The 68,242-nt window shown below is 35.9% G+C and overlaps 2 protein-coding genes and 1 long non-coding RNA gene across 4 annotated transcripts; all 3 read left to right on the top strand.

Moving 5' to 3' along the window:
* On the top strand, nt 1-4,665 carry LOC107867600. Its single transcript, XR_001673249.2, has 2 exons — nt 1-976; nt 4,255-4,665. It is a non-coding gene; the product is annotated as an uncharacterized LOC107867600 (long non-coding RNA).
* A 3,014-nt stretch (nt 4,666-7,679) lies between these two features.
* On the top strand, nt 7,680-26,271 carry LOC124897695. Its single transcript, XM_047410915.1, has 2 exons — nt 7,680-8,808; nt 25,619-26,271. Exons 1-2 carry the CDS (start codon nt 8,360-8,362, stop codon nt 25,641-25,643), a joined length of 474 nt encoding a protein of 157 aa, XP_047266871.1. The 5' UTR covers nt 7,680-8,359; the 3' UTR covers nt 25,644-26,271.
* On the top strand, nt 22,265-24,076 carry LOC107867599. Of its 2 annotated transcripts, none has more exons than XM_047410913.1 (2): nt 22,265-22,592; nt 23,037-24,076. In XM_047410913.1, exons 1-2 carry the CDS (start codon nt 22,413-22,415, stop codon nt 23,535-23,537), a joined length of 681 nt encoding a protein of 226 aa, XP_047266869.1. In that variant the 5' UTR covers nt 22,265-22,412; the 3' UTR covers nt 23,538-24,076. The 2 variants fall into 2 exon arrangements, with proteins under 2 accessions (XP_047266869.1, XP_047266870.1); XM_047410914.1 differs by having other exon boundaries at nt 22,267-22,592; nt 23,127-24,076.
* Nucleotides 26,272-68,242: the final 41,971 nt, after the last annotated feature.

The following is a 68,242-nucleotide window of genomic DNA, read 5'->3' as shown; positions in this document are numbered from 1 at the left end:
AAATAACATTGAAAATCTAGAATTAGATATACATTACAGTACAATTAGGATAAATTATTATACAGAAATCTATAACCCTGCAATTAATATAGGATAAAATAATAAACCACACAAATTAATAAATACATCTTTCGAAAAAAATAAATCATTAAAAGATATTGAAACAAAATTTAAGAAATATCCACGCACAAAGAAAAATTAAAAGATATTGAAACAAAATTTAAGAAATATCCACGCACAAAGAAAAATAGACTCATTATACATATAATAGATCTATTTCATAAGTTAGTTATCCGCATATCTATTTTACAAGTTAGTTATCCGTACCCCTTACAAATCAACCCAAATTACACTATATTTCCCAACTTGGGTTATCTGGTTCCGATTTAGTCAAAGTCATTTTAAGAGATTGCAAATTTCTTGATAATGTATTAGATACCAGTATAAAACCTCATATAAATCGTCTTAAAAATATATTGGGTAGTGATGAAAATGTGGTTAAGGTTATAAAGAAACGTGCTTGGTTGATGACTTTCAATAATCACGCAACTATGGAAACCAATCTAAATTTATTGAGATCATTTGGATGTTCAAATGATAAGATCAAGAATGTTGTGCTTAGAAATCCCAACATTCTTAACACTAGTACCAAGAAGCTTGATGAAATGCTACATAGGGTGGAAAATGAAGTTGGCGTTTCTCCTGATTCGTCACAGTTTCTCCACATCATTAATGTGCTTTCTGGCTTGCGTCAAGAGACTGTAGACAAGAAATTTGAAATCTTCAAGAGTTTTTGGGTGGTCTGACACCGATATTCTCAACATCTTGCAAAAACTACCTTACTGTCTCGGACTATTGGAGGCACGGATTCAAATTCATTGACATTTTTGATGAAAGAAGTCAGATACAAGTCCACTTACATCGCTTCTCAACCTTCACTTTTATCATACAATTTGGAGAAGAGGCTAATACCCAGGTATGAAATATGGAAACTCGTCATTGAAAAAAATCTGAAAAAGAGTAGGCATGGGTTTTACACTGTTACGAAATGGCCTGAATCAAAGTTTTTGGATAAATATGTGTTGCCTGTCAAAGCTGAACTGCCTGACTTGTATGATTTGTACATCAAGAGAATAGCAAAATAGAAGTTTTTCAATTTGTTTGTTCTGTTGGTAGATGTGCATGGGCAGAGCTTAGTTTTCAGCTACAGAAAGTTGATTTTGTTTAATCAGATTGCCTTTTCTCTTTGAGCTATCATATCAACAATACTGTTAGCTCACTTGTTGCTAATTATCTACTTTAGAAATGCTGTGATTAAAATATTTACTTTTGCAGACCAAATGTAAATCGTCGATGTCCATTTACCAGTTGAGATGCATGCTGTTAAGACAACTGTTAAATAGCTTGCAGTGCATGCCTGAATTTACCGGGGTTCAGTCATATTGCTACTGTATCTAAAACTTCACTAATTCTTATTCCAACATATTTTTGAAGTGAATTCTTTTTTCAACTGTAAATTATTTTTGTTTACAGTTGAACAGCAATTTTAATTATTTTTAATAGCTACATTAGGCAATTGAATAATATTATTAGTTTTAGATGCTTTAGTCTTTTTTCCATTAGGATTGTACTTTGATATGTCTCCCACAGGAACTAAAGTTAACACTTAATTATGTGAAGCTTCTACAATAACACTGTGTTTGACTCTAAAATTCGAATTTAAATCGTTTTTTATTGGCGTCTCAATAAAATTAATGACCTAAAGCCAAAAGTCAAACTTCAATAAGAGGTCTCAAAGGTATAGACATACATTTAATAGACATACAAAAATAAATGGTGATAATTTAGAATTACGTTTTTAGTTCTTGTATCTAGTTATTTTTGGCGTACTTTAGAAAGACACATAACCTTTTAATTCACGTATTAATATGATTATTAATAAAAGTAAAAATTAATTGTAGTTAATAAAATGTTGGTCATTTGTTTGGAATACATTAACTTGGATGTTAATGTAGCCGAGCCGGGAGTATAGGGGTAGGTCCATAGGTTGGAGCTGCTAGTAGGAGGGGATGGGGTGGAGGTGCCTTTGGTTAGTTAGTGTAGGGGTATTACTTTGCGGGAGTCTTATTTTGTTATTCCATTTTGTTTCATGTTTTATTACGAATTTGTTTACTATTCTTTGTCTTGAGCCAGGGGTCTATCGAAAACAACCTTTCTACTTTTCCGGAGGTAGTGGTATAGACTGCGTACATTTTACCTCTCCAGACTCCACTATGAGGGAATACACTGAGTTTGTTGTTGTTGACATTAACTTGGATGTTGTTGTTAAAACTTTATTTATTAATATTAAGTTTTAGTTGTTTAATTTAAAGCTCTAAAATATTTCTGATAAAAATTAGATAAGTTTTTCTTTCTTTATTTCTTTTTTAGATAATTTTTTAAATACGCATTTTACAATCTTCATTATTATTTCAAGTGAAGTTGAAATCACAAGATTTTGTATTAAAATTTGTGAGGACTCAAAACTTTTTGGGGACCTAAAGCAAACGTTTTACTAGCCTTACCCTGGAGCCACCCTTGCCATTTTTTAAATCGACAGTGAAGGTAACACCTTTATTTTCTTTGTCAATGCTCTGTTTAACAATTTTATCACTTGAAATTGTCATTGCTTCAAAAAAACAGAACCAGAAAACTGATAGGAAAAATGAAAATCTAAAGCCCACAAAAAAATGTGTTTTGTTGAAGAATTTAATCCACTTATAATTGCCCAAGGTTTGGATTAATTCCTCCAAGGATAAAATAGAATGCTATTATGCAATTCTAGCAATAGAAATTGCAGAACCTTAGCAAACTCAACAAACGGAGTAAATCACACTTTCTATTATTTCTTTGAATTAAAATTGTCTAAAAGATGAAAGAAAAAAGCAGTTTGCTTTTATTTTGTAAAGTGTTTTCATTTTTTTCAGTAGTTGAAATGAGGTGAAACCTCTAAATACTTATAGCCACTAACATGTGCAAACATATCTATTCGGAAAAAACACACCTATTCAATGTTGATCTTTAATGTGGAAAAAAGGGTGGTACCTCGGATGCAAGTCCTGAAAATTTTGGACGAAAAGAAGCTTGAGAGGAGAATGTTGGCACTTTATACTGTTTTCAGCTTATCAGAGACGAAGTTCACACATTATTTGTGCTTCCCTACAAGGATCAAATACCTGATCTCTATGAACCACTCGAGAAAACTGTGGCTCCTTTCTAGTTTTGGTTTACTTTTAGCACTTAGGGGGCTGCTATCTTTCGAAAATTACGTCTCATGCCATGCTTCTTCTTTCTCCGAATCGGTTCCTAGTGAAATCGGGAAAGATTATACAAGAAAGAGGGAAACCTTTTTTAGTGCAATATATTCTTGATTTTCTTTTTTTAGTTGGTATTTTGAAAAATAGAGTCAGTGGCTCAGTGCTGCCACAAATCATTTCTGTCCTCAATTTGATTTAGAGTGGCTGAATGTGCTCTTGAAAAAGGCACCAATATTCCACTAAATAACATCGTGGGTTATAGCCTGTACTCGTCAAGTAGTGAGTACCTAAATCACTTCTTATGTGGACAAACATATACTATAAAATACACTGAAACTTGCAAATAAGCTAGTGTTCTAGGGCCATCATTCAGATTGTGTTGGCTGGTTTGGTCCACCACAAAAATGCATTTCTGTTTCTACTAAAGACTTGCTTTGAGATGGTTAGTAGATCAAAGTTTGTATGAGATGAATGAAGGCAGTTTCAATCAACCATCATTCTTTCCCAATACCCAACTGAAGTTTGTAACTTGCTTTGCTTCTCCTTGTTGATCAAAGTGCAAGGCAGATTGTCAATTGCCAGTTTGCCTCATCTATTATATCTGTTAGCTAAATTTTAGATGCCAATTGCCCAATGGTGTTGCCAGTATGGAACATGTGGGGGTAGTATTTTCTCTATGGTGTCTAGAACAGTTTGCTTTCATCACAACTATTCTATCGGGTACCTGCTACCTCCCACCAGCATTGGTACCAGATAAGTTTGTCTAACAAGGTCCAAGTAGAAGCCAACTTGTGTGTATTTTCTTCTAATTGTTACTGTAATTGCAATACTATTTTGGTTACTTCATAGCAAGGATATCTATGCTCTGTCAAACAACCCAGCCCCAAAATCTTCTACCTTTACCTCTCTTCGTTCTGTTTGGATTAACATTTATTTAGTGCTTTCGTTGGATGTACAGATTGATGTAGAAACTCTTTGATACCTTGAAGATGATACGTGTGAGAATATGGGAATGAATTGTTTCCCCTCTGTTGGAATATGTTCAACTTACGATTGGGTAAATTACTTATGCGTTTCAAGTCATACAAGACAGTTTTCTTCATCTATTGTACACAGCCATTTATGCAAGAGGTTGTTTCCACGGTTTGAACTCATGACCTCCCTGATCACGTGACAACAACTTCACCAGTTACTCGAGGCTCCCATTCTATTGAATAATGGTATAATTGGAAAATAATGTGTTCGACTATGTTTAGCAAGTTGGTTTGTGCAAGGGAATGTTTACTAGGTTCCTATAATTTACAATAGAGCTATGTCCCTTTGAAAAAATTGAGTTAGATTACTCACATAAAAGGGAATGTTTCAGAAAGCTCTTTTTTTTTTTTTTTTGGTTGAATAGGAACTCACGAATCAGTTCTAATTTAGATTTTAGACGTATAAAATTAAATCCCTATTTGGCCAGTTTTTCTCATTCTATTCATTTTTCTGAAAATAAAAAAGAAATTTCCATCTAAAAATGGCAGAGTCAAATTATTAATTCATTTTTAATAATTTCTTATCCTAAAATGTTTAAACGTTAAAAAAAATAATTTGTAATATTAGCTTATCCACATATGAATTGTATTTCTAGAGAACTTTTAAATCGGCAGAATGACCTTCTGGACTCCTATACTATATCGGTTTTGTAAGTTGGACACTTCTACTTACATGTTGAACCCTTATACTATGTTGGTTTTATAAGTTGGACACTTCTACTTACATGTTTGTCATTCGGACTCCCTGAACCCACTAAAAAGCAACATTTTAAATCCTTTAACCGTTAACTTTGCCTATGTGGCATTAAAATGCCGACTAGGACAAGGAGAGTGATTACACGATACAAGTGGGAGTCAATTTTATATAAAAATAATTTTAAAAAAAATAAAAATAATATTAAAATTTAAAAAATAAAAAAGATCCTTTTTTTCCTCCATCTTTTTTAATTTAAAATATTTTTAAATTTTAAAAATAAAAAATAAAAAGCCCCTCCCCGTCTAGCCCACCAAAGCCTTCACCCTCATTCAGCTACCTTACCCAGCCTCCTTCCCGCGCCCAGCTACCACCTCACCCACCCTCACCCCCGTCCAGCCCCCTCCTCCTCCCCCATACGAGAGGCGTAAATTGAAGAACAACACAAAATAAGAGCAAAAGTGCAAATGCCCCAGTATATAACTGTACATCATTCTAATTGGAGCAAACTTAAATGTAAGCACAAGAGGTCCACAATTCGATTTTCAGAAATTTGAGGCTCAGAATTTTGCATTTTTGCTCAGACAAAGAGAAAACAACCACGCCATGGCTGCAAAATCACCAGTTACACACAAAAGAGTAAGCCTCGTTAAAATTTCCCAACTTTCTTCTTTTCAGAGGGCTACATTAGAAACCAAACACGGATGACATTCATTGTAAAAGCATTTCCTTTTGTACCAAATACACCCTTGTAGAATAACAATACAACACAATAGGTAACAATCATCCAAACAAGTTACAAGAGTAAAATTGAAGCTCAGATCTGTTGATAAACACAAGAGAATGAAGACATCTCCATGGCTGCAAACCTCGGATTGCGTCTAGGTCGCCCAGCCAAGATACGGGCCTCTTAATATTTATATATTCCTAAAGAGGGTCTGTGGTTGATATTGTTGTTGTTCATTGTTAAAAAAAATAAAATTGTTGTTGTTTTTTTTAATTTTGTTTTATTTATTTTTTTAATTTAAAATTTTTATTTTGTTTGGGATTAATTTTGTAATTTTTATAAATTGTTAAAGATATTTAAATAAAAATTGAAAATTCATTATGTTTGTGTATGTGAATTTATAGTTAAAACTTTAAATTAATTGGAGAGAAATTTCAATTAATTAGAATAAATTTGATGTTTAATTAAATTTATTGTATTTGTGTATTAGAATTTATAATTAAAAATTTAAATTTATTGTTGAAATTAATTTAAATTAAAAATTTATTGTGTTTGTGTATTAGAATTTCTATAATTTATAAAAAAAATTATTTAATTAAATTTATTTTAATATTTAATTTCTTATGTAGCATTTTAAAAATAACATAAAATTAAATGTAATACTTAAAAATGACGTGACAGCTGACATGACAGCTGATGTGGCGAAAGTGTGTTACACTCATAAAAAAAAGTGTTTAAAATATTGCTTTTTAATGGGTTCAAGAGTTTAGATGACAAACATATAAGTAGAAATGTCCAACTTACAAAACCGATATAGTACAGGGATCCAGAAGGTGATTTTGCCTTTTAAATCATTCAATACTTTGGATTACATTAGTAAATAGATGTGTGAACTCTTTTAGTTGTTGTCTTAAAAACAAATGCTCACTCTTTACGTTGCAATCCTCAATCTATTTTTGTTGAAAAGAATTACTACAACTTTTTTGATGATTATGAATCTCGAGTTTGAGCCAAAGCCAGGGAGAATGAGACCTACCGTTGATCTTCTTAGTAGAACATTGGGTACTAAAGAAAATGTAGTTAAGGCTATAAAGAGAGCTTCTTGGTTGCTTACTTTTAGTCATCATCATACTATGGAGACCAACTTACTGTTGTTGAGAAACTTTGGTTTTACTGATGAGAAAATAAGAAAACCTCTGCTTTATTAACCTTCTAAGGTTTCGTCCATTAAAAAAATATCTATAAAAAGTATTTTATTAAGCCTAATTTTAAATTATTTAATCTAAATATTATTTTTATTCATAAATCATACAATAGTTTGTAGCATCAAATACATTTATATTAATTTTCTAAAAAATGAATTAGTCAATATAAAGTTTATTAAAGGAAAAAATAATAAAATTAATTAAACATAAGGCAAAAATCAATTAGATCGCTAAAGACTTTCATTTAAAAACTTTTAGTAAAATATGAGTGCATTTATTTGAAAATTAAAAGAAAGGCTAAAATAAACCATAGGTAAAATGTTACTTTTAACTTATAAAAACTTTTATTTCCTCAGTTTTAATTTATTTATTTGATTTGACTTAGCACAAATTTAAAGAAAAAATAATGAATAATTGAATTTTATGGTCTTAAACTAAAAATATGTAGAAAGGATCAAAATATTTCTTGATATTGTTGTCTTAAATATGTCACGTAAAAAATTGAAACTAACCCAAAAAAGAAAAGAGACATTTTATTTAAAACAAATTTAAAAAAAATAGGATAAAAAGATTAAAATAAATATATAATTTAATATTTTAAAAATATTAAAAAATAATCGAACTATATCGTTAATTAATACAATGATATAAAATAGACAAAAAGTAAAAATAGCAAAAAAATTTACAAATATAAATATTAATCGGACCCAACAACACTAGTTAGTATTGGAGCTACACCTTTGTTCTCCCAACTTCAGATTGGAACTAAGAATTGTACTCACCGAGCAAACTCCCTTGTCACAACTATCATAAGGATACTTACTATTTTGCGCATAAAATTGTTGGGGAGTGAGCGGAGTACTACAGTAGCTATTTGGAGACCCGGAGTCCCTGCCAATTCTGGCTTCCTGCAACAGGAGGCAAGGATGCTTGTCAAAGTTTGAGCTCTATTATTCAAAATTGAGAGTAATGGCTTTCTCTTTCGATACTCAACTGCTGCCCCGACCCCCACCCATTTGTTGTTAATCAATTACCTCATCAACTCTCTTGGATTCTCCAATCAAGAAGTTCTCTCTGCCTCTGCTAAGGTGCGTTACCCTATAAATACCCTAGCCCTCCATTTCTTCAAACAGACTGGTTTTAAAGACACCCACATCAAAATCTTGGTTTCCAAGTACTTTAAAGTCCTATTCTATGATGTTGAAAAGAACCTTAAGCCCAAATTACACTCTCTTTCTCAACTCGGGTTATCCCGTTCCGATTTAGTCAAAGTCATTTTAAGAGATTACAAATTTTTTGAGAATGGATTAGATACCTGTATAAAACCTCATAGAAATCGTCTTAAAAATATATTGGGTAGTGATGAAAATGTGGTTAAGGTTATAAAGAAACGTGCTTGGTTGATGAGTTTCAATAATCATGCAACTCTGGAAGCCAATCTCAATTTATTGCAATCCTCTGGATGTTCAAATGATAAGATCATAAATATTGTGCTTAGAAATCCCAACATTCTTAACACTAGTACCAAGAAGCTTGATGAAATGCTGCATAGGGTGGAAAATGAAGTTGGCGTTTCTCCTAATTCGTCACAGTTTCTCCACATCGTTAATGTGCTTGTTGGCTTGAGTCAAGAGACTGTAGACAAGAAATATGGAATCTTCAAGAGTTTTGGGTGGTCTGACACCGATATTCTCAACATCTTGCAAAAACTACGTTACTATGTAGCCCTATCGGAGGCACGGAGTCAAACTTCATTGACATTTTTGATGAAAGAAGTCAGATACAAGTCTACTTACGTCGCTTCTCACCCTTCACTTTTAACTTACAGCTTGGAGAAGAGGCTAATACCCAGGTATGAAATGTGGAAACTCATCAATGGAAAAATTCTGATAAAGAGTAGGCATGGGTTTTACACTGTTACGACATGGTCCGAATCAAAGTTTTTGGATAAATATGTGTTGCTTGTCAAAGCTGAACTGCCTGACTTGTATGGTTTGTACATCAAGAGAATAGCAAAATAGAAGTTTTTCAATTTGTTCATTCTGTTGGTAGATGTGCATGTGCAGAGCTTAGTTTTTCACCTACAGAAAGGTGATTTTGTTTAATCAGATTGCCTTTTCTCTTTGAGCTATCATATCAACGGTACTGTTAGCTCACTTGTTGCTGGTTATCCACTTTAGAAATGCTATGGTTAAAATATTTACTCTTGCGGACCAAACGTAAATCGTAGATGTCCATTTAATGCCTGAACTTACCGGGGTTCATGAGCAATTAATTTATTTCTACTTCAATCGATCACAATGGCTCTTTTGCAGAATTTTACACCAATACTGTTAGCTACTTGGTGTAGTTACTGTTTACTCACCTCTTGAGTTGGTCTTTTAGTTCAGATTGTGCCAAGGCTGAGCTGCTTGGTCCCTTTATTATCTGTTCTGTGGAAGCTTCATTAGAGCCTAAGTAACTAATGTGTTACACAAGTTGAAGTTTGTGAATGCGTTTTGCTTAATATATCGATTGATCAAGGTGCAGAGAAGTTGTAACATCTCGCACTAAGTAACTTGCCAGGTAACTCCCAGGGCAATTTCGTCCTTTCATTTTTACCTTAACCCCGAGTGACTTGAACCTTTTCTATTCATCAGTATCCAAACATTTGTTTTTTTTCCTCAGCCAGATGTTATTTCAGCAGGTAGAAGTCCCTTAGTTTACATCAGTTTCAAATCTCTCTGTCTTCCTCACTTTCACACATTAAAAGCTCCCCTCCCTCTATCAGTTTCACATAAAAAAGGAAGAAGAAAAAGTCTTCTGTTTCTCAGTTTCACAGGTTAAAAACTCCCTGTTCTCCTTTAGTTTTTACACGACTAAATATCTTCTTCCACTTCTAACGCGCTGCTCTCAACAATCTCGAGAGAATTGTTTCAAGAAAGCAAGTCTAAATCCTTTCTTCCGATATCAAGTTCTTTCAACGTTTAGAGGTATGTAGAACCATTTTTTGCTCATATTTGTGGATGTTTTATTGTTCTCCAATTCAAATTACTTTCAAACTATTTAGGTTTAAAGGAATTTCTACAATCTTATCAATGAAATTAAATGGTTTAGGTGAGCTGTTGGGATATGTACAGATAACTCTCCATTTCATGTTCTTTTCGGAATTTCGTGAATTCTAATGTCTCTTGTGATTGGATTTGAGAATCATAAATCTTTTTGTTAATAACTGTGAAAGATTTCAGTTAATAACTGTGAAAGATTTCAATTGCAACGTAAAGTGATTATACATAGAGAGCACCCCATTCTTTAAAAGAAGTGAGGCCTCAACAAAGAGAACTAATTACATAATCTGTTGATCAAAGACGACATCTCCAAGTCCTTTTCAAACTTCTAAGCGTATCTACTCTTTCTTTGACTTCATTTTGTATTTGTTTTGAGATTGTATCTCCGTCTATAACGTGGTTTTGGTTACACTGTCCAATTTCTAGTAGTCGTATTTGATACACCAGTGCGCCCAGCCTTGTAGTTGAAATATGCTTCCTTACTTTTCCAAGCGCATAATTACAAAACAAGAATGTGCGGAGACTACTTGTTCTGTTGCTGCGACTTCGGTCTACAAAACTTATACTGTTACATCACTAATTCCAATCTATCCTGCTCTATTATTAAATAAAGACATAATACATAAATATGACCCTAAACTTGACACCAAATTATAACATTGACCTTAAACTTTGATAGTGCATAAGTAGACTCTTTAACTATACAAAACCTGAACAAAAAGACACTCCAATTTTGCAACTATACGCGTGTACCACACTTGCTCTGACGTGGATTACTAATCCACTCATGTGGTGCCACCTAATAAAAAAAACACATTATAAGTATGACCTTTAACTTTGTCGATACACAAATAGGCCCTTTAATTATACAAAAGCTGAAAAAAATTCCTTCAATACCAACTCGGACATGCACCGTTTTACGTGTACAATACACGTTTTGCCACATAGGATTGGGGTGTTTATTTTTTCAGGTTTTGAATAGTTAATGGTCCTATTTATATACTGTCAAAGTTTTAGATCAATGTTATAATTAGGTGTCAAGTTTAGAGTCATATTTATGTATTATGTCTTAAATAAATACATTACACAGTAAGTAAGAGCATCATCCTCTTCAAGGTACTCCATCTAAGTTGTGCAAGGCAGCCTACCATTTAGCCCCTTCTCCGTCTCTATAAACATGAACTTCAATTTCTTGGCAGACTTTTGTCACAATGGAAATGAACAACCTGAATATTGATTGCACCTCTGCCGGATTTATTCTTAGCCAAAAGCATGTCCATTAAAGTTTGTCTTGCCAACCTAGTCAATATTCTTCTCCACGTATCCTTTGTAACATAACAGAGCAAAAAGAAAGAAGAAAGAACTAATGATCAAAAGATTCAATTCCGATGCGACAGAATATACAATCAAGTGGTACATTTATTTTGTAATCTTTAACATAAACCTCTTGGAGTTCTTCTTACTCTGGAAGATACAAGAGTTTAATTAATTTTGATAAGACATTGTAAATGGGAACTCTAACTTTTAGATATGAACTCCGAACCTCAACTATAACACTTAAATTTGTTCATTAAGTGCGGTGGAAGCTGTGACATGATATATTGTTATAATGTTACATCACTTTACTATTCATGACACTCCCAAAAAAATGCTTAATAACTACAATCAATCATGAGGTATGATCCCAAAGAGGTTGATTTTCCAAGCATGAGTCCTAAAGGACAAATTCATGACCAGTGATCTAAAATGGCAAATATTTGAACATGAGCCTAAATTGGCTAAACTATGAATATGAGCCTAACAAGGCAAACATTTTGATCAAGAACTAATCAGATAAATAAGATAACGTCATGAGCATAAGGGAGTTAGTTAGCTGACCGTGACGACATAGGTTACAATGACAAATGCCCAAAACTATGTTTGCCGACATAGGATAGAGATTATTCCGCAAGTCGAATGACTTTTTTTAATGTGTACCGAAAAGGGGCTAACCATGGATACTTGCTAGCAAATTATGTCATGTCACGTCCTACGCCGGTAAGGTGTGGGACGGCGTAGCTGATCGGGCCGAGATCAGACTCCATGCGCTCACATGGTGGTTTATGACGGTTCACTACTTTCTCCCACAAATAATCAAAGGAATTAAATCTATCTTACATGGTAAATTATAAATTTAGTTTATACTTCTGTTCCTTTCCAGTTGTCTTCACTTACATTTGAATTTTATTGTCATTTCTAACCTCTTGATGTACTACTGATACCTTACAACCCCAAGAAGACACAAAAACAACCCCCAAAACGTCACAAGACGCCACAAACCGAGAGCCCAAGGAACCAAGTCTCGGCCAAGAATGACAACACAAGAATGAAAAGAAAAAGAATGACAACACAAGAATGAAAAGAAAATCCGAGAATGCTTCAACAATGGTGAGATAATAATGTGTATAACCACACCAAAACAACAACAACACTGCATTTATGTGATGAACAACAAGCTTACAATAACAACAACCAACGATTACAAGAGGACAAGACACAACTACTACAAGATGACAACAAAAGTAAAGGGATAGATAGTTAGACAAAGGTGGTGTAAATCCTAGTAACCAAAGAGTACATTAAACTCTAAGACCTCTAACACCTCCACACATGATCACCTAACTCTTACGATGACAGAAGAGCGGATCCACCACTCAAGCGCCAAGGTTTCTCAAAAACAAGCAATCACAAGAGATTCCACCCTTGGCCATCCTAGTTGCAAGTTTTGGTTTGCCTCAAGTAGAGAGAGGATTTTGGTGTTTCAAATATCAAGACTTACAATAATAATCAACTAAGTAATGAAAATCCCTACTACTAAACTATATATAGTCTCCTTATTACATAAAAGATGAAATGCCCAAAAGACCCTTAATGAAAAGGGGGCGCCCCTCTAGTATAACAAATGAGCAAATAGGGCGGCTTAGGTGTGTCTTTGATCCTTCTCACGTCTCAACATTGCACTTCCTAGGATGATCTTTTGCTGCACTTGTACGCAAGTTGATCTTCATAGTCGCACTTGTATCAACTACCCTCCTAAATTGGTTTTGATCGTCTTTGGCGCTACATCGTTTCATGATGTTCTGTGGTCAGGAACCCATTAAGATCTCTATCTTCTGCCACTGGTGAGCAGCCTCTTTCCTACCAGGAGGCTGGACGAGATATGATGACTTTCTTATATTTTCTTTCCTTTCAGTATTGGTACTTATTAGAGGCTTCACAGACTGGTGTAGTTGTCAAACAACCTTTTTAATTTCTAGTCTTTATCATGACTATTAGTAATGTATGATATTAAGTGGTGTTAATAAACCTTGATGAAAATATTTTTTCTTTAAGAAATATTATTTCAATCTCATGTTGTTTCAGTTATATTCTTTCATGTTGGCTGTATTGTCATGTGTTATGATAGAACGTTCGCTCGTGCTAGAAATAATATCGGGTGCGTGTCATGTCCAGGGCCTCGGCTTGGGCGTGACAGAAGTTGTTTGTGATATGCTAAGCTTCAAGCTGTTACCCTACACCTATTATGTCTCTCTGTTCTCTGTCAATCACATATCCTATCCGTCTGTGCCACTTTCATCTCCCTCTTCTTGTTTAGGTTTTAGTGCTTTGTGAAAGTTGTACCTGTACCTCCCTGCGTGAGTTTGCTCGTATTGTAAGTCCTAGGTCTGGTAAAGGAGGAGAATTGCGGTAAGACTACAATCGACATAAAATTGGTCAACTCTTACAAATCCCTAACTTGTTTTGAAGTGAGATGCCATCGTTATTGATGTTGTTGTGAAAGATAGTTTGAGTGAGGAATATTGAGAATTTGATCAAAATCATCCCTCTTGTTTCACCCCCAACTTCCACTACATCCTTATAATATTTCACTTAACCTCATCCTTTTTAAGTTTCCCAAAGCTGATCAAAAACGTCACTCTGCTAATTGTCTGTCCATATATAACAGATTCTAACATTCCCACAGACTGTTCTTTTTCTCCCTGTTCTCACACAATCTTCGTTCCTTTCTCCTCCTGACAGAACAAAAAGGCACTTTTAGGAAGCTGAAATAGGGTAAGAGGCATATTGATTGGCGAAGGGGCATATTGCTACTGAATTTAAAGCTTCACTAATTCTTATTCCAACATATTTTCGAGCTGAAACTATCAACCATCTCTTTTCCAACTGTAAATTATTTTTGTTTACAGTTGAACAACAATTTTGTATATTTCCAGTAACTACATTACTTGATTGAATAATGTTATCAGTTTCAGATGCTTCAGTCCCTTTCTCACTAGGATTTGTATTGCGATATCTCTCCCGCAGGGACTAAAGTTAACACTTTATTCCATGAATCTTCTACAATAACATTATTTGGCTCTAAAATTCTAATTCCAACCGGTTTCGAAATCGGCAAATGCAATGAAGGCAACAACTTTGTTTTCTTTGTCAATGTTCTGTTTTAACAATTTTATCACTTGAAATTGTTATTTCTGCAAAAAATACATAACAGATAACTGGTAGGAAAAATGAAGTTCTAATCCCACAAAAACTGTTTTCTTAAAGAATTTAATCCCCTCACAATTTCCCAAGGTTTGGATTAATTCCTCCCAGGATAGAATAAAACACTATTTTGCAATACTGGCAATAGAAATTGCAGAATTTCAGCGAACACAACAAACTAAGTAAATCACACTTACTATTATTTCTTTGAAGTAAAACTGCCTAGAAGATGAAAGAAAAATTAGTCTGCTTTTATTTTTTAAGGAATTTTGTTTTTTTTCAGTAGTTGAAATGAGGCGAAGCCTCTGAATACTTATAGCCACTAACAGGTGCAAACATAATTGTTTGGAAAAGATGTGTTATTTGGGAATAAATATCTGTTCAGAACAGACACACCTATTCGAAAAAGGTGTGTTGATTGGGTTAATTACTTATGAATTTCAAGTCATACAAGACACACGGTTTTTCTTCGATCTATTGTATGCAGCCATTTCGGCAAAAGATTGTTTCACGACTTGAACTTGTGACCTTCCTGGTCACATGACAACTTCACCGGTTAACACCAAGGATTGAAGAATGGTATAATTGGAAAGTAATGTGTTTAACTAGGTTTAGCAAGTTAGTTTGTTGTGAGGGAATGTTTACTAGGTCCCAATAATTGGCAATATAGCTATGTCCCTTGAAAAAATTAAGTTAGATTACTCACATCGTCACTCAATTAATAGTGGATTATTTCAGAAAGCTTTTTTTTCGGTTAACTAGGAACTCACGAATCAGCTCTAATTTAGATTTTAGACGTGTGAAATTAAATCCCTATTTGGCTAGTTTTTCTCATTCTATTTATTTTTCCAAAATAAAAAAGAAATTTCCGTCTAAAAAATGGCACAGTCAAATTATTAATTTATTTTTAATAATTTCTTATCCTATAATGTTTAAACGTTGAAAAAAAGTAATCTATAATATTAGCTTATCCACATATGAATGGTATTTCTAGAAAACTTTTAAATGATTCAATACTTGGGATTACATAAGTAAATTGATGTGTGAACTCTTTTAATTGTTACTTGTCTTAAAAAGAACATGCCAACTCTTTAAGTTGCAATCCTCAATCTATTTTAGTTGAAAGGAATTACGATAACTTTTTCAACGATTATGGATCTTGAGTTTGAGCCATGGAGAATGAGAAATTAATAGGGATAACTCTAGATTTAATCATCAAATACAATGATAGTTTGGATAATTGTCAAATGTATCAAATATTATATGAAATTTGCGTTGTATTGGTTATACAAAAATTCCAGTCAAGTTAGTATTTCAGAGGCAACCAGCAAAAATTTTGTAATGTTCGTTCATAGATATGTTCATCAGGTTCAGAGGCAAAGCTGTAGCTTTATGCACCAATGCAATGCCTTTGGTGGCCTCCTCTCTTTCTATAGTTTCAGATCTCAATTGCTCTTCTGTTATCAATCTCTACCCCTGCCCACACCCATTTCATGGTCAAGTACCTGGTTGATTCTTTAGGATTCTCCAATCATGAAGCTGCCTCAGTGTGTTGGTCTCTTAGAAGTTAGAATTCAGGAAAAACTGAATCTTTTTATGAATGAACTTGGTTGTGAACCTGGGGTGCTTACGTGGCTTCTCGGCCTTCAATGTTGATCTTTAGTCTGGAAAAAAGGGTGGTACCTCGGATGCAAGTCTTGAAAATTTTGGATGAAAGGAAGCTTGCGAGGAGAATGTTGGCTCATTATATTTTACTGTTCTCAGATTATCAAAAACAAAGTTCATAGATTATTTTGTGCTGCCCTACAAGGATCAGATATCTGATTTGTATAAAACACTCCAGAAAACTGTGCCGCCTTGGTAGATTTTATTTACTTTTGGCACCAAGAGTGGTGAGATCTTTCTTAAATAATCATTTGTACTTCAATATGTTTGTATACTGAAAAACAAGGTCAATGTTGCCGAAAATCATTTATGGAGTTGGGACATAGTTTATTGAAAGATCATCCACATATTTACAAGTCTGAATTGCTGCGAGCTTTAGGCAAAATCCAGCTTTCCGTTTGGAACTGTTCAGATTTTGCAGTTACCAACAATTTTATCCCAGGAGACAACCAATTTTTTTTTCTGCTACGGCATTGGTAATATGATACAACAACAACATACTCAGTGTATTCCCACCTAGTGGGGTTTGGGGAGGGTAGAGTGTACGCAGTCCATACCACTACCTCTGGTGAAGTAGAAAAGCTGTTTCCAATAGACCCCCGACTTAGAACCAATAATAATATAACAAATACAAAACATAAACATATATAAACTAACAACGATAGCCACAAGATAATACTAGAGCCACAGGATAATACTAAAACTATAAATCCGAAATCATAGACAACACTCAACACCACGAACAAGAAACTACAGACACACATAAAGAATACTCCCCTACTGTTACCGACACACTCCCACCCCTTAACCCTCTACCCTAATCCACATCCTCCACACCTTCCTATCAAGGGTCATGTCCTCCGTAAGCTGTAATTGCTCCATATCATGCATAATCACCTCCCTCTAATATTTCTTCGGTCTACCTCTACCCCACCTAAAATCATCCATAGTCAGTGTCTCACACCTCCGCACTGGAACATCAGAACCCCTCCGCATCACGTGTCCAAACCAACATAACCTCACTTCTCGCATCTTGTCCTCAACCGAAGTCACTCCCACCTTTTCCCGGATAATTTCATTCCCTCACCCTATCTTTCCTGGTATGACCACACATTCATCGCAACATCCTCATCTCCGCCACCTTTAACTTGTGGATGTGGGATTTTTTAACTGGCCAACACTCCGCTCCATACAACATAGCCGGTCGGACTGCCACTCTGTAGAACTTACCTTTAAGCTTCGGAGGAACCTTTTTATCACATAAAACTCCCGAAGAGAGCCTCCATTTCAACCACCATGCCCCAATACGATGCGTGACATCCTCATCAATCTCACCATTGCCTTGAATCATTGACTCCAGATACTTGAAACTCTTCCTTTTTTGAATGTCCTAAGATTCCAGCTTCACAACCACATCATCCTCCTGCGACACATCACTAAACTTACACTCTAGGTACTCCATCTTGGTCCTGCTCAATCAAAATCCTTTAGACTCAAGGGTCTGTCTCCAAACCTCCAACTTATCATTAACTCCTCCACGAGTCTCATCAATCAATACCACATCATCAGCAAATAACATATACCAAGGCACCCCCTTGAATACGTCGCGTCAACATATCCATCACCAAGGCAAATAAAAAAGGGCTAAGAGTCAATCCCTAGTGCAACCCTATCAAAATTGAAAAGTGCTCCGAATATCCACCTACCGTCCTCACACGAGTCTTCGCGCCATCATACATGTCCTGAATCGACCTAACGTACGCCACCGGCACCCTTCTAGTCTCCAAGCACCTCCACAAAATCTCCCTAAGCACTCTGTCATAAGCCTTCTCAAGATCAATAAACACCATATGCGAGTCTTTCTTCCTCTCCCAAAATTGCTCCACTAATTTCCTTACAAGGTGAATGGCCTCAGTAGTCGAGCGACCTGGCATGAAATCGAACTAATTCTCAAAGATAGTGACAATCTTTCTCAATCTCAACTCAACCACCCATTCCCAAACCTTCATAGTATGACTCAACAACTTAATACCTCTATAGCTGTTGCAACTCTGGATATCTCCCTTGTTCTTATACAAAGGAATCATTGTCTTATACAAAGGAATCATCGTACTCCACCTCCAAGCTTTAGGCATCTTCGTCGCCTTAAAAATGATGTTAAACAACCTTGTCAACCACTCCAAACCTGCCCCGCCAGTGCTCTTCCAAAAATCCACTGGAATCTCATTTGGCCCCGTTGTCCTACCCCGACGCATCTTGCGAATAGCCCCCTTAACCTCCTCAACCTCAATACGCATATAATGACCATAATCGCGACACTCCTCAGACTTCTCCAAATCCCCCAACACGAAATCTTTGTTCCCCTCGTTGTTCAAGAGTTTATGAAAATAGGACTACCACCTCTTTTTAATGAGGACATCCTCAACCAACACTGTATCATCCTCTCCCTTGATGCACTTCACTTGGTCAAGATCACGAGCCCTCCGCTCCCTGTCCTTGGCAAGCCTATACAATTTTTTATCCCCGCCTTTCTCCTCTAAAGCCGCATACAAACTCTCAAAAGTTGTAGTCTTAACCATCGTAACCGCTAGCTTAGCCTCTCGTCTAGCTACCTTATACTTCTCCTTATTCGTCTGCCTCTCCTCATCATCCTTGCTCTAAACCAACTTGTCATAGGCCATCTTCTTAGACTCCACCTTCTTCTTAACCTCTTCGTTCCACCACCAATCCCCTCAATGCTTACCTGATCGACCTCTCGAGACACCCAACACCTCTCTAGCGGTCTCCCTAATGCAACTGGCAGTCGACTCCCACATACTATCCACATCCCCTCTACTCTCCCAAGCCCCCCTACTCTTCAACTTCTCCCCCATCTCCAAAGCACTAGCCAACGTCAAGCTACCCCATTTAATCCTGGACCGAGCCTCCACACTCCTCTTCTCTGCCTTATCTTTTCCACACCTTACTTTGGGATCATACTGGGTATGTTGTTGTTGGGTTTGTTTTCTCTCCGATTTAGGAAGATGTGAATTTCTCTGTGGGTAATTCTTCTACCTTGTTAGAATTTGTTCCTACAACATTTTGCATGAGTTGTTTGCTAACTTATCCATTAAAAGGACTTGATGGCAGGTTAGTTCTGTAAGCCCTGCCTTTTACCACTGATTAACATCTAAGAGGTACAATGGTAAAAGTTGTCATTGAGTGACCAGAAACCAGATATGACAGGTCAAGCGTGGAAATAACCTCTTGCAAAAATGCAAGGCAAGGCTGCCTACACAGGACCCAATGTCACGCGGCCCTTCGCTAACCCCAAGCATAGCGATATCTTAGTGCACTAGGATGCCCTTTACCTTAGAGCTTAGTCTTTGTCTTATCTTAAATGTGAAGTTAAAACATTTTTGTTATTGCATACTTTCTAGTCCTTGATATGAGTTAGTCCTACTTATTCTGTAATGTATGCAAGCTCTTATTTGGTCTTGGTAGTTAATGGTTGGACAAGTTTAATTTGAATTTGGAGAGTCACAACCCGATTGCTTTGATGTATGTCTCACTGGTATGGAGATTAGAATCAGTGAAAACATCATATATTTTTTGTTTTTCTTTTGTATTAGTGTAAAAGCATCTTTTTGTGCTATTTCCATTGTCCAAAAAAACAAAAACTTTTTGTGCTATTTGGTGCAGAAAATTTATATCTTACTCTCTCATTCGCTTCGACTGTTTAATAGCTTTGCTGCAATTTATATCCGCAATACTAAAGGATACATATATGGCATCTAGAGATTAATGGAAACACATTTTCACATAAGGTAAAATGTGCACATTTTAATGGATACGTATATGTGCACACACCACCTTTTTCGGACTCCACTTGTGGGATTAGGTGGGATATGTAGTTGTACATTTTCACATGATATTCAACGGTTTTCTTGAGTTTGACTGATTGTTATACATACATATAATCAATGAACAATTTGTGAAATTCAATTATAAGTTTCTTCGCGGTTGTATGAGAAAGTAGTTGTGTATAACATATCACGGTTCAAGCGCTGAAGTAGCCTCTTGCAAAAATGAAAGGCAAGCCTGCCTGCATATGACCCTATGTTGTCCGGCCCTTCTCTAGATCCTGCACATAGCGGTAGCTTAGTGTTGCTTAGTCCACTGGTATGCCCTTTACCTAAGAACTTAGACTTTCTCTTATCTTAAAATGTGCAAGTTAAAACATTTTTTGTTGTTGCGTACTTTCTAGTCCTTGAAATGATATAGTCCTGCTTACTATGTAATGTATGTAGAACTCTTAATTTAGTCTTGGTAGCTAGTGGTTTGACAAGTTTAGTTTGAGTTTGGAGTATCACAACCTGATTGCTTTGATGTATGTCTCTCTGGAATGTAGATTAGAATCAGGGAAAACATCACAAATATTTTTTGTATGCCAGTAATGTAAAGTTACATATTTTAGTCCAATATATTCTTGGTTTTCTTCTTTTTCAATTGGTACTTCGAAAAATAGCCAGGGCTGCCAAAGCCATTTCTGTCCTAAATTCGATTTCCATTGGTTAAATGTTTTCCAGATAAAGGCAACAAGCATTCAACTAAAATAACATTATGGGTTATAGTGTTCTAGGACCATCATTCATTCATATTATGTTGGTTGGTTGGTTCCCTTGTATATTATTTCTACTAAAGACTTAGTTTGAGATGGTTAGTAGATGGAATATGGTATGAGATGAATGAAAGCAATTTCATTCAACCATCTTTTTCCCAATTCCTAATTGACTTGTTATTCAATATTGAAGTTTATGCACTTGTTTTTCTTCTCAGTGTTGCAAAGCAGATATTGAATTGCCACTCCTATTGTGCCGAGTCGTGAGGTAAAATCTAAGGTCGTCTAGTGTCTAACCCATTTGAGTTATGTTTTGCCTTTGACTAGACCTTACGAGTCGTAGGGTTTGGTTACGAGTTGGGTGGTTGAGTCATAAGGTTGAAAGTGTATGGGGTCTTGGTCACTATCTTGGTTACGACGCATGTTAGCTAAATTTAGATGCCAATGACTCAATCGTGTTGCCAGTACGGTGTTACATGGGCAGTATTTCTCTATTGTGTCATTACTAGTTTGCGTTCATCCTAACTATTGCGACCTCCCATTAAACATGTCTGTAGTTTCTTCTAATTGTTACTGTAATTGCAATACTATTTTGGTTACTTCAGTGCAAGGAGGTCCCAAGTATTAGCAATGTGAGGAAGTGAATGGTTTCTCATATGAAGCTTTATAGGAGCTCACTAACCCATTCTTTTTTTTTAAAAAAAATAAAAACTAAAAATAAATATATATATATATATATATATATATATATATATATATATTTTCGTCTAAATGATAAAACAAATTTCTTTTTTGTTTCGATGGAGTAGTCTCATCCGTTGTACTATATCTTTTGATGTTTTCGGTTGGTTTTCTATCCCAAAAGTGGCAATATGTCAGAATAATTTACTAAATTCTTTTAATATCTTAACTAATAAAAAGTGTTTTCTAACATTAGGAGCTGTTTGACCGTGATATTATTCAGTTTTTCTGGAATAAGATTTCTTTTTTTTTTAAATCAATATATTGTTAATAAATTTTCAAATCCAACTCTGAGTTGATTCTAAAATTCCTCAAGAATCGTACGGTAAACTTGTTTTCCAACTTTATCTTTATAATATTCAAATAAAGTGCGATCTATTCTTCTTTACAAACGTTCAACCAAGGGTAACATCATTTTCGATTTAAATTCGAAATTCATAGCCTAACTCCTACTGAGTTATCTATATGTAGACTCTTTCGACTTGCAAACTATCGATCTCATTCTCTTTTTAGTTGAAAGGAGTTAAAACTTCAAAATGGTAAAAGATCTTCAATAGAAAATAATAGCTCTAAAATTTTTCAGTAGATTTTTTTTCTTAATTCATTTCAATTTAGGTGATATTTTTTTTAATTTGTCCTAAATATATATATATATATATACACTTTTATATTTTATAACAAACTAGCTCTAAAACAATCAGTTTATTTGTAATGAAATGATTTAAAATTAGACAAGTAATCACTCATTTTGTGGAATAAGTTTCAATAATCTCAATATTCAGTCAAATATTACCACACAAACAAGACTAGGGAGAAGATTTCCCATTTATATCCGCACTCTTGATTGCAGTTTTGGCTGCTCTTCTTGCAACGCTAAACAATATGTTCATCAAATTCAGAGGCACTCATACTTCCATATTTTACTCCAATGCCTTTCCCTCTTACTGTTTTACATCTCAATGTAGACTCTACTCATCATCAACCTCTTCCCATTCCTTGGTTAACTATCTTGTTGATTCTCTCGGTTTCTCCAAACAAGAAGCAACCACTGCTTCCTCCAAGGTAACTTCATTGAAATCCTTAAACAATCCTAATTTAGTCATCGATTTCTTCAAACAAACTGGTTTCGACAACACCCAGATTAAAACTATTGTATCTAGATCCCCCAAATTGCTTATCCGTAATGTTTCCAAAACCCTAAAACCCAAATTCCAGTGCCTCATGGATCTCGGGTTATCCGGGTCGGACCTTGTCAATGTAATTGCTAGAGATTCAGTAATCGTTGATAGAGGTTTAGATACTCATTTGAGACCTACCATTGATTGCCTTAGGAGAATTTTGGGTAGTGATGATGATGTAATTAAGGCTATAAAGAGAGCTCCTTGGTTGCTTTCGTTTGGTCCTCATCACACCATGGAGACTAATTTACTCTTGTTGAGAAACTTTGGTTTTACTGATGACAAGATACGAAAATTTGTGCTTATACATCGTAATTTTCTTACACAGAAGACTCAGAGGATTAAAGATTTGTTGCATAGAGTGGAGAATGATTTTCGAGTTCCGCGTGACTCCTCTATGTTTCATCATGCATTTCAGGTGTTATCCGCGCAAACGAAGTACAAGTTGGATAGAAAGATTGAAATTTTCAAGAGTTTTGGATGGTCTGATGATGATGTACTCGAGATGTTCCGCAAGTTGCCTCATTGTATTGGTATCTCGGAAGTTAGAATTCAGGAAAAACTGAATCTTTTCATGAAGGAGCTTGGTTTTGTACCTGCTTTCTTGGCTTCTCATCCTGCTATTTTGGCCTACAGTCTGGAAAAACGAGTAATACCTCGAATGCAAGTCTTGAAAAGTTTGGACGAAAGGAAGCTTGAGAGGAGAATGTGGAGTTTTTATACTGTTCTAGTGTTAGCAGAAACAAAGTTCATGGAGTATTTTGTGTTGCCCTACAAGGATCAGATACCTGATTTATATGAACCACTCAAGATAAATGTGGCTCCTTAGTAGATTTTGTTTACTTTTTGATACGGGCACGATCATGAAGATGGACGTTTTTAGTGTGTTGAATGCAAACTACGGAGTGAACGAGTTGAAGTGTGAAAAGGGCTCCAAAGCCGCCCCTATTTTTGCACTCCATGGGCGCCATTTTGTCATTTAACACTAAGGGGTACTTTTGTCATTTATCTATTAATTGTAATAAGTCTATGAATAGAACATGATAGGGTTTTAGTTCATTAGTTATTGAATATTGTTGAAAGAACACATCTCTTGAGAGAGTGGGTCTCTAGGCCAAAACTAGGACATGAACAAGTGTGGATTCACTTCTGATTGTGTATTGCTTGGAAACATTGGTACTTGAGCGGTGGAATCCCTCTTGTGTCTCGTAAGAGTGTGGTGTTGCTATTGTAAGTCTTGGGGGTCCTTAGATTTAATACATCTTTGGGTTCTTAACCTTGTAATAGTGTATGTCTCACTTCCTATCTTTACATATCATGTACTAGTTTGTGTTGTTCTAGTGAAACCGTTGGTTGTTCTTGTTATTGTATCTTGTTCTGTCTTCTTGTTGTTATTCTCTGATTGTGTTGTCATCTTGTTAATCTCATTGTTAGTTTGGTTGTTCGCTGCTAATAAGGTGTTGAACACCTCGTAATCTTGTCATTCTTGTGATCCTTGTTGTTGACCGAAACTTGTCCAAGGGGAGCTCTCGGGTTCTCCATATTGAGTGGACTGTTTTGAGCCTTTTCTTGTGTTCCTTGGTTTTTATCGTATCACTTTTGGTACTAAGAGTGCTGAGATCTTTCTGAAATTATAAGTTGTAGTTCAATAGGTTTTTGCTTCTTTTTTTTTTGTTCAGTTTGTATTCTGAAAAACACGGTTGGTGTTGCCAAAAATCACTTATGGAGTTGGGGCATAGTTTATTGAAAGACCTTCCTCATACTTGCAAGTAAACTGCTGTGAGCTATATGCAAAATCAAGCTTTCCATCAGCTGTTCGGATTCAACTGATCTTGTTGATAAATGATTCCCTTTGGCAGTTACCAGCTATTTGTTCCAGAAGACAACCAAATATTTTCCTGCTGCGGCATTGGTTATATGATTCAGGGGTCTGTTTTCTCTACCGGGGTGAGTTCTGCATGTACCCCACCCTTCCCAGACTCCACGTGTAGGATCGTAAAGGGTGTGCTGTTGTTGTTGGGTCTATTTTATCTCTGATGGATGACAGGAGGATGTCTGATTCCTCTTCGGGAAATTCTTCTTCCTTGTTAGAATTTGTACAAGTTTAATTCCAAGTTAGGATAATCGGCCTGATTGGTTCGAGGTATGTCTCTTTCCAGAATGGAGATAAGAATCAGGAACAACGTCATTATCTTTTTTTTTTTTTTTGTATAACAGTAGTGTCCGGACAGTAGTACCCTAGATAGGAAGGTCTGGAGGACGCGAATTAGGGCAGAGGACTAGGGCCAGTTTGAGTGGCTAGTGTAGGGAATTACTTGGTGGGGGTTTTATGCCCGTTATGATGCCGTGTTCCATGTTTTATTACGAATCTGTGTGTTTTTCTCTGTTTTATATTACTTATGGGTGCCGTATTTATGTTATGTAATATTGTGCTGTGCTTTACTATGTGTTTGTGTGGTATCTCGTGCCTTGAGCCGGGGGTCTATCGGAAACAGCCTTTCTACTTCTTTAGAGGTAGAGGTATGGACTGCGTACATCTTACCCCCCGACCCCACTAGGTGGGAATACACTGGGTTTGTTGTTGTAGTAGTGTCCGGACAAGCTTACATGAACCTAGATTATTTCTTCAGGTGCAAGTTACTTCTCACTAGCACAATTCCCTCTGCACCAAGGCTTAAGCATATGGAAGAAATCACCTAGCATTTTTTTGCTCTGCTCTTTCTCATTTTTGGTGGTTTTACTTGGTGTATCTTTTCTTTTTTGGTAATTGCAAGCAATAATTTCACGTCTTTCCTGAAAACCAATTCTTGGAACAACATAGCATGTACTAACCAAACTCGAAGGTAAGTTGATATCCTATTCTAAATTAAATCACCTAATTATAAGCTAAGTTGTCCATTAACTTGGCAGTGATAACGCGCACTGGCATGGATGAAACCTTGGCAGCCACAATGGGACAAGAGTTCTCAACCTAATGCTACTGCTATGAAGTGAGGAGGAGCAAACATGCGAAGTTTTCCTCTAGAAAGTTGACTTATTTCTTTTTTATAACAAAAGGCAGGATACTGGTACATTGAGTTGATTTTTTCCTCTCATCCCCTTCCTCCTTAGGATGTCTCTGGCTGTTTTCAATCAGTAGTACTGTTTCATTGTAATCCTATTTGAACGTTGTGATATTACCTATTCTCATCGTGTTTGGGAGGAGGGGGAGTTTTGTGAGTCTGAGTTGTTGCAATGGTCATATTGAAATATGTTAGGAACTTGATTTTGTTCTATTTTTTGAAAAAGAAAAGCTTAAGAGGTGAAAGACACCCAAGGGTGTCGCTTAGCGGTCAATGAACTGGGTTGAGAACCTGAGTTACCTGGGTTGAGAACCTGAGTTACCTGATATTTATTGCTGGTGGGACACAAAAATTAACAGAAATCTGCATATAAATGTAGTACAATGTAAATTTTTTTTTTGGTAAGCGGAGATTTTATTTCACCAAAATTGTTCATTACAAACCTAGGTGATTGCTGACCAATCACCTCTCACCTCCTAATTCTACTCACATACATACACTACACTTCTGGCTATCTATGTGTACATCAAGGATAATTATTGAGGTTCTGCAAGTGTTTGTGCCATTTAATTACAAAGTTTCCTTTAGTATGTATATGTAGATCTCTACATGTTTTATCACTAGAATAAGTTCCCTTCTGAAATCTGAATGTGTTCCTGGCTGTCCAGTGGGAGTAGATCATGATGCTGAAAACTGCTACTACTATTTCTTTGAACCCTGCTTCATGCTTCAGTCCTGTCATCAGCCATTGCACCTCTGTATTACAGCTTCCAATTGTTCTAACTTTTCCAAGCCAAGTAAACAGTCTTCTCCAGCTGCCCTCAGTGATGCTACACTCAAAAGAAGAAATGGTCAAATAGTTCATCTGCTGCATCACAGAATACACAGGTCTTAGGGACTTGTATGCCAATCTTCAGTAGTCTCTCCACAGTTGCCAATCTTTGTTGTAGAGCTAACCACTAGTTGAATTTGTGACTAGGCTGCATGCGAGGTTGTAGAATCAACTTCTTCCACATTACTTTAGGGTGCTCAAGTATCTGCAATAAGTACAGCTTCTTGATGCTGAATTTCTCTCCTTTCTGCAGTTGCATCAACCTGTCCAGCATGTGTCCTTGCAGTTTTAGTGTCTCCATAACCAGTTTCCTGGCATTCAATATCTTTGAGACATTCTTGGGTAGACTTACCCAATGTAATTTTTGAGAAAATGTATGTCAATTAACACCCTTTTAAAGAAAGTTGAATTGGTGTTTTAAAAGGTTGAAGCGTAAGGCCGAGCGTTTTACATAAGACGGAGCGAGGCATAAATCTCGAGGCGATGGACCGTAAACCCCTAGATCTTTAAGTTGTAAAATTTTAATATAATAAATTAGTATTATAAAATAAAAATTATAAATAATAAATTAATAGTTTAAAACCATTAAAAAATATATTAAATAAACTCATAGAAAATAAAAAATCTAATATAAATTTGTAAGTATAAATAAAGAAATTATACAAAAGTTACTATGAGATCCAAATCTAATTCTAATATTTGCACTTTCAAATAAGAAAAAATTCATTTTTTTGTAAGATGTATTATTATCATAGTATGAAATTTACCTTCCTATTAAAAAATAATCAATAAATTTTATTAGAACTCTCACAATAATTTTGAGATAATAAGATATGACAATTTACTTTCAAGCAGTGACTATTTTGAGGTATATGACAATAATAAAATATGGTAATTTTGAGACGTATGACAATAATATGAAGATCAATAATTAGTGGAGATGTAAAAAATTAGACTAAATATTTTTAGAAGAAATGTTAAGAATATGCAACACAATTGGATTCTTAAGGTGTAAGCCTCACAAAATTAAGCCCAATAAAGCGAGTTTCAAAACTCTCTTTTAAAACACTGAGGTAGATCTACCCATACTCAAATCACCTGAACGATAACCGATCCATTAAGTAAGGTTAGTAGCCTAAAAAACATGTGATAATTTATGGATAAAGTAAAACTGATAATAGAATTTTTTTCCCTAAAAATATACAATCCAACATAAAATATTATACCATGTAGCTTCAATTACAATATTATACCTCAAACATTATACGCAATGTGTAAACCTCGTGTAAAAAGTAAGTAAAAAGTGTTGAACTGTTGATATACAAAGATGAACTAAATCAAGATATAATATTAATAGGAGTTTGAAGTCCAAAGGTCAAGTTTTTTCAGTCAAAATTTCAGAGGGCACATCAAAATAGAAAAATTAACGGCGTTTACCTTATAAGGTAAAAAATTAATGGCGTTAGTCCACATGATAAAGTGTAAGGTAAGATGATGAGTTTACCTTATAGGGTAGATGGAGTCCGTTACCTTATTATTTGACTGAAAAAGTTGGTGGGAGTTCAAAATTTAATAATATCAATGTACTTTCTCCGTACATCTTTATTTATCCACTTTTCTACTAGGAAATGTTCAATAATACCTGTTCAGTTTACAAAAGCAATAGACAATTTATTCATTTTTACCTATTTACCATTGGTATTAGATACAATACACCGCTCATTGTATTTTTCAAAGTAAAATATTTATTATATCCAAAGGGTGATATAGTAAAATCAACAATTTATTTATAGTTTCTTATGACATATGTTAAATAAAAAATGAACAAGTATTTATGGACGGGGGACTATTTAGTGACGAATTTATTTCAAATGCACTACATTACAAGGTAAAATGTGTCTCTTATCTTACAAGGTAAAATGTGTCTTTTACCTTAACAATTTTCTTTTATATACCACCCATTCATTTCATTCATTTATTCACTTTACCTGTTTCACTCTATTCATCTATATTATTTGGGTGTTTGTTTTTGCTCAAAGTCTATTTCATCAAAAAAATTTCACTTTAAGGTATACTTTAATCATCTTTTTATATAATTTTTTTAATACCTAACAAACAAGTATGTAGTATAATATTATTAATTATTTCTGTTGCTTACTAATTTGTCAAATGTTGTTGTTATCATATCAACTTGTTAAGCCGAAACCTACGTTAAGTTAGTATTGTCATGCATGTGTAAAAAGCTTGCCCTTTAATTGCATACATGTGTAAATTAACACTTTGTATAAAATTCATATCAAAATTAATTTTAATTTTCTTTCTGTATAGATATGAAATATCAACACTTTGTGCATTCAGGACCAGTATGACATATATGCCACGAAAAGTAAGCATCGGTCCGAGGTTATTTGAAAAGACCCATTAAAAGAAGAAAAAGGCATGTTTGATAGTGTGGTGTGATGATAATGATTTTTGGCAACATGTTACAAATCATTCATTCCATCTCCGTCTTCTTAATTATTTTAATATTTGTGATTTTAGGGGCATTATAGATATTGGATTCGTTCCCTGTGATTATTCCCTTATTGTTGCACTTGTTGAAAGGCGACAACCAAAAACACACACCTTTCACCTGAGAACGGGTGAAGCGACTGTAACCTTACAAGACATGAAACTCATGTTTGGAATGGTTGTAGATGGAACTCCTATTCTTCATTCAGGCGTTGCTTAGATGTTACCTATAAACAGGCAACAAATATTTATCGAATTAACAAGATGGATACCTAATCTAAACTTTTTTCAAGGAAACAATTTTTTTTTTAATGAGATTAAAGGAATACATGGAAATCTGAATGAAATAACCGATGAAACTGAGGAAGAAGAGGTGCAACGAAGAGTTAGGCTGTACTTTTTTTTGTTGTGTGCCGGAATAATATTTTTCGACAAATCTGAAAATAAATTTAGTATAGACTTTTTGATTGACATGCGTGACTTACCTGCAATGTCAATACAGGCTTGAGGAGCCACTGCGCTATCGTACCTCTATTTTTATTTGTGTCGTGCATTGATGGAGAAGTCGCACTGTATTAGTGATTTTATTTCGTTATTGCATGTATATGAACTTTATAATATTTTTTCTATTTTGAATTACTTAATTTTATCATGATGATAACTATTGTGGATTATATTTTTTTAGGTATGGGAATGGGAGCATATTGTCCCATTACAATCGCTCTGCTGCCTCCGAGCGAGGAAAATTTGGAGATCCCGACCGCACATGCATGTAAATGATCTCGAGGAAGAATTCATCAAAATGAGAATCGTAGTGTGCTTATCAAAATAAGAGATGTATTAGACAACCTTATCATACAATTTGCAAAGGTGTCCTTGCAAAATTTAACTACAGAGGGAGGGCCCAGTATTTCTGATAAAGGAGAGGATGAATGACATCAGGTCTAGTAGCTTTATCAGGTTTAAAGGAAAAAATAGCTTTTTTAATCTCTTCAAGGTCAGGGATGGCTACAGTAGAGGGTGGTCATCATTACTAATGGATCCCTTGAAGAGGGGTTAGTCTGGAAATCAAGGGGGCAGTATGATACCTAGAGGAATAGAGACTAGAGTAGAACTGGTAAGTAGAGTTTTTGAACTGGTAAGTAGAGTTTCTGATTTCCTCATAGGTATAGATCCAGTTGCCTAGATCACATTTGAGGGAATTGATTTTGTTTCTCCATCTTCTATTTAAGGTAAAAGTATGGAAGAAATGAGTGTTGCTATCTCCTTCAGTGAGCTAGTTAATTCTAGATTTTAATCTCCAAAACTCTTGCTTCTGTACAAGGATGAGACTGTAATCCTTAGTCAAGTCAATCTCCATCTTTTGAAAGAAGGAACTGTGAGGATAGGCTTTAGACCTATGGATGCCATCTATTCTAGCTAGAAGATGATTTTTCCTCTGAAAGATATTGCCAAAAATATCCCTATTTTATTTGGTGATGTGAGTTTGGAAGTGGGATAGGGCTTGAGTTAGATAGTTGTTGGCGCCAAAAGACTTCCTAACCATTTAAGGGAAGGAAGGGTGAGAATACCACATGGTTTCCATTCTGAAGGGCTTAGAAGAGATGGAGTGGTGTCTCTTTAGGCAAATTAGAAGAGAGGAATGATCAGAATGAGTTCTAGGAAGATGGGTGACACTAGCTTCAAGGAACAAGTTAATCTAAGACTCATTTGCTAGGTATTTGTCAAGTATTTCTAGTATAAGAGAATTATTTTTCTTGTACCTCTTATTTGTCCAAGTATATTTGCTACCCCTGAACCCCTGGTCTATAAGGCCCCTATGGTTGATGCAGTCCCAAAAATGACCTTATCTGTTGGGATTATACTATTTTCTCCAATTTTGTCAGATGAAGTGAGTATTTCATTGAAATCCTTACCCACCAGCCATGCTTTATCTACACTCCCGCTAATGGAATTAAAAAAATCAATAAGTTGGTGCGATAAGTTTTTCCTATCCTGAAAGTGATTACTAGCATAGATGGCACTAAAGTATCAGTAAGAGAGAGGGTTACTAACCTGGACAGTAACATGGATGACTTGAAAGAAGATGTTAATGTCAGTAATGCTGAGATTGTCTTTATTCCATATGATGACAAGACCCACTGAGCTTCTAATTGCAGGGTACTGAATCTTCTTAGAGTACCCTAGATCTTCAGTGAGGTTGTTATGATCACTCATCCTAGTCTCTAGGAGTGCCAAGATGATTGACTTGTGCATCTCTATCATGGCCTTACAATGCCTCCTAAACTTAGTATTGTTGGAACCTCTAGTGTTCCAGATGATGCAATTCATCATTAGTATTATTGGAATTTCCCAGTCTGGAGCATCCCTCAAGATCTTCTTACACTTGCCCTTCCCCATTGAGGTGTCTGGTCTCTTTTTCTTTTTTGATAGTGAGAGCATCTTTGTCTTGTAAAAACTACCTATAGCTGGGCTTGGGGGACTATCTCCAGATCGAAGAGGTTGATCTCTTTGGGGATAAGCTAATCCTTCGTTAAGTTAGTATTGTCATGCATGTGTAAAAAGCTTGCCCTTTAGTTGCATACATGTATAAATTAACACTTTGTATAAAATTCATATCAAAATTAATTTTAATTTTCTTTCTTTATTGATATGGAATATCAACAATTTGTGCATTCAGGACCAGTATGACATATATGCCACAAAAAGTAAGAATCGGTCCGAGGTTATTTAAAAAGACCAATTAAAAGAAGAAACGACATGTTTGATAGTGTGGCGTGATGATAATTACTTTTGGCAACATGTTAGAAATCATTCGTTCCATTTCCATCTTCTTAATTATTTTAATATTTGTGATTTTAGGGGCATTATAGATGTTAGATTCGTTCCCTGCGATTATTCCCTTATTGTTGCACTTGTTGAAATGTGGCAACCATAAACACACACCTTTCACCTAAGAACGGGTGAAGCGACTATAACCTTACAAGACATGAAACTTATGTTTGAAATGATCGTATATGGAACTCCTATTCTTCATTAAGGCTTTGCTTAGATATTACCTATAAACACGCAACAAATATTTAACGAATTAACAGGATGGATACCTAATCTAAACTTTTTTCAAGGAAACAAAATTTTTTTAATGAGATTAGAGGAATACATGGAAATCTGAATGAAATAACCGATGAAACTGAGGAAGAAAAGGTGCAACGAAGAGTTAGGATGTACCTTTTTTTGTTGTGTGCCGGAATAATATTTTCCGACAAATCTGAAAATAAATTTAGTACAGAATTTTTGATTGACATGCGTGACTTACTTGCAATGTCAACACAGGCTTGAGGAGCCGCTACGCTATCATACCTCTATTTTTATTTGTGTCATGCATCGAAGGAGAAGTCGCACTGCATTAGTGGTTTTATTTCGTTATTGCAGGCATGTGAACTTTATAATATTTTTTCTATTTTGAATTACTTAATTTTATCATGATGATAACTATTATTGATTATATTTTTTTAGGTATAGGCATGGGAGCATATTGTACCATTACAACCACTCCGCTGCCTCCGAGCGAGGAAAATTCGGAGATCCCAACCGCACATTCACGTAAATGATCTCGAGGCAGAATTCATCAAAGTGAGGATCGTAGTGTTCTTATCATAATAAGAGATGTATTAGACAATCTTACTGAGAAGCAGGTATTTTTTAATATTGTCATGTCATTTTTTTTGTTTTTCCTTATTTTGTTTTGTTTATAGTAATATAACGCAATGCTCCACCAACTAAATAAAACTCATATATATAAGAGTGATGAAATGCTAAATTGTTATAGCATGCAAACTATTAACTATTGTACATGGGAGTCTTTTTTTTTTCTAACAATAGATAATGATTAATTAGCTAGAGCAATGTAGCATAATGTTAACAGTTTACATGCTTCCAGCAGATCAACCTAGGTTAATTTCAAAACTTGGTGGCTATGTTATATTCTACCACCTACAATTGTTCTTACACTTCTTTCAAATGTAGTTCCTATCGTGTCTGCCCATAGAGTATGTCGGGCACACACTGGGAAAATTCCAAAAGTTTTGCTTCTTCAAAAATTGATGAGTTTGCTCCTATCTTTGCTAGTGCGTTCGCCACCATATTTTCTTCCCTATAGCTGTGGCATATGACTGGATTCCCCAACCTTCTTAACCCGGACCTACAATCATCAACAATACCAGCCTAGAGAGCATTACTTTCTATAAGCATTTTAATTATTTCCATAGAATCAATGTTGATTTCCATAGGAGTGAATAGGTGATTCTTAATGGTTTTCAGTCCTTCGTGCAATGCTACCAACTCCATTTAGTTTTTGGTTGCATTAAGGAAGCTTTTAGTGTACCCAATCATCCATTCACCATTATAGTTTCGGATCACCCCTCCAGCTCCCCCCCTTCCTGGGTTGCCAAGGCACGACCCATCTATATTTAGTTTGAAGGTTCCTCTAGGTGGCGAGTTCCATTTGATGGTGATAGAAGTAATAGTTTTAGAAGCCTTGTTATTATTATGGATGTGAGAGAACTCAACGGCTTGAGTATAAGCCTAAATGAAGGAATCATTATTGCCTCTATTGTTGAAGTTATTGTCGTTCCTCATTTCCAAATTGTCCAAAGACAGTGTGGTAGGATTTTAGTCCAAAGAATAAGCTTATCATAGCTTTTGTTTTGGACTTTCTTCTCGGTGTTTAACTAGTTACAAGGAGAGAAATCATTGAGCTTTAGATTTGATGGTTATCTTACTTTGGTAATGAGATCCCTTCATAATTATTTTAAGGCATTGTATTCAAAGAATATATGTGTGGAATCTTCCATCTGGTTGCTGCATCGACTACATTGAGGGCTGATGTAGAGGCCCATTTTGGAAAAATACAAGTTAGAGAGATGTTTATCGTGTAAGAGCTTCCATAGGAAAAACTTGATTTTATTTGAAATTTGGAGCTTCCAAAGCCAGGCCCAGTTCCTTCTTTGGTACTGATCTAGTTTCCTATTCTTGGTGGCTAGGTGATGGTAAGAACTACTACTAGAGAATGTACTATCACCTTTGAGCCTCCAAAGAAGAGCGTCTTTATGTATTTTGGTATTGGGGAAGAAGGTATTTGCAATGTGATGCTCTATATCGAAAGGAATGGCTAGAGAAAGGGTGTTAAAATTCCATGTGTTGTTGTTCCACACATCAGCCAGCTTGATGTTCTCCTCAGCTCTAGTGAAAGGACCATGAATGGTGTTCCTAAAGGATAGGTTATTGGGTATCCATCTGTCAAACCAGAACCTAACATCTTGGCCATTTTTTACACTCTAGATACTGGTTTTACTACAAGCTTGCCAGTCTTTGATGATGTTTCTCCAAGTTCTGGAACCAATTTTTGAATGGTTCACTTCTTTGGAATTGTATTTGTTATTCAATGACCTGGTCCAGAGATTGGTAGAATTATGCATGAACCTCCAAGCTAGACTTATGAGCATGGACTCATTTTTTGCTCTGGCCTTCTGAATACCCAGTCTCTATTCCTTTTTGGAGAAGGTGACTTTATTCCAGAAGATAAGATGAATTTTTCTTTTCTCAGTGGTAGAGCCCCAAATAAAGTCTCTAAGAGTCTTGTCTATAAGCTTATGGGTTCTTCTATGGATTTCAATGAACTGATCACATGATTAGGGATGCTACCTAGGGAGGCCTTAGCTAGGGTAGTTCTTCCAGCTAGTTAAGGAATCTAGTTTTCCAATCGCCCAGCTTATTTCTAAGGTTATCAAAAATGAATTGGTAGTCCCTAGCCAAAGGCGTTTGGTAGAAAATGGGGAACCCTAAGTACATACCAAAGTCATCTTTGGCCTTGATCTTGATCTCATGAGCAAGGAGCTCTCTATCCTCTTTTGGACAGTTATGAGAAAAATAACCTTGTATTTGGAGGTACTGACTTTTTGCCCAGGGTGGAGGTTGAAATTGCTAAGGGTGTTCATTATAGTTTAATAGTTTTTCTCATCAGCTCTAGCAAATAAGGTGAGGTCATCAGCAAAGAACAGGTGAGAGATCTTGGGGCCCGTGGTGCTGATGGATATGGGGGTATAGTTTAGAATGTCAACTTCATGGTCTATCTTTTCGGAGAGGAGTTTCATGCACATAATGAACAAGTATGGAAAGAGGGGGTCCCCCTATCTAATCCCCCTGGTAGGGTTAAAGAAGTTAATCCTACCCCCATTAATCAGGATGGAAATGCTAGAGGTTGAGATGTAAGACATTATGAGCCTTATCATCTTGATGGGGATGTTGAAAAAGTGAAGTGTTTGTCGTATGAAGGACCATTCTAACCTATCAAAAGCCTTTTCTAGATCAATTTTGAGAATCATGTTGGCTTTTTTCCCTTTCATTCTGGCAAAGTGGGTTATGTATTCGTAGACAATGATAGCATTGTCAGTTGCCCTTATATTGGTCAGGAAGATAGATTGGTTATGGCTAATTATGTTAGGTAGGTAATGCTTCAGCATGTTAGCAATGATTATGGTTATGATTTTATACTGGGTGTTGCAAAGCCCAATGGGTCTGAAGTTCCTCAGGTTTATAGCATTCTTGAATTTGGGGATTAAGCATAGGTAAATGGTGTTTACATTTTCCTCCATAATACAATTTGCAAAGGTGTCCTTGCAAAATTTAACTACAGAGGGGCCTAAGATGTCCCAGGATTTCTGATAAAGGAGAGGATAAATTTTGATTATGATATAATTTATTCTCAAAATTAATTTATTTGGATAAATATGTGTTTGATTTTATCAAAAGCCAAGAAACTCAGAATTAAACGAGGTATTAATTCGTATCAAATTTTGATTCAATTTAGTCAATTTATTAAATTTGATCATAATTGAAATCAATTGGCTATAATCGCAATGCAATTGACCAATTTGATTTTCAATTTGAACAAAAAATTAATTAAGTTAGGCTTAATCCTAAATCATTGGGGGTTATGTTTTAAATAACCCCAGACCAACAATAATTAAAATCAAACACCGCTCCAATCATTCAGCCCACTTTCTTTTACCCATACCCGATCCTAGTTAGCCCAACAACTCCATCAAACTAGCCCAATATACCTTGACATGGTCCGGCCCAAAGACTTTCCCCTTTTCCTAATCCAATATCAGCGTACAACATCAGAATAACAACTTTCAGCAGACGTGATACGGGTACGACCACAAGGATGCACATATGTAAGAATGCATTGGACCTGTCCAATAAAGCGTCCAAGTTGAATGTGGATAAGACCTTGGATCACCCCAAAACCGACCCTAAACTTGCACTCCAAGGGCGCCCTTGGTCACATTTCATTAAAGGAACCTTTTGGTCAGTTTTACCTATTATTTGTAATACACTATAAATAGAATGATATAGGGTTTTAGTCATGAGTTTTTGTTGAATATTGAAGTTGTAACACTTGGAACTCTCTCTCTTTTGAGAAAGGCCCCCATGGCCGAAACTTCTAACTAGGATTTTCAACATTGAGTGTGGATTCACTCGAGTCGGATTCAAGCTTGGAAACATTGGATGTTTGGGAGATCGAGGTCACTCTTGTACCAACGTAAGAGATAGGTTTTTTTTTGTGTAGTGTTAAGGGTCCAAGAGTATTCTTTCCAATGCAATTGGTTTCATCCAAATCCAACGTCTGAGTAAGGAGTTATACTCATTTTACTTTAGCCTATCAAAACAGATTTTTACGGTCAACTTCAAACAACCATAACTCCTTGTACAGGACGAACTGGGTGGCCTAATTTATATGAAATGAAAGCCCTTTGAATTATCCTTCCAACGATACCAATTTCAACCAAATCTAATATCGGATAAAAAAGTTATGGTCGATCTACTTTAGCTTATCAAAACAGTCCACCAAAGGACAGATTTGACATTATCTAAATTTTAAAGGCATTTTGGTCATTTCCTATTATATTATGGACGGGAATATGTGTATATATACATATATATGCGTTAAAAAACTCATTTTCATCATTAATCATTGAGGAAAAACAAACCCTAGCCAAGTTTGACCTTTAAATTACTTTTGATTCAACCGTACAAATTCCAAAGCAATCTGATAACTGCGTTTGTCATCTCTAGAGCTTCGAACAACACCTATTATTTGTCCAAATAGGATTGCATAATCAAGATATGAATTCTAAGGTATGAATATTGTTTGCCTTTGTTCTTTTCCATATGTATATGTGTGATAGAGGATTATATGTATTGGTTGTATTGAATTATGGAAGGTGGATATGGTAATTAAGTTATGGAAAGTGGATACGGTAATTGAGTTATGAAAGGTGGATATGGTGATATACTATTGAATTGATGATTATTTATGTCTATGGCTCAATTTAGTTTAATGGATTGGTTGGAAGAATAAATGATACAAACTTGATATTGGAGGATGTTGTATGAATATACATGGCATGTGAATGTAATTGGAGTATAAGAGGGTTAAAGTGACACCCTTTATGGTGTAATTAAGGCTTACTACTTAACCACTAGTTTGGTGAATTCAAATAATTGAATTGTGACGTTTGGTTGCTAATACTAGATTGCTATATATGTTCATTGTAGATAAGTAATCCGAAAAGACGGGAAGTCCATTTGGGACTAGTATTGAAGGTTGACAGTTAGGTATGTAAAGCATACTCTATACCATATCTTTGGCATGAAAGTGAACAATTGTTCTATTAAGAAGTTTCCAAAGTTATTCAATAACATGTGATCCATAATGGTTTTGTATGATGTCCTACGTTACCAATGAACTTGTTTCCACCCTAAAAGATGTCAAGACATTTCAATACTTACTTGTTTTCCAAATCTTACATGTTTATTGCACTAATGAATGTCAGAAGGTATCCGGTTACTCAAACAAGATCCATGTGCTATTAATGACTCCAAAACATTTCATTGATATACCAATAAGTTCCTACTTCATTGTTTTGGCATTGATGACTCCAAAACACTTCATTGATATGCCAATGAGTTCTTACTTCATCGTTCATTAATGGTCTATTTATATGTCTCTTATTGATGTATCATTGTTTCAAAGTATCAAAAATGCGGTGGCGACCGAAATAACAATCTCAAAGATTAATTGAACTAAGTGATGGAAGTTCTCTCTTATCGGGTGGTATCCTAGGCTCCCTATTTATGTGTTTATGGGTGGTATCCTAGGGGCATAAGCCTATCATGGGTCGATCCCAGTTGATATGTACTGGAGGCAGCCTAATGGTCACAATACAGTACAGTACAGTAATGATTATAAAGATGATAAGAAAGAAGGTAAAGTGATTGAATAAATATAATGTACAGGTTGTCACAAGTTCTAGTAAGTGTGGTCCACTCCTATTATGATTTATTCACTTGTTTCTGATTTCTATTGAGCTCTTATATCATATGTGATTATCTACATCTTTACATACTCAGTACATATTTTATACTGACGTCCCCCACAGGGGACCTGCATTTCATGCTGCAGGCACAGGTACCTCAGCTCATACACTGCACAAATAGAAGCCAGGATATCCAGCTGCTTTTGGTGAGCTCCAGTTTGCTTCGGTGCTTTCCGTGTCATATCCAGTCACTTTTCGTATTGTATAGAAGTTAGTTATATGGCGGGGTGTGTCCCGACCTTAGTTAAAATCTGTGTATTGTCTGGAGGCTTTGTAGACCTAATGTACAGTCAAGGTGGTGTTTTGTTAATAGACGTGATGGCTCCAACGGCCAAGTATTATATATACATATATATGTGTGCTCGAGCTTATACAGGTGATTATTTCCTTTTATATGCGACATGATGTTGTCCGAATTTCAGGTTGTCATAGAGGTATGCATGGGAAGTATAAGGTTATGAACTGGTTCTCCCGGACCTCTTCGGTTATGGGTGCCAGTCCGCCCCAATAGGGTTTGAGGCGTGATAATAGTGGTATCATAGAAGTTTATCCTAGTGAGTCTACAAAGCCGTGTCTACGTAGAGTCTTGTTTATCGGTGTGTCGTGCACCGCATCTATAAACAGGAGGCTATGGACATTTAGGAATTATTTTTTTTCTTCATGTCTTAGATCGTGCGATAGAGCCTATATTGTATATGAAGTCATAGTTGACCACTGAATTCGTTTGTTTCTCTTATTATAGTAATGATGCCGGTTACTAGAAGCAAAAATACCGGTAAACAAGTAGATGTGGCTGCCGGAGAGGGGACTAGTAAGTCACCCACTATACCAGCTAATCAAAGTGAGGCTCCAACTGAGCATGTATCAGAAACTTCTTCCACTCCGGAAGAAATAAGGAGGAGGAGAACTATATCCCCAGAGCCACCTATTAATGCTGCTGATCAAGATCTTAGAAATGCAGTGCAACTTTTAACTCGTATAGTTGTTGGGCAAGCTCAAGGGCAAGCCATTCCTACCACGGGTCCTAGTGGTATAGATAGGGAATCTAGCCTTCGAACACAGGATTTTCTTAAGATGAATCCTTCCACTTTTACTGGATCAGATCTTAATGAGGACCCACAGGACTTTATTGATCAAATTCAAAGGGCCTTAGATGTTATGCATGTAACGGGTAGAGAGACAGTGGAGTTAGCGGCGTATAGATTTAAAGGGGAGGCTATATATTGGTACGAGGACTGGAAACGATCTAGGGGTATTGATACACCCCCATCTACTTGGAAAGAGTTCAAAGAGGCATTTCTTGATCATTATCTTCCATCGAGATTCGTCAGGCCCGTGAAGATCAGTTTTTAAATTTTCGTCAGGAAAATATGAGCATGAGGGAGTACAGTCTCCGATTTAATTCCTTGTCGAGATATGCTCCTAATGTTGTAGCTACTATGGATGATAGAGTTCATCAATATATGGATAGGCTTGATCCATATCTGGTTAGAGATTGTACTATTGCCGCTTTGAACAAAGATATGGACATAGCGAGGATCCAAGTTTTTGCACAGAAAATGGAAGATCAGAGGCAGAGGAGAAGAACACAGGAATTAGAAAGAGGATATTCCAAGAGGGCCAGATCTACAGGGCAGTTCATGGCATCCCAAGGAGGGTTCAGACCATAGTTTTCTGCTAGACCACCTAGGCCATTATCTTCTTATTCTGTAGCTAGTGCCCCACCACAGTTCCAAGGGTCCAGAGGAAATCAATTTGGGCACAAAAGTGAGAGTCAGAGTTTGCGGATAGTGGGGTACCAAGGGCAAGGGTATATGAGCCAATCGAGACCTCCTCGAGAGCCATGCAATAAATGTGGAGGGTATTATTTGGGCGCATGTCGGCTGGAGACCAATGTTTGCTTTTGGTGCGGTATGTCGAGGCATATGATGAGAGAATGGCCACGAAGGGGCATAGGGGGTATGGCATAACCTATGGGGTCATTTGTTGCATCATATCATCGATGCCTTATTCAGGAAGCGGTGCATAACCAATGGGTTGTGTTAGAGGTGATAGAGGAGCCATGAGTTCTATCAGGGCTCAAAATCATACGTATACTCTAGGGGATCGACAGAATTTAGAGTCTTCCCCAGATGTGGTTACGGGTACGTTGTCTATTTTTTCATTCAATGTATATGCCTTAATTGATCCCGGTTCTACATTATCTTATGTTACTCCATTGGTTGCTGGAAAGTTTGAAAGAATACCCGAACTGTTAGTTAAGCCATTTGAAGTGTCCACACCGGTTGGGGAATCTATTATAGCTAAAAGGGTTTAACAAAACTGCATAGTAACTATTTGTGGTCGTGATACGATGGCTGATCTCGTGGAGTTAGAAATGGTAGATTTTGATGTTATAATTGGTATGGACTGGTTGGCGTCTTGTTATGCCACAACTGATTACTGCACGAAAAAGGTATATTTCCATTTTCCAAATGAATCAGTCCTTGAATGGAAAGGTGAAATTGGTGCGCCAAGAGGTAGATTTATTTCTTATTTTAAGGCAAGAAGAATGATTTCCAAGGGATACAGAAGCGGAGCCACCAACTCTTCACGTTGTTCCGGTGGTAAATGAATTTTCTGATGTATTTCCTGAAGATCTTCCAGGTTTGCCTCCTGAACGAGAAGTAGAGTTTGGTATTGATGTAATACCAGGCACCCAACCAATCTCCATTCCTCCGTATAGAATGGCCCCAGCAAAATTATGAGAATTGAAAGAGCAATTGAAAGATTTGCTAGAGAAGGGATTCATAAGGCTAGTATGTCCCACTGGGGAGTACCAGTGTTATTTGTGTGCAAAAAGGATGGCTCGCTGAGGATGTGTATTGATTATCAGTAATTGAATAAGGTGACTATTAAGAATAAATATCCTCTCCCAAAATTGATGATTTATTTGATCAGTTACAGGGTGCCAACTACTTTTCTAAGATTGATTTAAGGTCAGGTTACCGCCAAGTGAGGGTCAAAGAGAAGGATATACCCAAGACAGCTTTTCGAACACGGTATGGTCATTATGAGTTTCTAGTTATGTCATTTGGGCTAATAAATGCACCCACAACTTTTATGTATTTGATGAATAGGGTGTTTAAGCCATTCCTGGATGTATTTGTGATAGTTTTTATAGATGATATTCTAGTTTATTCTAGATCAGAAGAGGACCATGCCAATCTCTTACGACGGGCATTGCAGACTCTTCGTGATTGTAAGCTTTATGCAAAGTTCTCTAAATGTGAGTTTTGGTTAAATTCGGTGGCATTTTTGGGTCATATTGTATCTAGTGAAGGGATAAAGGTTGATGCTCAAAAGATAGAAGCTGTGAAGAACTGGCCAAGGCCCACAACGCCTATGGAGATTCGTAGTTTTCTCGAGTTGGCTGGTTATTATAGAAGGTTTGTTAAAGGCTTTTTTTCTATTTCAGCACCCTTAACCAAGCTAACCCATAAAGCATCCAAATTCCAATGGAATGATGCCTGTGAGAAGAGTTTTCAAGATTTAAAGAACAAGTTGATTTCTACACCCGTGTTGGTACTTCCAAAAGGCACCGAAGGGTATACAGTGTATTGTGATGCTTCCAGAATTGGTTTAGGATGTGTATTGATGCAGCATGGTAAGGTAATAGCATATGCTTCTAGACAATTGCGGCCACACGAGAAAAATTATCCTACACATAATCTTGAGCTGGCAGTAGTTATTTTTGCTTTAAAGATATGGCGCCACTACTTATATGGGGTTAATGTTGATATATATACTGACCATAAGAGCTTGCAATATATTTTCAATCAGAAGGATCTAAATTTAAGGCAGCGGAGATGGCTTGAACTATTAAAGGACTACGATGTTGATATCTTATACCATCCAGGGAAAACAAATGTGGTAGCTGATGCGTTAAGTCGTAAGGCTATGATGGCGCCTATAGAAAGGCAAGGGATGATTAAAGATCTTCACCAGTTAGCTAGTTTGGGAGTTCGCCTTCTTGAAACTCCGGATAAAGAGCTTATCATACATAATGCTGCGGGATCTTCATTGGCCTCTTGATGACTTGGATGACTTGCCCAATCTTCTCTTTTTACTTTTACCTATATAAATAGGCATTACATAAGAGAGTACCATTCAATCAATAAAAAATCATGATAATTTAGGCTCAAAAGGTGCTAGCAAGTCATCAAATTGACGACTTATCAACCCCCCAAACTTAAACTATTGCTTGTCCTCAAGCAACCAAGAATAATTCAATGAGATAGGGTATTTAGCTCAAATCTATCTAGAAGAAAGCTATACTAAAGGAATAGGCTAACAAAACTCTACAAACACTTTCCATACATGTTATGGCAACAAGTTAACCAAAACTTTTCAATAAGTGTATATTTATGAAGTAAGGATGCAAGTACGTCAAATGAATTTTCCAAATCACAAAACATCTTAAGGTAAGACACAAAATCATCAAAGATTATCTCAATCTTCACAATGCAACTTACTTCACTCATTTTTCCAAATCGATAGTAAAACATCACCCTCTACCCACAAGTACCGATGCCGCTCACATGCAAGAGTTAGCTCCACACACCAAAGATATTTCAATTCTTAAGGGAGCTCAAATAAAGAAAGAATTTACACTCACCCTTACACAGAAATTCAAGTACATTGAATAGAACCATAGGCTTGCCCTTTGTGTTTTTCGCCACTAATATAGACTTACTTAGTTTGGAATTACCAAGGTTTTGTGGGTCAAGATGAAGGTTTAAGATGCGGGAAGGAATATATATGGATCAAGTGACTAAAAGACCTCCTTCAATGCAATCGCTCAATTCTTTCTACCCCTAAAATTTTCAAACCACCCACCTTATTCTTTTTCAAATCATTTTTTATATTTTCCTAACTTTTTGTTTAGCATTTACCAAACCATTCAAAGCCATCATTTTCTTTCTTTCACTTCTTTGACTTTTTCAAGAGATATTCTACCTATAAGTCTTTCTTAGCCCCTCACTCATTCAAATTTTCTCTTTTTTTAATTATTATATGTGCTAGGCTATTCAATTTTATCATCAAGCACATCTCTTGTCTTTTAAGCACATGTATTGACAACCTTACATACACCTTTCTTATCTTTTCTTTGATCATCTTCTCCCAAATACACAACCCTCCAAACTTAGGCTTTTGCCTATAATCCATTATCTAGAATCATGCAATGCATCAAAGGAGGTTAAGTGACAAAAGAGAGTTTTTCAAAAGGGTTTAGGTATTTTAGCATGATTATCATTACAATAAGAAAGAACGAAGGGCAAAAAGGTTCAAATGGATTATCTAAGGAACAATGTTAAGGTGGGAATTATGCTATGTGACGGGTCAAAAAGGGCCTCGGGTCATCCTCCAAACCAAGCTTCCCTAGAATTTTGCTTTGAATACACTCAGGGAAAGTTCTAGACTACACAAATGCACAAGAATTATTCAAAAATCTCACCACTCATGGAATCATACTTATAGAGCAAAAAGTTAGTCTCCCAACCAATTCGAGTAATTTGAGCTTCATAAGTTACTCTAAGTCAACGACTCATTCTTGTAAAGAGAGAGCCAAAAATTGAGTTTAATGGTCTCACTCAAAAGAAAACTCAAGACATCTTTGATCTTATAACTAAATTTTTGGTTTTTTTTCTCAAAAATATTTTATTCCTTGCCAATGACATTTTGGAAGTATTTTTAAATTTTTTCTTTCTCCTAGTTAACCAAAATGACTAGATAGTTCACCTAAGGATGTTGCCTCACCATCCCTCATGGGTGAATTATCACTCGATTCGACAAAGAAACTAAACTAAAACTAAAAATAAACGATCAAAAGAAAGAGAAAATAAAAATTTACTCCTTAGGAAAGAATCGAGTTTCGAAGAAAACCCTTAGAGTTTATTAGACACGTATATACAAAAGGCGACAAGAGCAATGTGCACAGTCGGATACCATAATTAAATTAAGTGCATGACACCAATTAAAAAATAAAACGATAATATTTGACATTATGATCAAAATTTCCGACACGGGCCCATCCAAAGCAATGTCAATAATAATAGAATAGAAATAAAATGCCATAAACATCGAAAGTAATAACATAGAATATGTCTCCACAATCTATCAAACCACATGCCATAAACTGAGACAGTAGGTACTGACCATCGAATGAATCATAACCATACCCCACCCCCACTAAAAGTATTGAATTATCCCCAATGCGAAAGTAAAAGAGAGTAGAGGAGGGTAGAGACTCCCAATGGAGCACTAAGCGCTCGGATCCCTGTCAGTGAATGATCATACTGTCTCAATGAGAGCCTCATCAGACTGGGCTCCTCTCATCAAATCTGCTATGAAAGGTGACTCATCATCATGTCGAGTGCTACAACTAGCCCCAAACCTTCGTGCATACTCCTCATCCCTGGATAACTGCATGGCGAGCTCAACCTATCGAGCCTCAGGTATCCCCTCTATAAGATCAACCTCGACCTCATCATCAATGTCCTCATGAACCTCTCTAAACAAATCATCAAATAAAAGCACTAGGCCTGAAGTATCCGGTGGAAAAGCAATTTCTGCATCATCAATACTGAAGGTGGGCTGTCCGGAGTGAATCTCCCCCCGTAAACTATCAAGGTCTGCCCTCACAGATGCCACCCCCTCACAATCTCCCCTTGTCTCAAGCGTGGTCACCCTCTGATCTAACTTTGCTACACGGGAACGAAGAGGTGCTATAGCAGCCTGAATAAACTAGGGAATGTCCGCCACCAATCGGGTAAGCATAACATTATTTGCCAAAGTCATGGAAGCAACCTTGGCAAACGTCACCGTAGAAGACCGTGTCAATTGTATGGACTAAGGTGGTGGTGCGGTGCTCGATGATGGAGGAGTATCGGTAGAATACTGATAGGCCTCAGCATCAAGTGTAGAATTTGGAGGAATCTCCACCCCTTCTGAGCTCAGCAATCCTTCCGCACCCGAGTCTACAAAAACCAAAGCTTGCCTTTTTAAGCCCGTAGGGTTATCCTCATCCTTACACTATGTGATGTCAATGACACCGGTGCATATAACTCGATGATCAATCTTAGAGAGTAGCGGGACATTGAACTTAAGACCAAGCATGGATATGAGTGCCAGAAAGGGCAATAAAGTACCCGGTTGATTTTCCCTAAACTTAATCATCTCCGCTATCAACTTTCCTGGATTGATAGCAATTTTATCCATGATGCACTCGACAACAATGGCCTTATCAACTGCTACATCTTGTTCATTTCTTGAGGAAAGTAGACGGTTACCCACAAATCCAAGCCAATGTTTGGCTTGAACCAAAAGATTTCTCCTCTTGATTTGACCCACACCATTAGCACATGGAGGAAGACCCTTTGCAATCGCCCTAGAAAGCCATGGATAACTCTGACATCCGCTAAATATCAACCTCTTGTACTGCACCGCGGAATCTAAGTCACAAGAAAAATAGATCTCATTGATCTCCGAGGCCGTACAAGGGACTTTTACTCTTCGAACTAATACACTCTCGAGGCAAGGTTGTGCGGCAATTGGCATTTTGTATTTTTGTTCATTGTGCCTAACAATATAGGAAGCATATAACTCCCAAACAATCTCCAAAAAATAGCATAATGGGTGAGAAAGGGGTGTTATATCTGTGAAGAGTTCCCAACCCCATTCTTTAATTTCGGTAATGATTTTGGAGAAATGAGTCTTCACTCCCTTAATGCTAAAGATCTTCTAGTATTGAACCCCCGAGTAGTTACCCACTCATCATATAACTCCTTCACACCTTCAACACCAAACCGAATCTGATTCGCTTTCTTTCCTACCTCCCGTGCACGATTATTGATAGCTTGGGCATTTGGGACTTTTGAAGTATCTTTAGAGACCGGTGTTTTACCCCTTCTGAACGTAGCTTTCTCCTTGCCTTTATCCGGGGCATTACTCTTTCTAGCTTCTCGCGATAAGTTTTTCCTTGGAGACATACCTATGGGAAAGAAACAAAACAAAAGACAAAAGGTAAAATATGTTTTTTTTTTTGGATTTTTGTAAGTTAAGAAAGAAAATAATGATAAGGAAAGAAAATTGTTGAAAGATGCAAGGTAACTCATCACTAGAGTTCATGGGTTTTATTTATTACAACACTTAATCGTTTAGGCACCACATTGCCTCACATTCTTCACATTTCTCAAAACTAGCTCATAGGATATCCATAACTTCCAATGGAAACAAGAATGACCAATACACTTAAGAATGATGTCATCTAATCTATCATAGGGCAAGGCAAACATTCATGTTTTTCAGTTAGGCTTAATGACCAACGAGAATAATGGATGCCCTATTTCTCAACAATCTCCCTCAATCAATGACTACCAATTATTTCGTTATTAGGTTCAACTGGACCCAAAATAATGCATAATAAATGACCACACCATGCCCTAAGGAAAGTCACATTGGCCATCACAATCATACAACACATTCCTCTCTTAATGTCATTTCATCAAACACATAGTGGGCATGCCAATCAAAAACTTGGAAGAAAAAGAATAAGAGAAGAAGAGAATAAGATTATTTCACCAAATCATCTCTAAACATACTCAAGATGCTCATATTATTGTACTTGAGCCACCTACTACACAAAATAAGCAAGAAAGGTTCAATGGATATTTTGTCAAACACACGGTGCGCTAGCTTCATTTAAGAAAGTATCATGAATCAAATTAATGAAACAAGGCACCAATGACAACACAATTATTCCAACAAGTATTAATCATCCCAATAAGCTCACAAAAACTTAATTCAAGTGACAAATCATCCTAAGCTATAAAGCACTATGTCCATATTTGAGAGTATTCACAAGTGAAGTCATGAGAGAGCATACCTTTCTTGATTTGAGAGAGGAGAAAAATTGAAGAACAAGTCCAAAAGAATTATTACACTTCTTGCTAGCTCAATTGTTGACAAAGAAAGAGAGAATGTTGAGTTTGGGAGAAAAGAACATTGGAAAGGGTTTGTAATTAAGAAAATCAGAAGGTTGGACTATTTTGGCGCTGTTTTAAGTGTTTAAAAATATTTTGGGATGACCGGGTCGGGTCAGCCTAACAAAATCAACCCATTTTTTAAGACACTGGATTTTTAAGAGACCTGCGCGCCAACTGCTGTGAATCTGCGACTGAACTGCTAAAACAGTTCCAGCGCATACTTGGACGCTCATATGTGCCTAGCCTGCGACTGAACTGCTGCAGCAGGACCAGGCAGTAACCTTCAGTTGTGCTTGCGTTCATGTGCATCTAAGATGTGATGGACCTGCGCCTGGACTGCTTGAGCAGTATCAGTATAGGTTGGAGCAGTTTACACACTTAAAATCTATTGTTGTTGCGTCTCTTCTGCATTTGGTATGCGGCTGGACTACTTAAGCAATTCCAATGCATATAGGAACAATAGGTACAACTTTTTGGCTTCAATGTTCAGGCCACCTATGTCTAAGATGCCATTCATCTGTTGCTGGCCTGCTTAAGCAGGTGCAGCACGGGTTGTTCCAGCTTGGCACATGAATTTTTGATCAAAATTCTTGGTTCGGGGCTCACTTTCGAGCCTCCGAATCAACCTTCTAGCACCCCAATTGTTTGACATTACCTGCATCAATCAAAACTAAGCTAAAATTAATATTAAAAATATTTAAAAAATCAAAAATAAATCTTGGGTTGCCTCCCAAGAAGCGTCGTAGTTATAGTCGTGGTACGACATTATTTGATAATCATTTTAGATCTTTGAAATAAAGCGACTCAACCTTAGTCGCTCCGGGTCCACCCACATAATAGTGCTTCAATCGTTGCCCATTCACCACAAATTTCTTCTTCTCGTGATCTTCCACTTCAATAGCTCCGATCGGGTAAATATTTGAGATCACGAATGGGCCCGACCAGTTCGATCTAAGCCTTTCCACGAAAATTTTCAATCTTGAATTGAAGAGGAGGATATCATCACCCACATGAAACTCTCTCTTTAGGATTTTGATATCATGCCACCTCTTCATCTTCTCTTTGTACAACATGGAACTTCCATATGCTTTGAGTCGAAACTCATCCAACTCATGAAGTTGATTCACTCTCAATTTTGAAGCGTCTTCCCAATCCATATTCAACTTCTTCAAAGCCCATAAAGCCTTATGTTCTAACTCGATGGGTAAGTAACTAGCCTTCCCAAACACTAATTAGTAGGGGGACATACCCATAGGAGTTTTATAGGCCGTTCTATATGCCCAAAGAGCATCATCGAGTTGCCTTGCCCAATTCGTACGACCAACATTCATGGTTTTCTCAAGGATGGATTTGATTTCACGATTCGACACTTCAACTTGGTCACTAGTTTGGGGATGATAAGGAGTAGCAACCTTATGCTTCATCCCATACTTATCAAACAAAGCACCGAAGACTCGATTACAAAAATGAGAGCCGGCATCACTAATAATTGCCCTTGGAGTCCCGAACCTTGTAAAGATGTACTTCTTCAAGAAAAATGTGACACTTTTACCTTCGTTGTTCGGTAAAGCAATGGCTTCCACCCACTTTGAGATATACTAGATGGCTACCAAGATATATTTATTACTATATTAGCTCACAAAGGGACCCATGAAGTCGATCTCCCATTCATCAAATAGTTCAACCTCGAGATTGGGCTTAAGAGGCATCCCATGCCTTATCAAAACACCACCTTGAATTTGACATTGAGGGCATGTTTTGACCATTTCATAAGCATCTCTATGAAGGGTAGGCCAATAATATCCACTTTGAAGAACTTAGCGGTCGTTTGGATCCCACCATGATGACCACTGAACGGAGAAGAGTGACAAGCCTCAAGAATATTTATTATTTCCGCTTCCATGACACACCTACGGATCACACCATCTGCACACTCAGTAAACAAGAACGGTTCATCCCAAAAATACTTTTTTCATATCAAATAGGAATCGCTTCTTTTTTATAATGATTAACTCATCGGGAAGCACACCGCTCACAATATAGTTTGCATAATCCACATACCAAGGTGTAATGCTCCTCGAAAGTGACATGACTAGCTCATCGGGAAAGGTGTCATTAATATCAATCTCACTCCACAATATGGTCGGGTACTTGATTTTTGTACCCCTTTCGATCTTTTACTTCAAAATTGAACTCTTAAAAGAGAAATATCCACCTAATCAATCGAGGTTTTGCCTCTTTATTTGCCATGTGATATCGAAGAGCGGCGTGGTCCATGTGTACAATCACTTTCGTGCCAAGAAAATAAGCCCAAAACTTCTCAAAATCATACACCACAACAAACAACTCTTATTTCGTAACCGTATTGTAACACCCCGTACTTAATTACGTGCATTAGCCATGGTTATATGTGTTGGAGTATATGTATTGATCATAAGTTAGGGATATATGAGTTTAAGTATGAGTATTGATTATTTTGAGATGGTTTCAAGTGTATAGTTTGATTATATGTGTATAGGAATCAACTTTATTTAAACCGGAATTTGCTCGTCGAAGTTTCTATGCGAAGTTTATTGAGTTAGCTTTCCAACTATATAAAGATTTCTGAAAACAGATGAGTATCGGATATAAGCGAGCATGTTCGAAACTTGAAAACGGTGGACGCAATGAACAGTAAACGTGCAGAAATTTTCTGCACACAAAAGTACTGCAGCCAAACAGATTTTGGGGTCGACTTTAAACGATCATAACTCCTTGTACAAAATGAACTGTGTGAGCTGCTATATATCGATGAGAATCCCCGAGAGTCTTCTTTCTAATGCAATTGGTTTCACCCAAATCCATTATCGTAGCAAAGAGTTATGGTCGATTTACTTTAGCCTACCAAAACAGTACACCATGGACAGATTCGGATTTACTTAAATTTTAAGGGCAATATGGTCATTTTCCATCACCTCATGGACCAAAATTGGTCATTATATACATATACTTAGCCTCATATCCATCATTTATCATCCAAATTATTGAAGAATAAGAAACCCTAGCCTAAGTTCAACTCCAATTATCTTGTGATTCAACCGTAGAAAATCCAAATTGATTTCGTAGTTGTGTTCACCGTCTCGAGGGCTTCGAGAAGCACCCTTTATTTGTGCCAACAGGACTTCGAAATCAAAAGGGCCATTTTATGGTAAGGATGTAAATTATGTTGGTGTTATTTATATGGATATGGATATGTATATATATATGCATGTGAGCATAAGAAGTATGTTATTTGATTGTTGTTGAAAGATGATTGGAAATGATGTTGGATTATTCTTATGCATGGTTGGATTATGTTGAATTGTGAAGGGATTTGGTGTGATGATGTGGTATTGAAATGATGATTATATATATATATACACACATCAACCTATTGTTCAAGTTGGTTTTTGGAATGCTTTACAAATATTGGTTGTATGGAATTATGGAAGAGAATTGTGGTGTTGGGTTGCTAATACTAGATGCCAAACATTTCATTGTAGATAAGTGATTTGTAAAGGCGGGAAGTTGTGTTGAATTGGTATCCGAATCTACAACGAGGTATGTAAAGCATACTCTAACGATGTTCTTTGGCATGAAAACACCAATGTTCCATCAAGTAAGATTCCGAGGTTGTCCAAAAACATGTATTGTTCTACATTACCAACGAAGTTGTTTCCATTCTATAAAGTGTCAAAATGTTTCATTGATATACCGAAAGGCTCCTATTTCATTGTTGAGATATTGATGATTCCGAAACATATTGTTGATGTACCAATGAGTATTTATTACATCGTTATTGTATAGAAAGTCTATTACTTGGTTCCTATTGATGTATCATTATTCCAAAGGTACTATATTGGCATGAACACTAATGTAATAATCTCAAAAGCTTTTGAACTAAGTTATTGGAAAGATCTCTTATGTGTGTTACTTGATATACATGTGGGTGGTAGCTCAGGGGCTTAAGCCTAGCATGGACCGATCCCGATATTTGATATGATTACAGTTGATATGTACTGGGGGCAGCCTAATGGTCACAGTACGGTACAGTATTGATTATTGTTAGGTGGTTGGAGGTTCGGGAGGAGGAGGTAATGGCGAATGATAATTGTAAAAAACGAAATGAACGAATGTATACCGTTCCACAAATGTGTTTGAATTCAAGAACCCAATTCAGATTAATGATAATGTACATGATCCTAAAAGTGTTTATGAAGTGTGGTTCACTTCTATTATGATTTATTCACTTGCGTCTGATTTTCTTGATCCCCCATATCACATATGATTATTTACAGCTTTACATACTCAGTACATATTTCGTACTGACGTCCCTCACGGGGGACCTGCATTTCATGCTACAGGCACAGGTGCTTCAGCTCATTCACAGCATAGATAGGAGCCAGGTCATACAGCTATTGTTGGTGAGCTCCAGTTTGCTTCGGAGCTTTCCGAGTCGGTCCCTTATGTTTTGTTATTGTACAGGAGTCATGTGTGGGCGGGGGTTTGTCCCGACCCTAGTTATGTCATGTATATCCTAGAGGCTTTGTAGACAAAAGGAAGGGTAAAGTCATGGAAGTTTATATAGTGATGTTATATTTGTATATGTGGTGGCCCCGACGGCCAAGTATTATATATATATATGTATATATATATATATTTGTGCAGATACAGGTAATTAGACCCTTCTATATGCAACGAAGTGCTGTCCAAATTTTTGGTGACATGTAAGTGAAAGTACAGGTATCTGAACGGGTTCTCCCGGGCCTTCTCGGCTTCGGGTGCCAGTCCGGCCTGATGGGATTTTGGGGCGTGACACATATAATTACGTTGAGCATCATTCAATGTCTTGCTTGTATGATAAATTGGGTGGAACAACTTCTCTTTTCTTTGGCCCAAAACTGGACCTAGAGCAGCACCACTTACATCACACATTAATTCAAAGGGCGATGACCAAGCCGGGGCTACTATGATAGGAGCTGACACAAGGAATTACTTGAGACAATTGAAAGCTTTTACACAATCACCATCGAACTCAAATTTTGCCTCCTTTTCAAGAAGCTTGCACAAAGGATGAGCGATCTTCGAGAAATCCTTAATGAAACGCCGATAGAACCCGGCATGACCAAGAAAACTTTTAACGCCCTTAACGGAGATCGATGGAGGTAACTTAGCAATCACCTCAACTTTTGCTTGATCCACTTGGATGCCTTTCCCCAAAATTTTATGGCCTAGAACAATGTCTTCCTTGACCATGAAATGATATTTTTTTCAATTCAAAACAAGATTGGTCTCCACACATTGTTCAAGGACTTTACTTAAGTGAGCGAGGCAAGAATCAAATGAATCCCCAACCACAGAGAATTCATCCATGAAAACCTCCATTGTATCCTCTACCATATCGGTAAAAATGGACAACATGCATCGTTGGAACGTGGCCAGTGCATTGCATAACCCAAAGGGCATGCACTTGAAAGCAAATGTGCCATAGGGACAAGTGAAAATGGTCTTTTCTTGGTCTTCTGGGGCAATACAAATTTGATTGTACCCCGAGTAACCATAAAAAAAGCAATACCAACCTCGACCGGCTAGCCTATCTAACATTTGATCCATGAATGGCATGGAAAAGTGAACTTTCTCTTTCTACGAGTTCAATTTACAATAATCTATACACACTCTCCAACCCATGACCGGGTGCATAGGTACAAGATCATTATTCTCATTTGGGGCCACCGTTATGCCACCTTTTTGGGAAGACATTGGACCAGAATCACCCACGTGCTATTTGAAATTGGGTAGACAACTCTTGATCAAGATGCTTAATAATTTTCTTCTTGACCACCTCTTGCATCGGTTGATTTAGTTTTCTTTGGTGTTCGATACTGGGAACATAATCAACATTTAGCTTGATTTTATGAGAACAAATTCCGGGAGGGATGCCTATAATGTCCGCGATAGTCCACTCGATAGCAAGAATGAACTTTTTCATAATTAATTTCAAGGCATCTACTTGACAAGGTTCAAGATCACCCGCTACAATGATTGGCAATGTATTATCCTCACCCAAGAAAACATATTGGAGATGGGATAGTAATGGCTTAAGTTCAAGTTGAGGTGGTTCAATAATAGACGGCTTGACGGGTGGACTCTCACGATTTTTCAAATCAAGATCCAATTTGACCGGGTTCTTGGTGTAAGATCCAAGACCCATCAATGAAGCTACCTCCTTATCATATTCTTCAACCACCTCACTTCTAAAGTTTCACAATACACCCACCAAATTCATAAGATCTATTTCAATGGTGTTAGCCAACCCATCATCAACCACATCAATCACCAAAATAACTTACAAGTCCATAGGTTGCTTCATGGACTTACACACATTGAAGGATACTTCTTTATTGTTCATCCGAAATTTTATCTCCCCACATTCCACATTCACTAAGTCCCTTTCGGTAGCTAAGAATGGTCTACCAAAAATGATTGGGACCTTATGATCAATCTCACAATCAAGAATAACGAAGTCGGACGGAAAGATAAACCGGTCAACTTTTACCAAAATATCATACAACACAACCACGGGCTTTTTGATTGAATGATCAGCCATTAGAAGCCTCATAGTGGTAGGCTTAGGAGAACCCAAGCCTAACTTTCAAAACACGGCAAATGGCATCAAATTAATACTTTCCCCAAGATCACACAACGCTTTTCAGAATTTGTAGACTCCGATTGTGCAAAGACTAGGCACCCAGATCTTCTTTCTTCACCACCATTGTGCTAGACATTATAGCACTATAATTGTGGGTTACCTCAATTGTTTCAGAATTCATGACTCACTTCTTTGTAACCAAGTACTTCATAAATTTAGCATAACCGGGCATTTCTTGTAAGGCTTCTAGCAACGGAATATTCATCGATAAATTGCTAAACTTTGCAAGGAACTTCTTGAACTTGGTATCATCATTTTTTTTCTTAAGCCTTTGTGGGAATGAGGGAGGAATTTTGATCTGTGGAAATGAAATAATTGGAGTTTCATCTATTTTTGGAGTATCATCCTCAATCACCTTTGGAGTTTTCTCACTTCCAATATCTTCTTCAACTACCGTTGGTCGTTCAACACTTGTCTCATTAGGCTTTGGATTATTATCAATTGGCTTTTCTAGCAGTTTGTTCTTTGCATTGGCTTGTTATTTATTTGCCTTTTTATTGGGGTCTTCACTAAGATCAACAACATCTTTACCAAGAGTTCGACCACTCCTAGTGATAATAGCTATGATGTGAGCATTATTTTTAGGATTGACAATCGTGTCACTAGGTAATCCACCCTTTGGTCTTGCATTAAGTTGTGCCGAGATTTGGCCCAATTGAGTTTTGAGTTGCTTAATAGAGGCTGAGTGAGATGTCACCGTTTGATTTAGTTGTGAGAAGTCACCTTTTATTTCTCTCACTATCTTGTCAATCCCCTCAACACCCATTAAAATCCGAGCAAGGATATCTTCACTTTTGAGCTTATCCGGGTCAATAAAACTTGACTCTTTACCCTTTGCACGATCATGTGGAGGTACATACCGATCATAATCTCTTTTCTTATCTATGAAATCACGACCTCTATTACACCAATCTCTATCACGATCTCTTTTCTTCCAACCTTGATTCCCACCTTGCCTTTGGTAGGTAGGGCGGGAACCCCTTGATTGATTCGACAAGAATCGAATTTCTTTATTAAGAGACTCCGTTTCCTCATCATTATAACCTTTAGCACTCTTAGAAGCAACGCCGTTAACCGCCTTTGGAGGAGCCCCCATCACATGCTTGGTAAGAAGATCAAGTTGCGTCATCACTTTAGCCATATTTGCATCTCTTTCTTTATCTTTTTTCTTTTGCTCTTGGCTTACAAAAGATGCGGAGGGAGTCCCCACGGCCACCTCGGTATCTCTTGTGTGCCACCCTCTACTTTGCTTGGTCACTTGATCTAATAAAATTGATACAACACCATACGATAGTCTAACAAGAGAACCTCGGCCGCATTATCGACTACCGTCTTGTTCAATTGATCTAATGCCCTCTAGAAAATTTGTAGAAACATCTTATCCGAAACCTCATGATTTGGGCATTGCATTAACTTATTGTTGAATCATTGCCAAACCTCATATAACGGTTCGCATTAAGTTGGCGAAAGTTGATGATTTTATCCCTTAGTTGCAACATCCGAGAAGGAGGAAAATATCTTTCCAAGAATGTCTCCATGAGCTCACTCCATGTAGTGATAGATCCTGCGGGCAAAGACCGCAACCATAAAACCACTTCTCCCGTGAAAGAGAATGGAAAAAGACGCAACCGGATTGACTCTTGAGATATGTGGGCTATGTCAAATAGAGAACATACATCAATAAAATTCTTCAAGTGTAGATTAGTATCTTCATGAGCTTGGCCTCCAAATAACCCTTTCATTTAAAGCAAATGAAGCATCACGCTAGTAACATGAAACACTCTATTTCCTTCCGCCGGTGGAATACGAATAGCACTAGCTCGGCCTACATCACCGAGGCTATCTGCATCCTCAAGATATCCATCAACCGTCCCGGCGTTACTACCGTGTTGGCTCATAGTATCGTGTATACTATTATAGGCATCTGAGAAAGAACAAAAACACCAAATAATGTAAAATAAAATACTATGGCTAACCCAAAGTAACTAAAAACACTACAAGAGTGAAAACTATGTTTCACTCCCGGACAACGACGCCATTTTTGATAACGCTCAAATTACACTCTTGAATGGGTGTAAGAGATCATTGTCAATATAATAACCCAACTTAGGTTAGGGTCGAATCCATAAGGAGTGAAAGCATGAAATTCAAAACTCAAGAGTATTAATAGTCTACTAAAAGATGACCCATAGTATGAATAAAATAAGCATAAATGTAAAATGGGGGGATTTAGTTTGAATATGTATATAAATGACAACTACTTCAATTTTAGTGCACTATCTTGACATTGAAGAATTCTAAGAGTGAATTCAATTGAGAATAAGCCTTGGGGTTATGCAATTATAGGCGTGGGATCATGCATGGGTATTTGGCCATTTATTCAACTTTTAGCTAAAAGTCATGGGTAGGCTAGATATCAATGTATTGATGTCAATCTTTCAATTACAACACCAAATTTCATAAATGGGTTCTTTCGAACACCTCACAAGTGTGACAATTTTCCACATTTATTGCCTCAATTGACATCCTTATGTCTAAGAGATACCATTAAATAAAATGAATCAAGTTATTGGTTGCATTTATTCCTCACCAAAGTCCTCCCTTTCAAGAATGACATGGGTTCTAGGATGGTTGGAGTTTGCAACCCCCAACTCTCAATCTATTCACGAAATAAATGCAACACCCATCACAATTAACTAGTTAGAAAAATAATTAGCTAAAACCCATGCACTACCACTACCTAAGCAAGCATAACCTCAAGAGTGGAAATTAGCTACTCATAGATAAAAAGGATAAGAATATACCAAAGTTATAATTCACTTCATCCATGAGAAATAGAGACAATGTAATTCCACACTTGGGGTTTCAATAATTCTTCAAAGGAAAATCACTACCATGTATTTTTCATTCAAGTTTAGTATAAATTTCTCAAAAGATGAAAATATAGATGCTAAAAGAGAAGAGAGAAGCTAAGAGCTAAAAAGGAGACTATCTTGCTAAGAGATGAAAACTAGGTCTTGAAAAATGAGTTAAAAGACCCCTTTTAAACTCCACTCTACATTTGATGAAAATTACAAAACTGTCACCTTATTCTTGATCTGCTTGAGCGGATCCAAAGCGGATGAAGAGCAGACAGAGAGCATATGGCTAGCAGCTCCAAAGAAGATGTGAAGCGGATGCAAAGCAGATGCGAAGCGGATGACTTCTTTCACATTTGGCCTCTTGATTATTTAGATGACTTGCCCAATCTTCTCTTTTTACTTTTACCTACATACATGGGCATTACGTAAGAGAGTACCATCCAATTAATGGAAAAACATGATAATTTAGGCTCAAAAGGTGCTAGTAAGTCGTCAATTATCAGCCAACGACCTGTGGATATCTATTTATACTTACTAAATAGCAAGAAAGTTTTGCTTGGATTGTTGCCAAGTGGAAGTTTATGATGACGCTATGTGTTTAGTTTTAGAACAAATTAGTTAAAGTTAGGTTTAATTAGTTATTAGTTATTATGTTCAATTTCAAATTTGAAATAATTAAATATAAATATTCTTATGACAATTTTTTATTTAAATCTGCTGCTAGAAATACTCCATTAAATAACTAACTTTTATTACTTAATTAATAAAAATCCACCAGTTCATGGTTTGAAAGTTACTCCTTTTAATGTTAAATAATTTTAATGTTAAATAATTTTACTGTCAGTCATTTTAAATTAACCCCATTAATTCTACAAATTGATATACATCCTTAGTTAAATGTTAAAATATCTTTGTTTATATCGTTTTTAAAATTTTGATAGTTGTTTATATTTTCCAGTTTTCTTAAAGACAATATAAATTAGTTAAAGACATCTTTTCCTCCCTGAACTTATCCTCCAAACTCACTTTATCACTTAAACTTAACTTTTATTTATTTATCCTCCTTAATATCTTTAAAGTGTATTTGTTTCACCTCTCAAAACTGAATACCACTCTCACAACGGAGAATGAATTACACACGCGCCATGTCAATGTCAAATCAGTGTCAGGTCATTGCCACCTAAGAAATTAGTATTTTAAAAAAAAAAATCCCCCACACATACTATTTTTATGTATTTTTATTTTAAAAAGCAAAAAATATAAATTTACTATTATATATATATATATATATGAAATAAAAAATTAAACCCCCCCCCCCCCCATTCTCTTTCTCCATTCCAGCCTCCCCCTCCCCCACTCTTCTTCCGCTCCAGCCCCCCCACCCCCCACCCCACCCTCGTTCTTTCTCCCGTTTCAGCCCCCACCCCCCTTCCAGCCCCCACCCCCCGTTCTTTCTCCCTTCCAGCCCTCCATCCCCACCCCCTTCTTTCTTATTCAAACACAAAAATACTTTCATCAAGTTAAAATTAATTTTTTCAAATTGTCTTATTAAAAAAAAATCAAAAGTATAAAAATCAAAAGAAATCTCATTGATGATAAGTGATTCATAAAAAAATCATCAATTTAATTTAATTTTTGTCTAAATTTTGAGGGAGTTGGATTGAAGGTTGAGATGGTGTTCAATGGAGAAAATTATTTAATAGTGTTTTCATGTTTGTTCTTGGGTGGTGTAAATGGAGGAAAGTGAAAAAATTAAAGGAAAGTGTTGTTCTTGGATGGTGTTGTTAATGGAGGAAAGTGTAAAAAAATTAAAGGAAAGTGTTGTTCTTGGGTGGTGGTGTTAATGGAGGAAAGTGAAAAAAATTTGAGGTTGTTAATGGAGGTTTGAGTGTTGTTGTTGATGATGATTTGAAGAAGAAAGTAGAAAAAAGTGTCCATTTTTTATTTTTATTTTTATTTTATTTTATTTTTTAATTTTTTATTATATTTTAAATATAAGATTACTGAAATTATTTTTTTTTAATAAATAAACGTGCTTCTTTTTTTAAAAAGATATCACGCAAGCTTTAGGGGTCAAACAAATACACTTTAAAGATGTTAAGGAGATAAATAAATGAAAGTTAAGTTTAAATGTTAAAGGGAATGTTCATGAAAAAATTTTGTCTTTTCTAAAAAAAAAAAAATCTCGGCAGTTCTTTTTTTATCATAGACTCATAGTGGTGATTGTCTATTTACTCCCTTTTTAATGGAGATTGTTTATATTAATTATTAAAAACTTAAAAAATAATAATTAACGATAAAATTAATATGGGATTAACTCCCACACTACCACACATTCAGGACACTTTTTCTTTGTGGGAAGTAATCAATTTTTAAATTTTCTTTAAAAAAAAAAATCAATTTTTTCAGTTACTCCAATCTTTTATACGTTTTAAAATTCAATTCTTTTACAATTTAATAATTTTATTGATGGTTATCTATTGAATTCAATTTTATATAGATTATTTTTAGTTAGTGTAAACAAGTCATCTACCAAATACTCAATTTCGTGTTGGAACCATGAAAACTGTTTTTAAAAAAATATTCTTTATAGTTATTTTTACTTCTTTTAATAATTTTTAACAATATATATATATATATATAACTTTTGTAAATTCAAAATCTTGTCAGTTTGGGAATTGATTTGTTATTTAGCTTAAACAAAATTATCTTTTCCAATTTAGGAGCAACAATTACTATTTATATATTACATAAAAAATGTATAAATGAATGAATTAATTAAAATAAATTAAAAAGGACAGAATGAAAATGTAACTGTACATACTTTCACGTAACCCCATTATCTCAAAGCAGTTGTAATTAAGCTTTTAAATTCAAAGCAGGTACAACATTCTTCTTTTCTCACCTTTTAAGTGAATTCGTTTCAAAAATTCCATCAACATCTTTGGCAATGTCGATGAATTAATTTCTGAGAAAACTCTCTTCTACACCAAAAGCAAGCATATATGGTAAGATTAATTTTTTCTTTTTTTTAAATAACACTTTTTCATCTTCTTTGATGATACGGATACAAAAGGGGTACAAGTACAAGAAGTCATACTTGGATATGGGAGTAAAGAAGCTCAAGGCCATTCACAAGGAGTCAAGCCAAAGAGTTGCATGATCTTCAAGTAATGTTCATGAAGATGGAAGCTTGTGATTGAGTCATGAGTTCACCTATTAAAGTGTATATGCTAAAGTGTGAAGAGGAGCCTTGAAATATACTCCAAGGCCGCCTATACTCGGGCTCATTAAGGGCAATATTTAGTCTTTATTTGTAATAAGTATAAACAGACAATTAAGAAATTTGAAACCAAATTAAGCCAAAAAAATTTAAAAAGTGATCAAAATATATCATCTATTTAAAAAGTTATCAAAATAGGCTCAACGTAATAATTTATTACGTTTTCTACTTTTTCCTTAAGGGTCAACTAACGGAGTTGACTGTTTATAAAACGTAATAAATTATTACGTTTTACATATTTATTTGTAAAACGTAATAAATTATTACGTTTTATCATAAAAATATATAAAACGTAAGAGTTTATTACGTTTTACATGAAAATCGAGGTAAAAAAAGACAGTAATTAGCTATTTTTTATGAAAATTTATACTAAACCGTAAGAAAAATATATTATGTCCACTTTTTACAGCATAACTTAAAAGACGTGACCCCCAACCCATTTTCTTTTCTCAAAGTTTCACTATGACACTGAATATCCGTTGCCCGATGAAAAAAGAAAAGCACTAATTTATTTGTCATGGATCACCACCACCATGCAGAACACTAACATCAGATTATTATATTCACAAAAGCATAGATTATATTTTTAAATCCCACCAACTTGACAAATACTTTCAAAGTCCCAAATTATCTTACTTCAAATAAAGTGTTACTCTCTCTTTTCCCAATTTATGTAGTAGTTGTTAGATTTTGACAGTACACTTCGTCATGAAATTCTTAAGTTTTTTAAGACAAAATTTATATATTTAAAAATTATATTAAATTACTATATAAAAAATGACTATCAGCTCACAAAAAAATCAAAAGGTATATATAAAAAATCTTAATCAAAGAAAATTAGTTTGAATCTTGAAATTTGAGAGGAGTCACATACTCACATAAGGATATTTTAAAAGTTAAAGATAAAATTAATTATTATTTTTATTTTTTTAGTGGATTATTTAATGAAGAAAGGTTATATATTAAGATATAAATAAATGTAAAATAATAGAAAAAAACAATTACTATAATACTTTTATTAAGAGACTACTCCCTCCACTCCAAAATAAATATTTTTCTTAAGAGATTACTTCCTTCATTCTAAAATAAACGAATTGTTGAGCTATTTTCAATATTCAAAATAAATAAATTGTTTGTTCTTTGAGAGACATGTTGGAAATTTCTTTCAATTTTATCATTTCATTTAATGAGATCCTTAAGTACTTCACATTTTTTAGGAGAGTAATTTAAAAACAATTAAAAGGATAATAGTGGAAAATAACCTACAATTTATGTCCTAAAAGTTTTTTAGTAGAGAGTGTGTCATATCCAACAATTCAATTATTTTGAAATGTAGGGATTACTTAAAAAAACAAACAAATAGTTTAAGATAATGTGAGATTAAGGGAATATTAACATGAGTGGCTCACCTAACTCTACTTAGTCAAAGTAAACCATTATCACTCTAATCAAAGTTAACTAAAATTTCCAAAAACAAGATTCACCATTATTGAACCTCTAACACATTAACCATGGATGAACAACAATCACTTCCTCCACATGTACTAATCTTCCCTTTGCCATTACAAGGTCATGTTAACTCCATGTTCAAACTTGCACAACTCCTTTGTTACTCAGGGTTACACATAACTCTCTTACTCACTGAAAACATCTACAATCGTCTTGTACTTCATTCTGATATCACTTCAAGATTTGATCATCAGTTTCATGATTTGCAAATCAAGACGATATCAGATGGACTTCATGACGATCACCCTCGTGAGGGTAGTAAGTTTATGGAGGTCTTTGAATCTTTGAGGACTAAAACAAAGATGCTGTTTAAAGATATGTTGAGTTCTTATTTGCTATGTGATGGTTGGAGAAGAAGAAGAGTTGGATGTATTATTGCTGATGGTATTTTGGGATTTACTTGTGATGTTAATGAGGAGATTTGGTGTGCCTGTTTTTAGTGTTAGGACTATTAGTCCATGTTGTCTTTGGATCTTCCTTTGTCTTCCTAAGCTTATTGAGAAAAGAAAATGGGGTGGGGGGCCACGTTTTTAAGTTTGTTGCAAAAAGTAGACATAGTATGTTTTTGTTACGTTCTAGTATAAATTTTCAGAAAAAGTAACTAATCACTGTCTTTCTTTTACCTTGGCTTTCATGTAAAACGTAATAAACTCTTACGTTTTATATATTTTTCTGATAAAATGTAAGAAATTATTACGTTTTACAAATAAATATGTAAAACGTAATAATTTATTACGTTTTATAAAAAGTCAACTTCGTTAGTTGACCGTTAAGAAAAAAGTGAAAAACGTAATAAATTATAACGTTTAGCCTATTTTGATAACTTTTTAAATAGATGACCTATTTTGGTCACTTTTTAAATTTCTTGTCTTATTTTGGTTCCAAGTTCACAATTAGGCTTCTATTTTCATTAGTCGTTGAATGATAGACATTTCTCTTGAGAGAGAGTGTTTTAGTGTAGGGCTTGGAAAAGTCATTGTAGTGTAGGACTTGGAAAAATCATTGTATCTAGGGTTAGCTTGAGTATGGATTCACTTGAGTTGATAATCCGGCTAAGAAAGGTGGGTGCTTGAGGAGCTTGAATCCCTTTGTGTCCACCAAAGAGTGTGGTGTTTTTTTTATTGGTTGTTGTGGGTCTTGGTAAAGGATTATGTCTCACTACTATCCTTTCATTTATTGCATCTATGTTGTGTTTGTTTGTTGAATCCGAGACTTCTCTCATTCATCTATCTTCCATTTGTGTTGTTTTCAGTTTTTAGCTTCTAGATCTAGGTTAGATCCATATCATTTGGTACCAAGAGTCATGTTTTAGGGTTGTTCCTATAACTCTAAGTCTTGGTTTATTGTTATCTTAAGAAAATCTTCACAGAAAAGAGTCTAGAGTCAAAGAAAATCACAAAAAAAGTTGAATCTCGTTTTGGTAGTGGTAGATCCGAATCTTAAAATCTAGATCTACTAAATCTTGCTTTGTTTTGATAGTTTCTAGTGCTAGATCCTTACTCAATAGCACCAAAAGAGTCTAGATCTAAGTTTTGAGCAAGATCCGATTGATTTTGAGCATTTCTACCATTGTTGAGGTGTGTTTGAAGCTTTTTGAGGTGGGATCTTGTGTGCCTACAGTGTTTGTGATGTTTTGTTGCTGATTTATTATTGGTTGTACTTGGCTTGGCAAAAGGAACCTAGATCTAAAAGAAAATTTGAATTTGAGATTCATTTGCCTTGTGATCAAACGTTGGTCAACTTTTGAATATTCATGTTGTTCTTCTTCATCTTCATAGACTGTTGAAGAAAAGTATTCAAAAGTACTTGTTTGATCCACAAAAAGGAAGAAAGATAGCAGAAAGATTGTTTGTACAAAGAATATTCCCTAGCATATTCTAAGTTTTCCAAAAGAAGAGGGGACAAAGAGAATATTAAAGTACAATTGAAAGTACAAAAGGGGGGACCAATTGATTTCAAATCCATTTGAACTTGAAAAAGGGCTCCAAACCTTATAATTTCCCCCAAATTTTGTTCATACTCCCTTAGTTGATATTTGGCCGAAACATCAAAATTGAAAAGTTCAAAAAAAATTTATAAAGTATCGTCCAATCACATAGTGCCATGTCATCACTTTTGTGAACAAATTGAGCTCTAATTTAGATTTCCTGGTTTCAATTTGTTGTTTCTAGTTTCTTTTGTGTTGATTCTATCATTAATTGGCAAACTAGTAACTACCTCTAGGTTGTGAATTAGTTTAGAGTCCTTTTATTTCGTATTATCGTTCTTTGTATACTTTTCTCATTTTGTAATTCGTAGTATCTTGTTGGTTCAAGTCCGAAAGTAATTTTTCTTTGAGTCACCTCAAACAAAAATCTATTCTGGGTAAAAGTAGACTCATCCCTTAATCACTCACTAAGTACAAGCCAAATTGTCAACACTTGTGAAATCAAGTGTGAGGTAAGAATCTGAGAGTGAGAGTGGTGAGGTTATTTGGACTACCTTATTTGTTCATTTTGTAGGTTTTGCTTTTGTTAGGTACACTTGACATGGAACCCAATGGTAGCACATCCCAATCCTTGAGAAATGATGTTAGTGGAGTTATATTAGCTCATTTTGAGGCATTGTCCCGTGACATGGTTAGGATGACTATGGGTTTTGAAAAGTTAAACTCGGGTGTACGGGGAAGTGAAGAAGGGTATGGCTTCAATCAAGGGGAATGTGTCGACATTGAGTGGAAAGCTTGAACAAGTTGAGAGTCGAAGGAACTCACAACCATCTACTTCTCCTCCCTATCATCTATCTTCTAGTGTCCAAGCCAACAACTCCTCAATGACTATCACACCCGAGACTTTTCATCAAATGCTTTACCCGCCAAAGCCTCCACAAACCCAAACCCAAACCCAAAGTCCACTAACCCAAGAGCTAAGTAGACCTTTATACCCTCCATTGAACCAAGTCCAACAAGAGGGACCTTGTACGCAAATGCCACCGCAAAGTCCAAACTACCAAGCTCCAAACCCACTTGACCAAAGACCAAAACCTCTATAAAATCCAATGCCATAAATCTACATCCATCATCAACCACATCCAATGTCTCCTCTCCAAGCTCCACTAAATCGAAATCACCCCATCCAAGTAGAAAAAGAGAGAGAGTTAGAATTCGAGGAGAATGAGGTCAAGCCTCAAGATGGAGAGAAAATTGATGGTGAGGTACAAGAAAAATATAAAGAAAAGAGGAAAAGGAAAAGGGAACCGCAGGTAGTGAAGTTGGTAAAGGAAAGAAACACTTGATTGTGGGTATTGCCCACAAAGGACCCTTGTTACTCACTAACCCAAATGCTAGCATTTTGCCTAGCATTGATTCTTCTTATGTGCAGGTTCAAGGTCATAAATTTTCAAAGGATAATCCAAAGAAAGTCCCTCACAAACGCATGATTGATAATCTAGTGGAGTCCTTGGCCAAAAGTTCCAATCTTGGGACAAGTGATAAAGAAATGAATCCAAGGGAAATATTGACATATTCCATTGTGATGTGGAGCATCAAGGCTGACATGATGCAAAACAAAGTGAAGAACACACTTTCTATGATCTATAAGGTAACAATACTATCTTCTAGATTTCTAGAAACTTGAATTCTTATGATGTGGCTAGTAGTGGTTAAATTGATGTAGTTTCGAGAATTTGCTTAGTGTAGAAGTACATGAATCTTTCCTTAGAAGTACTCTTGATGTGTATGATGATCAATTCACTTATGTAACGACCTAAAATTTTGATAAAATACGTGAAATTTATGATTTTGTATGATTTAATTTTACCTCTCTCCGTAGTTGCATTATGATATCTCTGGGGTGTGAGAGTGATTGGCATAATTTTCGATACATTTTGGTATCATTTATGCAATATTGTGGTTTTTTATGGCTTCGAGAGCCTTATTTTGGACTTATGTGGATATCTTTTGATCCGTGGGATGGATGACTGAACGGACTATGCCAGCAGCTCCGGAATATTGATTTTACGCTAGATAGACCTTTGGTTTGGGTCCCGATGTACCCGAGCTCATTTCGACCTATTGGTCGGAAAGTTAGAAAATTAAAAATATGGGTGTGGGACCCACATTTGAGCGAAACGACCTAGGATGGAAAATCCGACTTTGTCAGCAGATTTGAAATGTTGATTTTAGAGTGTTAGCATATTTGGTATGATTTTACGGCTTTTAAATCTCATTTCGACCTTCGATTTAGAAAATTATGATTTCGAGTTTCGGGGGTCAATTTTGTGAAAATGATGTTTTCTGGAAAATATGGTACCTTCATCGCGTTCGGAATGTCGAATTTAGTATGGTTGCATAGTTATTTTGTATATATCGAACTCCAAACAAATCCTGGGTACCCTATCAAAGTCCGATCAACCAACAAAAAAATGCTATTGCAAATTTTCTGCAATAAATATCAGTTTTTTTTCACCATTTTTGCCCATTTTGCTCATTTTCATCTTGACTCTTGAGAGTTAAACCCTATAATAGTGTGTGAGCTTAAAAGTAAAGTTTGTGGGAGCTTGGGAAGCTAGATTAACACCCATTTCTTGGTTTTATTACGGATTTAAGGTAAGAATTCACCAATTTTTTAGTAATTTTTTGACTAATTTCTCAAAACCCAAAAATCTTAGGGCTTGATTTTAAACCCCATTTTCACTTGAATAATATTTTTATCTTATAATTACTAGTTTTTCATCAATTTAACCTTCAAAACAACTCCGATTCTTAATTTTAACTCAGATTTCAAAGATTTTACTCGATAAAGCTCAAAAATAGTTTTTCTTCGATTTGAACCCCATTTTTTTACTCGATTTAACATGGGTTTGCAGCTATAGGTTCCTAAAAATACGGGAAACATATTTTTAAAGTAAAGTTCTAATTTTTCCATTCTTTTTTGAAAATCCATTTTGGGGGCCCATTTTGACCCCGAACTAAAAGTAGTCAATATGAGTATCGTTGATTTTGTTTTGATGAATAAATTTCATATTTAATATTTTTAGTAGAGTTCGGGATTATTTGTGAAAAGTAAAGTCGCAGGTTCAAGTGTAGCAGACCGATTTCGGCTTTGAAGGTAGGTTATGATTTAACTCTTCAGACTGGGTTGGGTAGTAAATGATGGTACAAAATGCATGTTAAGGGTGAAAACTAATCATGAAAAATATCTATCTATGCGTTGTGCCCGTGTGGGGCCTATATGTGATGTATTATCGAAATTGAGATATTATGTGATAGTTTGACCGTGTGGGGTCCTATGTGATATTGATAGCCTTGAATACATGTGAATAATTGTATTGTGTTGTTTAATGTGGTACCATTGGTGTATTGTGATTATATCATACTTTATTGGTATATGAGACATGTGAAAATTCATGGATGAAACAAAAATAATAAGTGGATATTGGCTCATGTAGTTGTGGGAATGTAACATTGTGGTTGGTTGTGGAAGTATATTATGTGATTGGTTGTGGAAATACTCATTGTGATTGGTTATGAGCATTACATCTTCATATCATACTCATTCATGAAACATTGGTACCACCGTGGCAGCATCTGAGAAACACTGGCAACACCTTTTTAAAAAATTATTGTAACACCTTATAAAACCCTTTCTGAGGGATATGCCAAAAAGGACATATGAGATATATGGATTTTATATGGGTTTATGAACCCCCCATGGGTCCTACGTCGGGAAGCTTTAGCTTCGTAGATGTATACAGGGATTGTGCGACGATCCCGAAGGTTGTGCGACGACCTCGTGCATCATCATCATTATATACATTGCACTTACTTTATTGTGTTTATGTCGTGTTGTATTATCTTATTGACTTGTCATCTATGTATTTGTCTTACCTCCCTTTACTTGTATTTGATGCTCTTGTATCTACATGTTCTCTCTTGTTCTATTTATATATGATATAATGTATACTTGTGTTCAATATCTTGATGTGTTGCTGTAATATATGTAAGATATATTAGAAGTGTTAGTGCAAGCGGTGTGGTCTACCATTGTGGGACATTTTTTTATTGCAGGTGACGTGCCCTTCGTGTATATTTTGTATGCTTTATTTACTACTTTGCTTGGTCGGCCTATGATACCTACTGAGTACAAGTGGGTCGTACTCATGCCTACTACTCCCCTTTCGATGCAGGTCTTAGCTCAAACGTGCCTCAGCTTGATTTACTCGGGCGATTGTTTGAGCTTTCAAGGTAGCGGATTAGACATTCATGCATCCGAAGTTCACCTCTATATTTTTATAGTTGTTA

This window comes from Capsicum annuum, chromosome 4 (assembly GCF_002878395.1).
Source record: "Capsicum annuum cultivar UCD-10X-F1 chromosome 4, UCD10Xv1.1, whole genome shotgun sequence".
Taxonomy (NCBI): Eukaryota; Viridiplantae; Streptophyta; class Magnoliopsida; order Solanales; family Solanaceae; genus Capsicum; species Capsicum annuum.
This window is presented reverse-complemented; position numbering and strand designations above follow the sequence as displayed.

Excerpts from the sequence above, each read along its gene's own strand:
- LOC124897695 (XM_047410915.1), top strand. The coding sequence starts at position 8,360 with ATGAGTTTCAATAATCATGCAACTCTGGAAGCCAATCTCAATTTATTG. Across the intron at positions 8,809-25,618 it reads GAGAAGAGGCTAATACCCAG|TGATAACGCGCACTGGCATG; the intron begins GTATGAAATGTG and ends TTAACTTGGCAG.
- LOC107867599 (XM_047410913.1), top strand. The coding sequence starts at position 22,413 with ATGTTCATCAAATTCAGAGGCACTCATACTTCCATATTTTACTCCAAT. Across the intron at positions 22,593-23,036 it reads CAACCACTGCTTCCTCCAAG|AAGACTCAGAGGATTAAAGA; the intron begins GTAACTTCATTG and ends TTTCTTACACAG.